This window comes from Acomys minous, assembly GCF_964271855.1.
Source record: "Acomys minous genome assembly, chromosome: 10".
NCBI lineage: Eukaryota > Metazoa > Chordata > Mammalia > Rodentia > Muridae > Acomys > Acomys minous.
This window is the reverse complement of record NC_140491.1, coordinates 107,733,432-107,794,379: the sequence shown is the minus strand read 5'-3', so window position 1 is coordinate 107,794,379 and position 60,948 is coordinate 107,733,432. Positions and strand designations below refer to the sequence as shown.

Below are 60,948 nucleotides of genomic sequence, written 5' to 3'. Positions count from 1 at the left end.
GCATGGCCCTTCTCCCTTTAGCTTTATATCCAAATCATCCGGCACACGGGCTGTGGGTGTCCTCCGGCACCATGACCCACACAGCTTAATGTCTCCCAGTTGCTCTCAGTATTCATGGTCCTTATTTAGGTGCAATTTCCCAGTGACTAAGGCTGGAGCACCGAGTCATACCGCGTCACTGACTCTTCCTGGCCAGGCAGGACATGCCCGTTTCACGGCCTCTCCAGGTACTCATTTGTTTAAAAGGTTTTGTTGTTGTTAAAAGATGATTATATAGTGTTACAGACAACACAATATGAAGAATGGTGACACCCTCGGCCTAAGTAAGTAAAACTTACACATGTCAGCACAGCACCTAGGAAACCCATTTAGTCTTATTTTCCTTTCACATTGTTTATGGTGTTGGTGGGAGGGCTTGCATGCTATAGAACATGTTTGTTGTAAGGGGACAGCTCGTGGGAGAGGAGGGACCTTCCATCTTGTGGGTTCCTGTGACTAAACTTACGTTGTCAGGCTTAGCCACACACCCTCCTGGTCTGCTAAATCATCAGGCTGGTCATTTTTCTCTTTAATTTACAAACATTTAAAACCCCTTGAGGATTATAGTGAATTTCTGTATCAGTATCATTTCTGTTGCTGTGAGTCAATACCCTGACAAAAAGCAAGTTAAGGGGAGAAAAGTGTCAGTTTAGAGATCTGGGTTATAGTCCTTTCAAGCAGGGTAATCAAGGAAGCAGGAACTTCAGCGGGTCACATCCACACAGGGAGAAATGAATGCTTGCATGTTTACAACTGAGCCTACTGTCTCCACTCTTACATGCAGGGGTCTCATGTCTAGGGAATGGGGCCACCCACAGTGGGCTAAGTCTTCCTACATCAATTAACTCAATGAAGACCGTCCCTCATAGTCACAGGGCAGCCTGATGTAGATAATCCATCACGGATACTCTCCCCTCAGGTGACTCTAGACTGTGTTAAATTGACAATTATAACTAACCCCTGCTGTTATTATACATACCCACAGATAGTCACAACTTGGTATGTTTGTGTGTGTTTTTCAAGACAGGGTTTCTCTGTGTAGCCTTGGTTACAACCGAACAACCAACCAACCGAGTCCAATTAAACATGCCCAACTGTCCAGACAGCACCGACACTTCCATCTTGATCTGGTACAACTAACTGCTGACCAGGATTCCACATAAGCGTTTCTGCTGTTCAATGCTGTTCCTCACAGACCCAGCTTGACTTCCTTTTCTCGGAGCTGTGGCTGATGTTACTACCAATTTTTGTCCTCATCTACTGGGGAATAGGGTGATCTGGTTTTATTTCCTGGCCAGGAATAGCTTGTGAAAATCTTGACAGAAAACATGACAAGAAACTAGGCCAAGCCATGAGGACAGGGGGAACAGATCTTAATGTTGCTCTGAGATTTATTCATGATATTTGATACTTTTAAATTTTCATTTAATGACTATACCAAAACCTATCAATCCACTGTGAATTATACTATAGTAGTTACTACATGTGTGTATTATCTAAATATAGGCATTATGCTTTGCATATGGTTTGAATGTGTTTGTACTTGTTAAAGAATTCTTTCAAGAGACCATTTTGCTTTGGGTCTTCCCCACCCCCATCCCTCCTGCCCACCGCCCCCAGACAGGGTTCCTCTGTGTAGCCTTGGCTGTCCTGGACTAAAGCAGGCTGGCCTCCAACTCACAGAGATCTGCCTGCCTGTGCCTCCAGAGTGCTGGTCATCTTCAGATAGTCTGTAATGGTAACTCTTTCAAGTGTGGTTGGAGAAGTCCACGATATTCCACTGTAGGAGCAAGTAATACTTTTGCTAACATGAAGTCTTTAAGAGCTTTACATCAAGGCCGGGCATGGTAGAGCACGCCTTTAATCCCAGCATTCCAGAGGGAGAGGTGTGAGTTCAAGCCTAGCCTGGTCTGCAAAGTGAGTCTAGGACAGCCTAGGATACACAGAGAAACCTTGCCTCGAAAGTTTTACATCAAAATAGCTAGTTTGAGTTATCTTGTTTGTTTTTTTGTTTTTTTGAGATAGGGTTTTTCTGTGTGTAGCTTTGGCTGTCCTGGACTCACTTTGTAGACTAGGCTGCCTTGAAGTCACAGAGGACCACCTGCCTCTGCCTCCCAAGCGCTGGGATTAAAGGCGTGCGCCACCATACCCGGCCTTTCAGTTATCTTCTTTTGACCCAAAAAGATTGTTCTTGCAAGCCACAATTGAAATAGAAGACATGTGTCCTTGTCAGCAAATAGCCAGGCGGTGGTAACACATGCCTGTAATCCCAGCACTCCGGAGGCAGAGGCAGGTGAATCTCTGAGTTCAAGGCCAGCCTGGTCTACAAAGTGAGTCTAGGACAGCCAGGGCTGCTACACAGAGAAACCCTGTCTCAAAAAAGCTAAAAGAAAAAACAAACAAAAAACCCCAACCAACCAAGCCCCTCCTCCGCTCCCAAATAAAAGAAAAATCAGAAAATGTCGGAAACATTCACTTGAGGGAACCGGCTATCCAGAGGGCCAATTCTGTAGCATCCTCGCCCACTTCACTTGGGTTTCATCTTCATCTTGCTCTTCCCCCCATCAGTGCCCCCCTCTTTTTCTATCCCTCCAATCAGCGCATCCTGACAAATTTCCATTAAAAAAAAATCAAGTGTAAAATAGCATACCATTTATACTATTCAATTTTAAAAGCAATTCTTCTAGTGAAATATAGGACCACAGGAAACTACTGTTTCTTTTTTTGGATATCTGTGCATTGGTGCTTTAAGGCCAAGTCTCTGGTACTCTTTTGCACAGTAAGCCAGGTGTGCATGCTATGAGCATAGATAACAAATAAAAGACTTCTGGAACTGAGACGCAAGCTTTCTCTTTGCAAATTTAATTTCCTTAAAGTTAGTGCACATAAAGCTAGCTTAAAAGCTTCGACTTCACCACCTTATTATACAGACCATAATATACAATAACTACAATGACTGGAACTTTTAATTCTTGAGACAGATTTCTCACATAAGTATTGTGGATAGTATTTCCTAGTCTTAAATTTAGCCTTTTTTTTTTTTAAACAAATAGGCAGCATTCTTCCTTGTTCTGTCTCTTGTTGGCAGAACAGAGAACCTAAGCATTTTTCTCCTGCACGACAGCAAGGCATTAAGGATGTCAAAGGAAGGAGTGTGAACCTAAATCACTAAGTAAAAAGAGTCCCTAAATGCTCCCAAGGGGAAAGGCTACTTCAGTGAGATTTACTATTTTAACAATTGTTGACTTGCTTTTGTAGGATTAAGAGGCAGGGAGTGTGTGTGTGTGTGTGCAGCAAACTCATTTTAAAAGATGATTCTTCCCCACTTAATAAACTATTGCTAAGCCTGTTTTGATATCACTGGCCAGAATTAAAACTCTTTCCCCTTATAAAGGGACCTGAGATATCTTTTTGCTGTAAGTGCCTGCCTCCGGGGTCTATAAAAGCAGATGCTTGGGAAACAGTGGCTAAGGGGAGGGGACTTGGAAGGCGACGGATCCGACTATGCATCTGAGAGCTGAATGTGTGTGAAAAAGTCCTCCTCCAGCCTCGGAGGGGGTGTCTCCCCCAATACCAGCTCCCTCCCCCAGGGCTCATGGGGCGGGTCCGGTTTGCTCAGTAGCAGCGGCGACCGCAGCAGCAGCCCTGGGGCTGAGCGGCGGTGGCCTCCTGGCTGCGCTAGCAAGAGGCAGCTCCGAGAGCCCTGGCCCTGGGGAGATCCAGCCCAGGCGGCTGCCAGGATGGAGGAAACGTCGAGTGGAGCCGAAGCCACCGGGGATGGACTTCCTCCCCGGCTCAGCTCCCCGACAGCTTGGCGAGGCCTTCTCGAAGGGCCAACGAGTGGAAGTGGCTTGCGTCTCGGGCCTGGCAGCGGCAGCCGAAGAACGAGGCGGGCACAGCGGGGTAACGCGCGAGCCGAGGCCGTTCTCAGGAACCTACAGCGCCACGGCCGCTCATTGTCTCTTCCCTTCTACCCGAGGGCAAACAGGAAGCCCGGCGCCTGGCCGAGCGACGGACAGGCGTCCGGACCAATGAAAACATCTGACGGAAAGCGTGCTGGCAAATGAGCGCCGGGAAGAGGGGCGGAACTTCCGGGCGGGCTGTCACCCTCTTCCCCCCTTTTGGGCTGGAGGCTCCACCTTTTGTGTTTCCCGCACAGTCAATCAAAATAGGAAAAAAAAAAATTCCCCGGACCGCTCCGGCCGTGTCCGCCGCCGCTTCCCGCATCCTCTCCCGCCGCCGCCGCCTTCGCTTCTCACCATGTGTAAGGCGGCGGGGAGCCCCGCCTGAGGTGTCCTAAACACACTATGACCGGTACGTAAAGCCGAGAGAGAGCAACCCTTGCTGCCTCCGCCGCCGCCACTGCCGCCCACAGCCAGCCCGGAGCCGCCACCACCGCCGGCTCCCGGCTCCGAGTGTCTGTGGAGGCAGACAGCCGCACTCCCCTCCGCCTCCCTTCCCTCCCCGCCAGCCAGCGTCCAGCCCCTCCAGCTCCAGCGCCGAGTGCCCGCCGGGCTCGGGGCGGGCGGCCCACTCCGCCGGGAGCGCATCCCCCTGTGTGCGGGCGCGGGCGGCGGGCGGGCGTGTGTGTGAGTGACTGACGGTGCGAGAGGAGCGAGCGTCGCGAAGGGAAAGGGGAGGAGAGGAGAGAGAGGAGAGGAGAGGGGGCAGGGGCAGCGCGGGGAGGAGGAGGAGGGAACGAGGAGGAGGAGGAGGGTTACAGCCGCGGCGGGCGGGGGCAGCAGGAGGGGAGGAGGGAGCGCGCCGCCGCGGCTGGCCGCGGCCCGGGGGGGAGGGGAAGGGGCCGGGACCGGCTGGCGCTAATGTGGCCGCGGCCCGCGGGCCCCCCTCCCTCCCCGCACCCGCCTTCCTCCCCGCCCCACCACCCCCACCCCCACCCCCCCGCGCTGTGCCTGCAGCTCCCGAAAAGCCCGTGAAACAAGAGGAAATGGCTGCCTTGGACGTGGACAGCGGCGGCGGCGGCGGCGAGTATCTGCAGCAGCAACAGCAGCAGCAGCAGCAGCAGCAGCACGGAAACGGCGCGGCGGCGGCGGCGGCGGCCCAGGTGAGGAGCGGCTGAGCGCGGCCAGGCTCCCCGCGCGCCGCTTTCTCCTCCCCTCGCCCTCCCTCCCTCCCTCCCGCGCGCGCCCGCCCCTCCCCCGCCCCGGGAGCTGCCCGCCCGAGGCGCCAACGCTCCCGACCCCGCCCGCGCGCCCCCGCCCGCCGCCTTTTTTTTTTTTTCGTGCGTGTGCGCGTGTGTGTATGTGTGTGTGTGTGTGTGTGTGTGTGTGCGCGCGCGTAAGTACGAGTGTGCGCGCCCTCCCGGGTGGGATCCGGGCGAAGGGGAGGCCCAGCGCGCTGCCGACCGCCGAGCGGCCCGAGCGCGGGGAGAGGCGCCGCGGACCCGGAGGAGCAGAGCGCGGGCCCGGCCGGCGCGGCGCGGAGCGGAGCGGAGCGAGCGGTACTTCCTGTGCGAGCCGGGCCGGCCCTAACCGCCACCCCCTTCCCTGTCTCCCTCTCTGAACCCGCCCATCGCGGGTAGGACACTCAGCCGTCACCGCTCGCTCTGCTGGCCGCTACCTGCAGCAAGATAGGGCCGCCATCGCCGGGCGACGACGACGAGGAGGCGGCCGCCGCCGCCGCCGGGGTCCCCGCCGCCGCCGCCGGAGCGGTAAGTCCCGCGCGCGCGGCCCGCGCCCGCCATCCCGGGCCTGCGGCCCGCCCAAAGGCCTCCCGCCGCCGCGCGGCCGCCACGCGCGGGCCGTCGGGGCCCTCCGCGCTTTCCTGCCCTCTCGCGTCCCGGGTGGGGAGCCCAGGCCGGCCTGCGCTCTCCGAAGATTGTCACTGCGGCATCGCGCGCGAAATTCTTCACAAAATGAAGTCTGAGAGGAGGGTGGAGGTGGGGGGTGGGCACAGGTCTCCAAAATGGATGTTTGAGTAATTCGTATCAGGGCTTGGAAACTCATTTGCTCTCAGCACTGCATTTGCAAGCACAGCCTATCGGCCATAGACTGTTTAGTATCACCTACGGAGGCAGGGGCTTTGGTGTCTCAAGTTTTTGAATCTGGAGCTATTTTGCTCAAGTTCCCAGATGTTGGTTAATTTGGGCCTTAGATAATTTTCTTTTATACACAGGTACGAACACTTTTATTACAGTGCTTTTTAAACAAATCTGATCATTCACAATTGTTGACTTTTGCAGATTACTACAACTTTGCACTAGTTTGTCCTGAGTAGGGTTAAGTGAAACAGTTAGAGGCTCTCGAAATTTAGAAGTTAGATAGTAATACTTCAGCCTTCGAAATTTGCTAGACTATCAGTTTTAGAAACAAAAAGTAGATAAAAATCATTTTGTTTATATGCATGGTAGTGCACCCCAAACTTAAGAGTTGAATTTGGTTGGCAACATTTCATTTTTATTATAATTAGTCTGATAAGAATGTGTTGGGATTCTTTTTGAAATTTTAGAATGGAGAGGAGCTGGAAGTCTTATGTAAAGACTCAGTGTACACTTATGTGCTGTAGACAGTGAATTTTACATTTGTGTGGACCATTGCTCCTAGCTTACTGTAAAAAGGTGTGTTCACCTATTAAGATACTTAAAATACTTATCAAGACTAATTTCTTAGAGATGGTTCATAAAAGATGATTTATGTAGTTGGCAGTTGTCACTGTTAGAAAAGGTAGCTTTTTTTTTTTACTAGTCATTCAATGTTGTTACACTTTATTATTAGTGAATAGATAATTTTAGTCTTAAATTACACTGTGGGCAATGGGAGTGTTTTTAATGTCTTGTGTTTTCCTTTTTAAAAAAGCAGATTAAAATATAGAGAGTATTCAAGAAAAATTATTTGTAAACAAACAGGCAGATTAGTGAACTTTTAAAATAAGTTATATTCCTCAAGCCCAAAATGCCAAAATAAGTTTACTGATTACGTTAATAAACTACTTCAGAAGTAAAACTTAAAAACTTCAACATTTTAAATAAAGTAATTTTTTTTCTTATAATTACCAAAGTTTAGGAATGTGCTTACAGATGGGGAGGGGAATGGTGACAGGAAGTTTAGGGATGAAAACTTATGCTTTATTGTCATATTTAGGATCAGTATATTGACTCCAGTAATTTGTCTGTAATGTTGCTATGCTTCTTTAAGAGTCTCAGAACTATCAAATTATTATTAAGACTTTTTTTTTTGCCAGATGAACACAATCTAAACTCATTACTAACAGTAATAATAACATAAAAATACAATTTTGTCAGAGAAGCCCTCAATTCGCATTTTTTGGAACATGTTTGGTGCTTGATAAATCAAAGTTCTTTCAACTTTCTCACATTGAGCAAAGTTGAATAAGATGAAAAAACATGAGCAGTATTTTCATCTGAATATTAACGGAAAACAATTTAATTTCCAGTTTAAAAGTGATTCAAAACATTTTTCAGGATGTTTAAGGAAATAAATTAATTGAGATGAATTCACTGGGATATTTTCAACACTTAAAACTCTACTTTATATCTCAAATTGCTGGAGATTAGAGAACTGTAGCGTCTTGAAAGTTGTATTTTTAAAAAGTTGTGGACTATTCTTAGATTTCTAGTAAAGTGAGAAATGCACCCTCTGCCCAGCTTTCCCCCAGTGCTGTCCTCACTGCTGCGCATCTTTCAAATCTGAGATGAACATTGGTCTATACTAACTGACGTAGCTACAGATTCTCAGTTTTGCTAGTTTCCTAGTTAAAGATACCTGACCAAGTGTTGTATCTAAGTCAAGTGCATATGTTCAACTTAATGCCAGTTTAGCTTGGTATTTCAAGATGAGAAGCACCTTGAGAAGCCAGAGTACTGAAGACTTGTTCTAAACACCACCGGTCCTGGCCAGGGGCGTTGGTGCTGAGCTGGAGAATAGACAGTCACAGCAGTTCCAGCTACAGTGACCTAACATGGACACCCAAAGATAACAAAGGCTCGTTCGTATTTTATTGTTAATAATTAGGAATTAGGAGATCTCTATGCATATACTAACTTGCCCAAGTTACATGTGGGAACTTGTGGATTCTTTTATTTGTACCTTAGTGAAATAAACGATACAGGCAAATTTTACAAGAATTACCCACTTCCGTTATAAACTTTAGTGTTCATTAGTTTTGCAGGTACATATTGGCACATATAAAAGATTACTACTAATTCCATTCAAGAGTAGGATAATTTGCTGTTAAGACCTAGAAGCCCAGGATGCAGCTTTTGACAGTGCTTGCCTAACATTTGCAAAGCTTTGGCTTCCACTGCACCCCCACATACTGAGTGGGGAGACCTTAACGCTGTCGTTGAAGTCTGAGCTCTAACTGAAGTTTTCCTTGAGTATCTGCCTGAGAATGTTATGTTTGACTCCACCTTAGTTTCCCAGTTGTTCTGGTTCTCAGGTCTGAGAAGTTAATCATGCTTTTAAAATGCAGTGAGAACTTCTACTCCTCTTTCCCCTGGTACAGTCAGTCTAAGAAGACAGATCCTGTGGGGTTTTGTTGTTGTTGTTGTTGTTTTGTTTTTGTTTTTTCTTCTCTTTCCCTTTCCACCCTGTCATTTTTATACCCAGTTGCAGTGGAGAATGCCCTTGTCATGAGTTGCTATAGCAACACCATTGGGGTCAGGAGGCTAGGGCCCTTTTCACTTGGTTATGGATGCACATGGGGGGGGTGAGAGTGCCTCTGCACAGCAGCTTTGATGGTAGATGTTTTCCTTGCTCATTATTTAGTACAAGAATATTAGAGTGACAGAAAATACTTAGTTTCTTAGTTTTATTTGGTAACTTAGATAGAGGCTTATCTGACACTTAAGCCAGACCTTAGTCTTGCCAGGGTTGTATTGTTTCCCTTTGTTTTTTGTAGTATTTCCAGTTATTGTCTTTTGGTATTAGATGACTTTCTAATTTATCTTTTCTCCATTTCATATTTAGTGTACTTGATTTTTTTTTTCATTGGTATGTTGATGGAACTTCTTTTATGAAGGGAAGGTCTTCAAAGTTCAGGTTTGTGGTATTTGAGCTATTTGGAACTTGTTCATTGAGGAGTTACAGAAATAGGCTTAAAATTGGTTTATAGTTCCTTAGGTGCTACTATCTCAGTCAGTATTACTGATGCTTTCTTTCATTCTTACATTCTATAATTTTCTTTGGTGTGATTTGAAACTAATATACATTTATTCAGAAAGTGTTCCAGTTATTTAGTGGGTGTTTTTTAAATGTGATATAATTTTAATAAATATGGTAACTTGGAATTGCGTAATGTTTTGCATACATGTACATGTGTGCACATATGTTATAGTTTGTTTTCTTTTTCCTTTTTTGTTTTTCAGATAGGGACTTCATATATAGCCTAGGTTGGCCTCAAACTTGAGGCTTTTTCCTGCCAGGTATTTGGAATTACAGGTATAAAGCCATTGTACCTGGACTTAAATATGTATTTTTAAAATACACTTTTCACTTTAGGATTTTTACAAAAGTTTGAATATATTATTTTTCCTCAGATGTACAGATTTCCCTCTTCATTTAACTGGCTATACTGTGGGAGGTTGGTACTGTACTTCAGCTAGCTCTGAAGGGGTACCATGGACAGACTTGCTTCTTAAGCAGTTCTGTTTATTTTCAAGGATTTCAAGGATTTTCTTGACTAGAAAGCTGTTCACTCATGGTTAAATGTCTACCTCATTACCTTTGTAAAAAATTACCTATTCATATCTTTAGGTGTCATACATTTGTCATTTTATTTTAAAAAGAAAATGAACAAAAGAAGTTTTGTAAAATTAGCTTATAATATAAAGTACTATATTCCTCTATAAAAGCCAAGAGTGTTTGTGAACTTAGTACAAGCTAAAAATTTGACTGTTGACTTTCAGTTGAACAGTGAGTGACTTAAGATGATGAATGGATTTTACTTATTTTATGCATATTTTAATACAAAATAGACTAAGTAAATTTGAATTTGTTTGAAATGCCATAAGACTGAAATAAAACAATTGTTTTATAATGTTAGGAAAGATTACTTCTGTTTAATTTCAGTTCTAAATCAAAATGGACAAAAAGTGACGTTAGTGACTGATGCTTGACTTAAACACTGAAGATTTACACGTATTTCAGTCCAGGCCTGGAGATTTGTAGTGGTTTCAGTTTATTTCTTCTGCATTTATTTCGTTCTCCTTCACTGAGCTTTTAGGTTATCTTTATAAAATATAGATGTGATTGTACCAATCACTTGATTATAAGCTTTTTTAGTTTTCATTTACTAGCTACAGAATAAAGTCCAAACAAATTAGCATGACCTCCAAAGCCATTTATAAGCCTTGATAGAAGTGCCTGGTTGCGTTCCCCATTGTTTTTGTCTGTGCATATAAGCCTTTTCTAGATCCTCTTGAACTCTTAGGTTTCTTTTTGTTTTGTGGATTTTATTGTCTGTGTATATTTATTAGTGCCTCTAACTGACCAAAGTGAAAATTTACATTCTAATATGACTTGAAAATGTCTTTAGTGTGGATGATCCCCACCCATCCTCTGTGTTTCCCACATTGTGTTTTGGTTATGTGGTTAGTATAGCACTTTTCACATTGTATTAGCATGTATGTCTACATTTGCTTGACTAGAATTATGGCCATTTATGGATGATTTTATTGTCTTGCTTGTATGGGCCTATTTCATCTTTACAAATACGCGCAAATGTTTGCATTAGGACAAAGTTGAACTGTGGTTCATTCTTTGAAACAGACTTTTTAACTGCATGAAAATTGAGTAGCAGCCGGGTGTAGTGGCGCACGCCTTTAATCCCAGCACTTGGGAGGGAAAGGCAGGCGGATCGCTTTGAGTTCGAGGCCAGCTTGGTCTACAAAGCGAGTCCAGGACAGCCAAGGCTACACAGAGAAACCCTGTCTCAGAAAAACAAAAGAACAACAAAAAGAAAGAAAAGTAAATTGAGTAGCAAGCTGGGTATGGTAGCACACACCTTTAATCCCAGCATTTGGGAGGCAGAGGTAGGAGTTCGAGGGCAGCCTGGGACAGCCAAAGCTACACAGAGAGTCCCTGTCTTGAAAAACCCCAAAAAGAAGAAAATGGAGTAGTGAGTTTTTCAGTTTCTCATTACATTCTCAAAGGCAATCTGTAACCAGAAAGTAAGAAACTTTCTACAAAAGTAAGTGTAAGTTATAAACTAGAAAGATTTCCCCTCAAACGATACTTTTGTGAGCACTAAGGAGCCAGTGGCAGATAGATCTCTGTGAGTTTAAGACAGTCTGGTCTACAAAGTGAGTCTTGGAAAGTCAGGGCTACACAGAGAAACCCTGTTTCAAATAATCTAAAACAACAAAAACTTTCATGAAAAATGGATGTGCTATTTTGGATCAAATGGGGTCTTCTTAGTGTCTTTTTAACTGGTCTTAGTCTACTTTATTCCTGATAATTAGTGATAGGCAAGCAGAGCAGTAGCTGAGAGCGCTTGGGTTCCAGAGGAAGGCTTGCCCTTATATTAAACACTTTGGGTTCCAGAGGAAGGAAGGCTTGCCCTTATATTAAACACTTTGGGTTCCAGAGGAAGGCTTGCCCTCATATTAAACACTGTCTGCTATTGGTAACTCTGTGCTGACTGAAGAAGCCTCTACCACAGGGTTGCTTTAAGAGTGTAAACCTGTGGTACTTGGCATAAAAGAAAAGCCCACATGTCAGATACTGCTATTTTTATTTCCTTTAAAAAGAAAACAACAACAACAAAAACCCCCAACGGTTGACTGTCATTTAGGATCTCTTTTTTCCGTTTTGTCTGCCTACATTGGCATTTTTCTAGTGTTGAATCTAAGCTGTGGGGATACTAGTGCAGGTTCTTGTGGGTTACAGAATGTAAAACACGTCTGCTTCATTTTCTGCTGCCGTTTTAGAGTGATAGGTGCTGCCACATTCTGTAGTCTCCAGCATCTAGCTAGTAGTAAAACATCGCAAACTTGGCTATTCTGCTTTGTGGTCACAGGACAATCAACCTTTGCTCGTAAAGTTTTGCTTTTCTTTGGGACAAGGCCTTACTTGATACAAGCTCAAGCTGGCCTTGGAGTCCAGTTGATCCTCTGTCTCAGCTTCCCCGGTGCTGGGATTGCAGGTAGGAGCCTTAACGTTACCCAGCTGCTAAGTGGTTTTCTTTTGTTCTTTGTTTTTAAAGGTTTTACCACACACCTCCCCAAACCCCAGTAGTTCCTAAAATATAAAAATATCACTTACACCCTAAAATTGTGGCCTTTTACGATTTATGGCATAGCAGTAATACTCAGATTTACTCTCCCAATTCAGAAGGTTTGGTAACAGACACTATGCTGTTTGTGGGTATCTGCCTATCTTCTCCTAATAGCACCCCATGTCACATTTGGGGGGAAGGGTTAAGTCTTACCATATAGCCCAGGCATGCTTCTTCAATAGCACAAGCTGGTCTCAAACTTGAGGCAGTCCTCTACGTTAGCTTCCTAAGTGTTGACGTTACAGGTGTGTTCCATTCTGTCTGGGTTTATTTTATTTTATTTATTTTATCGACAGGGTTTCTCTGTGCCCTGGCTGTCCTAGAACTGTCTGTAAACCAGGCTGGCCTCAAACTCAAGAGATCCTCTGCCTCCTGAGTGCAGGGATAAAAGGTGTCTTATTTATGTATTTTTAGTGGGTTGAATACACTTTGAACTCTTTCTTGTTTATAACCTTGCTTACAATGCCTCTCTGTTTTGTACAGTTTAAAGATTATAGATTATGATTAAAAGATCAGGCTGTGTTGCCAGGCATTGTAGTGTGTACCTATATTCCAGTTACTCACCTGCTTTGGCTGAAAATGAAGAATCCTACGGGTACGTGAGTTCCAACATAAGTCTGCGCAGCATAGTGAGACCGTGGCCACCTCTACCAAAAAACAAAACAACAACGACAAAAAACCAAGTGTGGTTGTAATATAATATATAATATTCTGAAACAGACACTTCCCCATTTCAGTAGGATGTACTATTTTTGTCATATAATATAGTGAGAAGTGAAAATTATTATGGTATGTATAGTACTGCTGCTTGTCTTATTATGATGACTGTAATAGGATTTATACTAGGTGAGGTTTTTTGCAAATTGGGTTAAGTTGCCACAAATACATCACAACATTTTTGTTTTCTTCATCCAGACAGGTGATTTGGCTTCTGCACAGTTAGGAGGAGCACCAAACCGATGGGAGGTTTTGTCAGCTACACCTACAACTATAAAAGATGAAGCTGGTAATCTAGTACAGATTCCAGGTGCTGCTACTTCAAGTGGGCAGTATGTCCTTCCCCTTCAGAATTTGCAGAATCAACAAATATTTTCAGTTGCACCAGGATCAGATTCATCAAATGGTACAGTGTCCAATGTTCAGTATCAAGTAATACCACAGATTCAGTCAACAGATGCTCAGCAGGTTCAGATTGGCTTCACGGGCTCCTCAGATAATGGGGGTATAAATCAAGAAAGCAGCCAAATTCAGATCATTCCTGGCTCTAATCAAACCTTACTTGCCTCTGGAACACCTCCTGCTAATATCCAGAATCTCATACCACAGACTGGTCAAGTCCAGGTTCAGGGAGTTGCAATTGGTGGCTCATCGTTTCCTGGCCAAACTCAAGTAGTTGCTAATGTGCCTCTTGGTCTGCCAGGAAATATTACCTTTGTACCAATCAATAGTGTCGATCTAGATTCTTTGGGACTCTCGGGAAGTTCTCAGACAATGACTGCAGGCATTAATGCCGATGGACATTTGATAAACACAGGACAAGCTATGGATAGTTCAGACAACTCAGAAAGGACTGGTGAGCGGGTTTCTCCTGATGTTAATGAAACTAATGCTGATACAGATTTATTTGTGCCAACATCCTCTTCATCACAGTTGCCTGTTACAATAGATAGTACAGGTATATTACAACAAAACACAAATAGCTTGACTACTACTAGTGGGCAAGTCCATTCTTCAGATCTTCAGGGAAATTATATCCAGTCGCCTGTTTCTGAAGAGACACAGGCTCAGAATATTCAGGTTTCTACAGCACAGCCTGTTGTACAGCATCTACAACTTCAAGATTCTCAGCAGCCAACCAGTCAAGCCCAAATTGTGCAAGGTATTACACCACAGACAATCCATGGTGTGCAAGCCGGTGGTCAGAATATATCACAGCAGGCTTTGCAGAACCTTCAGTTGCAGCTGAATCCTGGAACCTTTCTAATTCAGGCACAGACAGTGACCCCCTCTGGACAGATAACCTGGCAAACATTTCAAGTACAAGGGGTCCAGAACTTGCAGAATTTGCAAATACAGAACACTGCTGCCCAGCAAATAACTTTGACGCCAGTTCAGACACTCACGCTTGGTCAAGTTGCAGCAGGTGGAGCCTTGACTTCAACTCCAGTTAGTCTAAGCACTGGCCAGTTGCCAAACCTACAGACAGTTACAGTAAATTCTATAGATTCTACTGGTATACAGCTACATCCAGGAGAGAGCGCTGACAGTCCTGCAGGTGAGTCTTAATGGTACGCATGCCACCCAAAGTGCAATGGTAATAAACAGGGAAACTGCTTTAGTTGTTTGTTCACTGCAGGTGCTACATCTTTGTATTTATGTATAAGGAGGCATCATAGTATCTTCCAGCTTGTTCTTTTTGAAACTTTGTATATTTGAAGTGAAAGATTTTCTGTTGTACTAGTAACACTTTTCTTCCTCCTACAGCAGGCATATATTTATTTTGACATCTTATTGGTATTGTCAGGCATCATAACTTTTTATATTTGACAGGAGAGTGTTTATTGGTCTTGGTATAGGATGGGTTTGACTTTTATGGGGGTGGGGGTGATAGTCTAGTCGAAGGCTGGCCTGGTACTTGCTATGTAGACCAAGCTGGCTTTGAACTCAGATCTGCCTTCTTCTGTCTCCTCAGTGCTGAATCAAGGTGTGTGCCATCATGCCTGGCCAAATTAAACATTGTACATACTGTATCTGGGTGGAGTGTCAGGTTGACAGAATAAGACATGGTGCTGGAAGCTGAGAGGACTCAACTGTCTCAGCCACTAGAGATGTGATTTTGGTCTGGTTATCTTTCTCTGACAAGTTAGATTTCTTTTGTTTGTTTTTGTGAGACAGAGTTTCTCTGTTTAACAATTCTGACTGTCCTAGAATTCCTTTTGTAGCCCAGGCTGGCCTCTGCCTCCCAAGTGCAGGGATTAATGGTGTGGGCCACTACTGCCCAGCTTCAGTTTCTTCATTGTATAAAATGGAGATGTTAGACTATGTACTAGAAACTAGAAACTATCCAGACCTAACCTTCATGAATGCTTTGCAAGCATGATTAAATACCGAAGCTTAAGAAGGTAGCATCACTGTTACTTTATCTAGATAACACTGTTATCTTTGTCTAGATAACAATACTTTTGTTTTGCACTAATTTCTGACTTTTATAACTTTAATTCTTCTACTTTACATTTGGACTTCTGTGGAGATTATACTGTTAAAGCTTTCCTGCCGGACCTTTAATCCCAGCACTCAGGAGGCAGAGGCAGGCAATTGCTGTGAGTTCGAGGCCAGCCTGGTATACAGAGTGAGTCCAGGACAGCCAAGGCTACACAGAAAGACCCTGTCTCAGAAAGGAAAAACAAAACAAAATGTAACTTCCATTCTGCCTTAAATTGGGGCATAGAATTGAAATGTTTGAAGTAACTTTCCTCGTCACTTTCGATGATTTCCTTTTCCCCAGTCTCTGTCCTTGTTCTTAGAAATTTGCCATACCCTGCCTTGAACGAGGAGCCGGCAGGTGGGGTGCCCAGAAATTCTTCACCTTCTGAAACTGGTTTAGAACGGAATTTTTCTTTTTCTTTCCCTCTCTCTCTCTCTCTCTCTCTCTCTCTCTCTCCTTCTTTCTTTTTGAGAGAGGGTTTGTCTGTAGCCCTGCTGTTGTAGAACTCACTCTGTAAACCAGGCTGGCCTCAGACTCTGAGAGATTTGCCTGCCTCTGCTTCCTGAGTGCTGAGAGTAAAGTTATTTGCCACTGCCGAGGACTTAGAATAGAAGATTTAAAAGTTTGATCTGTGGCCCTCTAGATAGCCTTGAGGATCCTTTCAGAAATCCTTTTTTTTTTTTTTTTCAAAAGAAATCCTTTAAATAATACTAGGTTACTTGCCTTTTTCATATGTTCACATTGACTAATGGGTTAAAATGTCAACTCAAGGCTGGAGCGGTGGCTCGATGGTTAAAAGTACTGATGTTCTCTGTGAGGTCCAGTTATGACCACAGCTTGTTGAGTGACTCACAAACACTGAAACTCTGGTTCCTGAAGGTCTGACACCTTTTCCTGACTTTTGTAAGCACCTGCACACTTGTGTGTGCATACAGACAAAGGCACATAAATTAAGAAAGAAGAACTCCTTAAAATGTATGAGTATTTGTTGTATTCTTCAAGGCCATGTACTTCTTAGTTAAAGAAAAAGTACAGTTTGACTGAAATCCCACTTGATAAGTCAGTAAAATGCATATAAATTTTTGACCATTGCATAATTTTCAAAGGGAATAGCGTCTTAAAAGAAAATTTTCTGTGTGTGTTAATGCAGGCTAAATATGTGCATGCGATTGTGCACATGTGGGGTTTCAGGTGGACTTGGTTCTCTTTCTACCTATGGGACCTGGGATTAAATTGAAGTGCTTAAAAATAATAGCTTATTGAAATATAATCCACCTCCAACATTTGTGTTTTAAAGCATACAGCTCAGTACTTTTCAGTGCAGTTATAAACTTGTACAACTGTAATCTTCTTACATTTAGATCATTTTCATCACCCCAGGCAACCAATACCTAGTCTCTCTCAGCCACTTCTGATAATTTACCAAACCTACTTTCTATCTCTTTTAATTTGCTTTTCATTTGTTGAATTGTGTAATGCATGGCCGATTGTGCCTGTCTTTCATGTAACAGTATTTCAAGGTTCATGTATGTTGTAGATGTATCAATACCTTGTTTATGACTAAGTAATATTTCATGGATGGATATTAAAACTTGTCTGTTAGTAGACATTGGGCTTCTGCTTTTGGATTGCTGTGAATCACGCTGTTATGAGCATTCGTGTATAAGTGTCTGTGTTTGTGTGAGAGAGAGCCTGTACATAAACATTGGCTTATGTTCAATGTACGAGGGTCCAGTCTCTATGCATGTCCATCAGTGCTTATTACTGATCACTTTTTTTTTTTTTTTTTGCATCTTAGTTGGGTGAAAATGATAACTCAGTGTGTTTAGGTGTTTTTACTATATGTACATCTGTGCACTGTGTGCATGTCTGGTGCCCACAGAGGCGAGAAAAGGACATTGGATTCTCTGGAACTGGAGTTAGAGATGGTTGTGAGCCATCAGGTGCGTGCTGGAATAAGAGCAGCTGTGGCTCTTAACCACTGATTTTTTTTCCCCCCTCAAAACTAGTTTTTGAGACTTCATATATAAAGTAGTGACACCTTTTTTGCAAAAACAGAAGTGAGCTTGTCATATCTGGCGATTATTAGCCAGTGGTAAGATTGAGGATTTCCAGGAGAAATTGGAATTTTTTCTATAGCTCAGATTTACTCTGTAAGTTTGCATTTTTCCTGATGCTGTTGGTAGTAATGATAAAGTTTTGTTTTTGTTTTTGTTGTTTTGTTTTCATTTTTGTTTTTCTGAAGACAGGGTTTCTCTGTGTAGCCTTGGCTGTCCTGGACTCACTTTGTTAACCAGGATGACCTCGAACTCACAGCAATCCACCTGTCTCTCCGTCCTGAGTGCTGGGATTAAAGGTGTGTGCTACCACCGGCTGGCTATGATTTTTTTTTTTGCTATAATAAATTTAAAAAAATATATAATCAGATGTCTGACACTTGGAAGTCTAGGAGGGCTGAACCAGTGGTTTTTAAGTAGGCAGTTTACAGTGGTGCAAGACATTTAAATTCAACGGAGAGCATGGAAGGCTTACATTAAAACTGATTATTAAGAACCTGCCACTTGTCAGGTATCAAAGAATACAGTTAGGTGAAAGGCTGCTGTGATTCCTTTTCTACATCTTTGTGAGATTATTCTTTATAGTCTTCATCCCAGACTGTATATCACAAGCAGTAGAATGCAGAAACAGATCTGAGTCTGTCTTGTTTTCCCCTAGGCATTCAAGGATTTGTAAAAATGTAAAACATGGTTTTCCTTCCTTTTCCTGTTGTGTAGCCCTGGCTGCTAATGTGTCTTGCTATGTAGGACAGGCTGGACTTCAGTTTGCAGCACTAGCCCTTCTGCCTCTGCCTCCCCAGTTGGCAGGATTACAGACTTGCACCACCATACCTGGCTTGTTCTCTCTTTTTTATAGGACTCTTGTTGGGCAGGTAGCTTATTATAAAATGTTCATTTGTGTTAAGTTGATGAATTTGTTTGTTTAGCTCTTTACTTGATGCTGGGGATTAAGCCTAGCGCCTGACATAGGCAGATGCTTTTAAGATTCACTTTTTAGTTTTTAAAAAATCATTTAAAAACATAATTTAAATTTTATTTTATGTGCATTGGTGTTTTGCCTGCATGTATGTCTGTGTGAGGATGTCATAAGCCCTGGAACTGGAATTAACAGATAGTTATGAGCTGCCATGTAGTGCTGTGAATTAAATCTGGGTCTTAACTTCCGAGCCATCTCTCCAGCCCTATTTTTCAGTTGTAATATATTTATTCATCTCTCTTACCCCTCTTTTTCTCTCTCTGTCTCTATCTCTCTGTCTCTCTGCGTGTGGTGTGTGTATGTGTGTTGTGTATGTGTGTATGGATATTCTAATATGAACAAAATGTTTTTGGGAACTGTAGTCAAATTTAAGAGAGTCCTGGGCTGCAGTGTGGCTCACTCAGTGTTTAGCACACAATAGGCTTTGGATTTAATCCCTTTATGTGTGAGAACTACTTGTGACAGACATCTGAAGATACAAGCTGAAATACTTGACAATTCTGAAATGTTCTAAAAATGTTTGGAAATGTTTTTTAAAAACCTGTTTTTTAAAGATTTTATAAAGTTAGTGTTGTACAGTGCTAAAAATGTTAGAAAAACATTACCGGCAATGTTAACGTTTTGTTTTGAGACAAATCTCACTCTAAGGTAGACAGGCCCCAAACTTGACTCACTGTTTCTTCCTCTCGGCCTCTTGGGTGTTGGGGTTACAGACATGAGCCCACCGTACAGGACACATGTCTTGGAGATTTGTGTTGGTTACGAAACTAGGCTGGGAGGCACTAAGTACTACCAAGAAGTTACCTTCAGATGCTGTCAAGCAGGAAAGAACATAGCCTAGACACAAGGTAGGCTTTGAGACAGTGATTTGTTTTTTGACAGGTACTCCAGAAGCAAGTAATAAAAGATAGGATACTTTGACTTGGGGACTATTAAGTCTTTGTGTTTGTAGGTGTGATGCAGAGGTCTTACTCGATGAGGCCCACCTTAGTTGTCTATCTGTGGATCTGGTGGCCACTGCTTGGTCAGAAGGGTGTTGAGCAGTCTCCAGGGATCTCCCTTTCCTAGAGTCACACGTGTGGGACTGTCTGGCTCCCCTCCTCCTTTCATTTTTCTCTTCTGTGGGTGCTGGTGATCTGAACTCAGGTCTTAATGCTTGGGCTGTAGACCTTTTACTAGCTGAGCCATTTCCCAGGCCCCAATGAATTAGGTTATTAGGAGAACTTTTTGCTTACTTTATAACTGACATGATAGGAAATGAAGCCTGGGTTTAGTGGTACATATGGCATTTTAGTAGGTATAAGGCACTGATCCACAATATTTTTTTAAAAAGGGAGGAGTGATTCTCAGTAAAGTTTTTAAAATCTGTTTAGGCACATAGATGAAAATGCTAAAAAATATATTCTTGTTGGACATGTTTTAGTTTTGATAGATATAAATTCAGTGTCAATTTTCTACAATCTGAGAAAGCCTCCAAACCATTGCTCTGTAATTTGTCCAAAAAAGCTCCCCAAACAAACATAAAACTTTGCTTTAACAAAAAAACAAAACAACAACAAAAAAGAATAACCTTTATTCAAGCCTTTTTGTTGTTTTTGGTTTTTCAGGACAGGGTTTCTCTGTGTAGTTTTGGCTGTTCTGGACTTGCTTTGTAGACCAGAGGTCCACCTGTTTCTGCCTCCCAGGTGCTGGGGTTGATCACAGGTGTGGTCCACTGCGCTCTTTTTAAAGCAGTGAACTTGGCGGGACTGGTTGATCTTGCCCCTCTTCCTTTAGGAAGTGACTGCTGGTGTAGAGTGAGCGCAAGGCAAAGAGGAGGAAGTCTGGCTGAGTCAGTAGGGAGGGAGCCCAGCAAGAGTTGAGTAAGAGGAAATCCATACTGTTGGAGCTCAGTTAAGTTTGGATTTTGTTTTGAGTTCAAATGAACGGCTTCAATAAACTGTTAGGTGTCAGAATTTGCTCTTCAGGCTGGACTAAAATGGAAATGTTGAGCTGATGTGATGAGATGAAACAGTTCAGGTCTAGTTGGAAATTCTGTCTTAATTTCAGTACAAGATCACAATTTTAAAAATAGTTTATTAATTTTTGTGCATAAAGATGTTTTGTCTGCTTGTTTACCTGTGTATCAGGTGTGTGCTACTGGCTGCCTGTGGAGTCCAGAAATGGGTTTCAGGTCCCCTGAGTGTTGAGGCACCATGTGAATGCTGGGAATTGACCCTGGGTTCTCTGCAGAAGCAGCCAGTGCAAGCTGCTGAGCCATCTCTCCAGCCCTGAGTTGTTCTTTTTTGTTTTGTTTTGTTTTTAATGAAACTCAAGCCAGTAACTCAAACAGCAGTTTTAGAAATCAAGGATTCTAACACAGCACAGCCTAAATACTAACTTAATACATACTGAGGAAATAGTGGGGGCAATTACATACCAAGGAGTTTTCTGTTAGGAAGATCACTGCAACAGAGATGACTGATGGTAGTTAGAAGTGAGTGTGTGATGCCAGCAAGAAGGCATGGTGGAGCAAACGTGTTTAAGTAGACAATCAGGATAAATTAGAACACAGCTATAGGGTTGTGTTTTGTAATGAGATAATCATATTGTGACTGAGGAGGGATATGGATAGATAAAGTCAACTATAAACAATTTGATGAAAATGTGTTTTTGTTTTATAAGAGAAACCAGATGAGTAGGAGGGCAGATGTCACAAGTTTGAGAAGGAAGATAATGAAATGGTCACTTGAAAAAAGGTAGAAATCAGAATGTGAAATGAATAATAGTATTGTACTTATGACAGTAGTGTTATAATAGAGCTAATAATAGCTCTCTTGAATAATGGTGTTTTCTCTAGTTATCTCTAGCTGCTGAGGTACAGATAGGACATTAATTAGTCTCTGTTCCTTAGTAGAAACTTTATCCAGTACTTTGATTCTGTATTGTAAACTATGCTTCCTCTCTGCTCTCGGTTTTTTGTCAGTCTGGCTCTTAGAGGCTGCCATGAAATTGGTAAAACATTAATCTATCTTCCACACCTCTGACTGTTCCTCTTTCCAGTATGTTTAATTCTTAGACACAGTCATTTTTCTTTGTTTGTTTGGTTTTGAGACAGAGTCTCATTTTGTAGCTCTAACTGTCCTGGAACTCATGAATGTAGACAAGGCTGGCCTTGAATTCATAGCTGTGCCCCTGCCTCCACCTCCTGGGGTGGTGGTGAGAATTAAGGGTGTGTACTACTGCCTTTTGCTGACATAGCCATATTTTAAATAGGTGATGCTCACATAAAAGACAGTTTACAAAGCAACAAGAAAAATATTGAAAAAATTTAAAAATGCCCTTCCCCCAAGGTTTCTTTGTGTACCCTGGCTATCCTGGAACTCTCTTGTAGACCAGGCTGGCCTTGAACTCATAGAAATCCACCTGCTTCTGCCTCACAAGCACTGGGAGTAAAGGTGTGCGCCACCACTGCCAGTAGTGTGTGTGTGTGTGTATGTGTGTGTATATATATATATATATTTTTTTTTTTTTTATAAAGCAAAGTATTTTTCTTCCTAGTGTTTGATCTTGTTACTTGTTTTTATACCCATAGATTCTCTAGTAGAAATTTACAGACCATGCCTATATGTTGTCTTGACATTTCTGGACATATATTCTTCTTCTGAATAAACATTTTTATGTTGTGTCTTGATATTCCAAGCTGTAGCAGTTCCATTAACAGTGATAGTCTTTTTACTTCTTTTTAAAATGTTATTATTGTTTTTTTTATGACAGAATTTCTCTGTGTAGCCTTGGCTGTCATGAACTCACTTTGTAGACCAGGCTGGCCTCAAACTCAAAACAATCCACCTGCCTCTGCCTCCCAAGTGTTGGGATTGCAAGCATGTGCCACTGCTCCTGACATCTTTTTCTTTCTTTTCTTTCTCTTTTTTATAATTTATTTAATTTTATGTGCATTGGTGTGAAAGTGTCAGATCACCTGGAACTGGGCTGTTCTTAACTGCTGAGCCATCTCTCCTGCCCTGCCCTTTTATTTCTTAAAGGCATTTTAATGTATATGAGTGTTTTACTTGTGTGCATGGGTACCATGTGTGTGCTTGGTGCCTGCAGAGGTGAAAGGGCCTCAGGTTCCCTGGAGCTGCGTTGACATGGTTGTGAGCCACCATGTGGGTGCTGTAAACCAAACCTCAGTTATTTAGAAGAGCAGTGATCTTCACTGCTGAGCCGTGTCTTTAACATGATGGGCTGTTCAAAAGTTGTTAAAACATGAGACTTGAATTCTGTTGGGAGAAGTATGTAACATTTGGGTTAGTGGATTGTGTTCCTAGTAATATCTTGGGCAGTGTGTGACTATTAACTTGGCTTAAAAGTGAGAGAATTCCATCTTGTAGATGAATTGTGCCTGTAGACTCTTACTACAAAGAAAGTAGTGATAAGTTTTGAGTAGAGGTAGACATTCATAACAAGTGTTGGTTCGTATATCTGAAGGAAAAAGCTCATTCTCATAAATAATTTTGATTCTTATATTTTTGGCTGTTTTATTTGAATAATTACAGAGAAAAAGCTCAAAAACTTGAGAGAGCAGATAGGTTTGTTTTTAAAGAATGTTTGGTCAGAAAAATGTCCTTTTTTCATATTGGGTGATCTGTAAGCAGACTGCATTTTCATATTCTCTTACCCTGCTGCTTTGTTGAACTAGTTACACAGTCAAGTATAAAGTGGTGTAGCCAGCAATATTATACTAAGTTACTAAATAATATACAAATAAAGAGGCTTGGGGGCAGGTGCTGGAGAGATAGTTTAGAGGTTAGTAAGGAGCAGTGGCTGCTCTTTGAGAGGACCCGGACCTAGGCTGGATCCTTAGCGCTCACACGGCAGCTCACACCTGTCTATAATTCCCGATCCAGGGGATCATACACTCTATACACAGACACACATATAGTCAGAACACCATTGTACATAAGACAAAACAGGGGGAAAGCTTCAGAGAAGAAAGAACTTCAATGAGGAAATCTAGATTTGCTTAGGTAGAGAGAGATATTAGGGCAAGATGCTTACTGGTGAGTGAAAAGACAAAGTACCCTGTTCAGGAGACAGGGCTCTTAAATTTTCTGTTGTGAGCCTAGCCTTTAATGGCCGAAATGTCTTCCTAGCCTGGTTCTCTTTGATTTTTGAGACAGGGTTTCTCTGTGTAATAGTCCTAGCTGTCTTGGACACTCTTTGTAGACCAGCCTGGCCTTAAACTCAGAGATGTGCCTGCCTCTACTTCACAAGTGCTAGGATTAAAGGCCTGTGCTACCACACCCGGCTTAAGGTCAGAAAACACAGGTTGGCCTGGAACTGGGAAGCATTCTGCCTTTGCCTTCTGAATGCTGATATTAGGGGTATGCCCAACTCTGGAGACAGTTTAGTAACTCAGCTTTTCTCCCTGTTCTCCACCCCAGCCCGCAAATGTTGTGTAAGAATATTTGCATATTATGATTTCTGGCTGAGTGTGGTGGCACATGCCTTTAGTCCTGGTACTCAAGGCAGAGGCAGGTGGATCGCTGTGAGTTTGAGGCCAGCCTGGTCTACAAAGTGAGTCTAGGATAGCTAAGGCTGCACAGAAACCCTATCTCAAACAACAACAACAACAACAAAAAAAAAAAAAAAAAAAAAAAGAAAGAAAGAAAGAAAGAAAAAGAAAAAAAGGATTTTCTGTCAGAAATCTGGTGCAAGACAAACCTGGTCAAGGAAAGAAAGCAGCATTTTCTTTTTTCCCTTTTAGATTATATATCTATAGGTACTAGTAGTATAATGGGCTAATTTTGAGGAACTTCATTGGAAAATGTTAGAATGAGTGGCCATACAGGCTGTTTGACTAGTAGTTTGTATTTATTAGCTGGATGATGGTGGTGTACACCATTAATTCCAAAATGCAGGAGACAGAAGCAAGCAGATCTATGAGTTCAAGGAAGCCACAGCTACACAGAGAAACCCTATGTGTGTGTGGGGGGGGGGGGAGGGAGTATTATTTTCTGTGTGTGCATGAACTCCAAGCCATGAGTATGGTGATGAGGGTAATTTATGGAGATGAGTTTTTTATACCCTGTGGGCTACAGGGATGGAGCTCAGGTAGTCAGGCATGGATGCATGAACTTAGGGCCACCGAGCCATCTTACAATAAAACTGGATAGGAGTAGAACACTGAATTTTAGTGGTAAGAAATATATTTATCATTTGGGGTTGGGGGGCAGGGCCTCATTCCGTAGTCCTGGCTGTCCTGGAATTCACTCTGGGAGTAAAGGCGTGCGCCAGTATGCCTGACTTAGAAATGTATTATTTTTTTAACTTAGGATTGGAACGTTTTGAAGAGGAGTAGCATGAGTAATCAGTGCTGGAAAATACTTCAGGAATTAATGGGAGTGAGAAGAAGCTAGTACTAAAGAAGGTAGAAAGTGATTTCAGTTACACAGGATAAATCCATGAAAGGAAGTAAGAGTGTTAGATACTGGAAAAGTGTGTTTAAAGGATGGATGGGTCCATTGTTTAAGAAAGTCTATATCTTTGACAGTTTAGAGAGAGTCTTTAAAAGGTTTTGAGTTTTTAAAAATTTTTATTATTTTATGTGTGTGAGTGTTTTGCCTTTATGTGTGCCTGTGCACAACATGTGCCTCTTTGTAGGTATGGGGAATCAGGCCCTGGTTCTTTGCAACAAGTGATCTTAACCACTTAAGCCGCTGATCTGTCCCCCCCCCCCCCCCCCCCAAGTCCTGGTTGTCTTGGAATTCCCTATGTCGGCAACGCTGGCCTTGAACTCACAGAGATTTGTCTCTGCCTCCCAAGTACTGTCTTAAGAGAATCTTAATCTGTGTGTGACCAGTAATTTGATTAGTTTCAAATGACTATGGTAGTAGAAATGTAGAAACCCAGGTTAGAATGTAAACCAAACTAAGTAGAAGTTATGTACTTGAAGTCAGGAGAGAAGAGAATTGAAAAAGGATGGGGGTGGGTGCTGGAAAGATGGCTGAGTGAGTGGTTGAGTGCTTACTGCTTTTGCAGAGGATCAGTGTTCAATTTTCAGCACCCTCATGTGGCTTACAGATTGCCTGTAACTCAAGTTGTAGTGAATCCATCACTATCTGGTCTCGTTCATACACACAAACATTTTTAAAGTCTTTTTTTTTTTTTTTTAAGGTTTTTCGAGACAGGGTTTCTCTGTGTAGCCTTGGCTGTCCTGGAGTCTCTTTGTAGACCAGGCTGGCCTCAAACTCGGGAGAGATCTGCCTGATTCTGCTCTTCAGGTGCAAAGGTTAAAGGCTTACACTATCATGCCTGGCTTGTTTAGGACAACTTTGAGGGTAGACTAGGGACTTTAAGTTATCTACTATCACTAGTAAAACACGCAGGAAATATATACATTTTCTCTAACTTCTGATGCCCTGTCAGGATGTTTTAGTGAGTAATGTTTTGTTGAATAGAAAAATCTCTTTCCCTGCTATCCGGCATTGATTGGTAAGTTTAGTTTGGAGTAGTGGTGGGTAGTTTTGATTTGGATTCGTTAGTTTTCTACTACTGTGATAAAACCCCATGACCAAGGCAACGTATAGAAGGAAGGGTTTAGTTGGTTTACAGTTCCAGAACGATAAGGGTCTATCACAGCGGTAGCAGGCCAGCGTTGTAGACCAGGCTGGCCTTGAACTTGCAGTGAATTGCCTCGCTCTGCCTCCCGAGTGCTGGAATTAAAGGTGTGCATCACCATGCCCGGCCTGAAATGTTTGTTTTGACAGAAAACCTTAACTGTAGCATTGACCTAATGTAAATAACTGTTAGTACCTGGTAATCAGCAAAGGAGAGACATGTGGTAAAATTCAGCTGTTTAAAAAAAAAAAAGAAGTAACCAAATAAACAAAAAACTTAAATGACAAGGATTTATAAATACAAGTCCTTGTGTTTAGGGAAACTTGGAAAACAAACGGTATTTTAGCTGCCATTGGCTTCAGTAAACTCTTACAAAAAAAGAGATGAACTAGAAAAGAATCAACCAGGTTTGTGAATAGGGATGTGAAAAATCTGCCCCTCTGCCTCTGAGTGCTGATATTAAAGGTGTGTGGTTAGAAGCAGCAGCTGCGTCCCAGCTGTTGCTAAGAGATGAAGGGGCAAGGCATTTTAGGAAATCATTGAAATTCAATCTTTGGAGAGGATCCACTCATGGTTATGACCAGACTCATTCCCATTGTTAAACTTAGGAAAATATTAAGGTCATTCAACAGTTTTCTAATGGGTTAATGTTTTTCAGTTTGTTTAGGAGGAAAAGGAAAGATGTTGATTGATTGCCAAGTTTTGGCAAGTTAAGTAGAGCAAAGAAACCTGGTAGACTTAAAGGGAAAGCATAGTTTTGGGAAAAGGTGTGGTTTAGACACTGACATTTGGAACTTTCTTGTTACCCCAGGCCTGAACAAAAGTCTGGAAAAGGTGTAAATTCACGATTTGATCTAGCCTGGCTCTTACTCACTCTCTGACTAGCTAGTGTGCTGAGGGTTCCTCTCACTTAGGGGACATAGTCTTATGTTCATTTTCCTTGTATTGAGTGAGGACTACAGATAAAGAAAAACCTCACAGAAGAGGATGTGAGTGAGAAACTTCCCCGACTTCCCTGAGCGCTTGTACTGTTAGCTGGACTTACGAATTACTTAAGTGTCAGGGACTATTTTGTTCCCCATTTTTTGAATAAAGATATTTTCATGAGTGTATTTTTACCCCATCACCCCCCTCCCCATGTGGGGTGTGTGTGTGTGTGTATGTGTGTGTGTGTGTGTGTGTGTGTGTGTGTGTGTGTGTGTGTCTCTAAGCAGATAAGTTAACTTGTTTTGTAGGTAGGTCTTTGTTGTTGTATTGGTTTTTTGAGACAGGGCTTCTCTGTGTAGCCTTGGCTGTCCTAGACTTAGTTTGTAGACCAGGCTGGTCTCAAACTCAACAGAGATCCGCCTGCCTCTGCCTCTACCAGTGCTGGGATTACAGATTGGGCCACATGGCCCCGCTGAGTTTGGTAACTCAACTATATTTTGGTTCTCTTCTATATTGAGGGGTGAGGTGTGTGAGAAGAAGAGTAATTTGAATTGAGTTTGGCAAGCAGAATGTGAGTGAAAAGGAAGACATGGGTATAATTTGCTATACACCCCTATATCAGCTTTAGAAACATTCTCATATGGAGCCTTGGTTCCTAAGAGGCTGTTAGGGACGGGAACAGATCCTTTTTAACCTGAATTGATTGTGCATAAAGTTAGTGAGAAATGAATAGCTTTTTGTTGTTTCAAACCATCAAGATATATAAGGATTGTTTGTTAAAGAACAACCTTATTAGCCTTAGGTGTGATAGAATATAATTTGAGGAGCTGGAGAGAGATCTCAGGGTTAAAAAGCATTTGTTCTTGAAGAGAGGAGCAGTTCTCAGCACCCACCCACATGGTGGCTCAAACTGTCTGTAATACCATCTTCTGGCCTCCTTGGGCATTACATTTATGTGATGCACAGACACCTATGCAGGCAAACACACACACACACACACACACACACACACACACACACACACACACACACACACACACACACGAGAGGGAGGGGGGAATAAATCTAAAGGGAAAAAATCCCAACAACAACAAACCTAGATTCTGGAGGCTTTTAGTGACCTAAGTCCTGTGAAATAAGTGTAAGCTACTTTTATTAATAAAGTCAGGGTTATGGGCTGGAGAGATGGCTCAGAGGTTAAGAGCACTGGCTGCTCTTCAGAGGTCCTGAGTTCAATTCCCAGCAACCACATGGTGGCTCATGACCATCTGTACTGTGATCTGATGCTCTCTTCTGGCCTGCAAGTGTACATGCCAGCAGAGCACTGTATACATAACAATAAATAAATCTTAAAAAAAAAAAATAAAGTAGGGTTGCTATACAAATATTAATATCCTGAGCTCCCGCATATAGAAGGGAGGTAATGTTTGATTTTGGAACGTTTCTGTACAGACTAATTACCACTCAAAATCTCCTAAATAACTCAAGCCCCGGAAGTTTGAATTTTAAAAATTTAAAAGTACTTAAAATCTCCCCCCCCCCCCCCCCCAAATAGGGTTTCTCTGTTGCACAGAGCCCTGGCTGTCCTGGACTCTCTTTGTAGCCCAGGCCAACCTTGAACTCAACAGAGATCCACCTGCCTCTGCCTCCTAAGTGCTGGGATTAAAGATGTGCGATGGTTAAAATCTTGAAGTAGTAAGTAATACTCTTCCAGTGTTCAATTTAAAATTTATAATTCAAACTTACTGAAAAGAACCCCAGGCTACTTTAGTTTCAGAAAATGGGTTTTATAGTGTGTCATTACCATTGTATTTCAAATAGAAGAATAATATGCCTGAAGAACACTGCTAGATCTGGATGGGTTGATTTGAGACCAGATTCAGCCCTAGACTTGCATTCTTTCTCTAGCTGAGTGCTGGGATTACAGTAGACAAGTGCCAGTCAATGCTTGGCTACAATTTGTTATTTTATATATATACATATATATGTGTGTGAGACACACACACACACACACACACACACACACACACACACACACACACACACACACACCCTTTTTGTAATATTTGGAAATGCCAAAATTTAGTTTTGAAATCTGTTCCTTAGAGCTAGAAATGGTGGCTCATGCCTCTAAGCCAGCACTTGGGGGAGACTTAAGACAAGACTGTTGTTCTACAAGTTCAAGGCCAGCCTGGGCCACTGAGTGAGATCCTGTCTTACAAAAACAACAACAAAGAAATAAATCTATTTTGTATTCTTTTCATTAGACTAGGGAGGGTAAGATTCTAGGAACTCACGTCTATAACTATTCCCTTAAAAGAAAAATTGGAAGGTTTTTTTGATAGCTCTGAATGTTCATAATAATCTGAAGGTAGGAAAACCTAAATAAACAATGTGCGTGATTTTTTTTTTGGGGGGGGAGGACATATTCTGTAATTCTGATTGTGGTTTTTATAACAGATGAGAATAAAGGCAAGATATAAATAAAACTTTAAAAATCAAATGAACTATTTATATCAGTGTTTTTAAAAATTTTGAGGCAGAGAATATGAAAGACTGATACAAAAACATACACTTGGTAAAGGAGAATGTTTCATTTTATCAACACTACCTCACTTTGAATTTACTCAATGTTAGCTATATGTATTAAATATGTATATTCCAGACCTGATAAAGCAGTTAAGACCTTACATAGTCAGTTAGCTCTGTGAGCAGTTAGGTTTTTCAAATACATTTTCTCCTAACCTTAACAAGGTTGTTTTACAGTTAGGTCTTAAAAACAACCACTGTTGGGGCTGGAGAGATGGCTCAGCTGTTTAAGGCGAGGCTCACAACCAAAAATATGAGTTCAGTTCCCAGCACCCATGGCTGCCTCTCCAGCCACCTTAAAACAAAACAAAAACAGTCATAGGACAAATAATTTTTCAGACCAGAGGGAAACTTAAACCTTTTTAGGAAGATAATAGACACAATGGGGGAAAGCATTACTTTGTAAAGTTCTTAAATATGTTATGAAATAACCTCAGATTTATAATTCTGTCTCTTAATATTTTAATTTACATTTGTTTTGCTTCAAATGCTAAATTATTTAAATAAGTATTTGCTTTTTAAATTGCTATAGTATATGTTGAACAGATGTGCTACTTGATATAAAAGCTAGTTTACAGAATTTCAGGTAATCTTATGTGTTAAACTTTAAACAAAGTCCACAAAATGTCCCCCATTTTCTTTTCTGTAAAAAAATTTTTTTGTTTTATTATTTATTTATGTGTGTCTGTGTCCAAGGAAGTGAGAGGTGTTGTGAGCTTCCTGATGTGCGTGCTGGGAGTTGAACTCTGGTTTTCTCCAGAGTGCTAGGATTAAAGGCGTGCGCCACCACACCTGCCTCATCTTGAGATTTTTCTAACACACTGTGTTAGTCAGTTTCTAGTACCTTGTAAAATACCTAGCACAGTCAAGTTTGAAAAGGTTTATTTGGCCTGGGCCTGGTGGCACACGCCTTTAATTCCAGCACTGAGAGGCAGATTCAGGTGAATCTCTGTAAGTTCAAGGCCACCCTGGTCTACAAGGTGAGTCCAGGACAGCCAATGCTACACAGAGAAACCATGTCTTGAAAAAAATAAAAAGAAAGAAAAGAGAAGATTTGTTTGGCTTACAACAAACAGGCTTCAGTCTGAACAGTTGGCTTTGCCTTCTTAGTTAAGAGCACATAGTTGTAAAGAGTGACTGGTAGATCAAAAGTACTTTTCTTTTGAGTTCCACTGTACTTTTCAGGGGTATGCACATGGTGACCTAAAGGTTTTGTTTCTGAGCCCAGGCTAGCCTTGAACTACCATTTCTCTTAAGTGCTGGTATTGCAGGAGTTTATGATGACCACACTCAGCTGTCCCTTGTATTACTGATTTTGTAGTGCCTCAGTTATTATCTATATTGCATTCCATGTGTCTCTTATATCAACTACATGTGGTAATAATAATAATCAAATTTAAGTTGGTAAGCCAGTATTAGACCTTAACTCCAGAATTCTTAGCTGTCTCATAATTGTCTTCATTTGAATGTTCAGTAGGCATTTAAAAACCTTCACCTCTCCTACAATTTGATAGCTACAGTTAATGGCAGTTCTTTATTGCTTTGGTAATGAAGGACAAAGCCTTCGGTGCTGTTAGCCTATTTCTGTTGTCCCAGCTACCTTTGGCTTTCCCTTCAAAATATTTCTCAACTGAGTCATTCTGCAACTCCTTATCAACACCCTAATTTCAGAGCATCCTCTTTTCTTTCTTTAAAGACCCGATCTCACCATGTAGATCAGATTGGCGTGAGACTTACTGTATAGCCAGGCAGGTTTGATCTTCTGAGACAGCCTTCCTCGTGTTAGGACTGCAGGTGTGCACCACGGTCAGTGGGCACCGCTGTCCTTGGCATCTTTGGTAGTTTATTTTAAAAAACACATTGTGTAGCTCTGACTGCCTAAGAACTCAATACATAGACCAAGCTGGCCTTGAAATCACAGAGAGCTGCCTGCATCTGTTTCATAGTGCTGGGATCAAAGTCTTATGTTACTACATTTGGCAATTTTCTGTAGTAATTTATAATAGCTTTCTAATATAATTAGTGTCCCTATGTTTGTTTGACATTGTTTTCTAGCCGACTTTATGGAGCATCGAGGATAATCCTGAGGTTAATAAAAAAAAATCCAATTCATCTATTACCACTCCTTTCAGTACCTGTCTCAGAATGACATGTAAAGCTCTTATACTAGTCTGCATAATAATGTATGTTATGTCTCTTCTTTTACCTACCCATTTTTTTTTTACTCTTGCCATACAGGCTACCTTTTCTTCCTTGAACTCATCAGATAATGCATCTAGCTTGTTTTTCTATCTGCTTTGGCCACACCTGCAGAAACTGTCTCTGTCTACTCTGTTAAAAATAGTAATTACTCCCTTGTCTTCACCTCCTACTCCTCCTTAGCCTGTTTCTTATGCCATAAACTTAGTTGCCATCAAATGCTGCCTGCTTACTTGTTGTCTCCCCATTACAAGGCAAACCTGATAAAGACATGGATTTAACTCTTGTTAACAATTTTCTCCTTAGAACTTTGAAGAATGACTTAACACATTACAGATATTTATGTGTTTGCTGAACAAATAAAAAGATATTCTAAGCTTCAATTTATGAATTTAAGTTTTTGAACATATCCGAAATTTCTGGGTTTCAATTCATGTAAGTGGGAGGTAACAAAACTATAGAGATACAACCATAGTAAAATGAAATTGAAGTATGATTTTCAGGAAACACATAAGTCATGTACATTAATTTTATGTATTTTAGAAGATAAACACGTTAAACACAGATAAAGAAGTGGGTTCTTAGCCAGGCATGGTAGCGCACACCTTTAATGCCAGCATGCAGGGAGGCAGAGGCAGGGGGATCTCTGAGTTCAAGGCCAGCCGGGTCTACAAAACAAGTCCAGGACAGCTAAGGCTACACAGAGAAACCCTGTCTCGAAAAACCAAAAATAAATAAATAAAAATAAAGCGTTCTTCTGCAGCACGTAAATTCTCCTATATCTAGTTATTATCTATTGGGAAGTGTGTCTTCTGTTTGAGTGGCACAGTTGTTAGTTTGGCGACTCTACACTGATGAATTATTATTAGCCAGTCACACATTCTATATTAGGTTTCTTTCTTGAGCTTAGATAATGCATAACTCATTATAATAATTGAGTATTTTTACTCCCCTAAAATTTTTTTCCCCTGATTTTCGGAACTTAATCCAGGAGAAAAAAGAAAATTAGTGTATTACATTGACTCAGCAAAGAGATGTGATTATATTTTTATTTAGAATCAAGATTTTGGCAGCTTGAGTACAAGATGTCTTAAGAGATGAGAGAGCCTAGCATGCACTGCAGGACTTTACTGAAGTTGATAGTATGAGTAGTTAGGTTATTAATGCCAAGGGGATATGAGGAGAAGGTTTGTTTTTGATAGAATCTGTTCAGTTTGAATATAACAAAGTAAGAAAATTAAATTGTTAGCAACTGTTTTTGTGACATATTCTTTAGGCATATTTTGAAGACTCAGAAAGAAAAATAGCAATAGAAAACAGGAATGTTCTAAGACCTCAGTTCTCAGCCTGCGGGTCTAGACTTCTTGGGGTATCATACCAGATATGCTGTGTGTCAGATAATTATATTATGATTCAGAACTAGCAAAATTACAGTTATGAATTAGGAACAAAAATAATTTTATGGCTGTGGGTCACCACAACATACAGTTGTATTAAAGGGTTGCAGCATTATGAAGGTTGAGAAGCACTGCTTTAAAATATGTTCTTCCTCAGTCTCGTTTCCCATTCTTTCCCTCGCGTGCTCTCTGTGTGCGTGGTCTCTAGCTGGTCGTTACGTCTGAGTGGTTCCTATTTGGATAGATAGATTTCTTTCTGTCTTTTTGTTTGTTTCTTTTTTCTATTTATTATTATGTATACATTGCTCTGTCCACATATGCACCTGCACGCCAGAAGAGGCTGCTATATGGTTGCTGGGAATTGAACTTAGGACCTTGGGAAGAACAGTCAGACAGAAAGTCTGAGCCATCTTTCCAGCCCTCTCTTTTTCTTTATTCACGATAGGGTTTCTCAGTCCTGGAACTCATTCTGTAGACCAGGCTAGCCATGAGCTCACAGAGATCCACCTGCCTTTGCCTCCCAATCTTTGCTTCTTGAAAGACAAGGTCTTAGGTAGTTTTAGCTGGCTCACAAGTCTCTATGTAAGCCAGGCTGGCGTCAGACTTGAAGCAGTCCTCCCTCTGCCTCCTGAGTGTTGAGATACAGCACTTGGTTTATTTTATTTATTTATTTATTTTCTTTTAAAAACATCTTTCCTGGCTTGAGAAATGGCTCAGTGGTTAAGAGCACTGCCTGCTCTTCCAGAGGTCCTGAGCTCAATTCCCAGCAACCACAAGGTGGCTCACAACCATATATAGTGTGATCTGATGCCCTCTTCTGGCCTGTAGGTGTACATGCAGATAGAATACTTATACATAAAATAAATAAAATTTAAAAACAAAACCATCTTTCCCTTTTAAGATAGAGTTTCACACTGAAGCTCAAGCTGGTCTGGAATTCATTGTACAGCCCATACTGGCCTCAAACTCAAAACAGTCGTGTCTCAGGTTTTGTTGTTGTTGTTGTTTTGGGTTTTTTGTTTGTTTGTTTTTTGTTTTGTTTTGGTTTTTTGAGACAGGGTTTCTCTGTGTTAGCCTTGGCTGTCCTGGACTTACTTTGTAGACCAGGCTGGCCTCGAACTCAGAGTAATCAGCCTCTGCCTCCCAAGTGTTGGGATTAAAGGTGTGCGCTACCATGCCTGGCTTCAGTCTATATTTTTAAGATATATTCTTACAATGTCTTGTCCCTGCTTTTATCCCTGTCCGAGTATAACAAATGATGTTGAATAAACACATAGAAAATTGAGACTTAAATCTTAAGACCCAATTTTTTAAAATATATGACAAAATTACCCTTTTATGTTTGTGTATATGCTATCTATAAGCTATCTTTCTTTAACTTGTTAGAGCTAATACTGTGCAAATTTGTGTGATGTCTGTCATGCTGAACACAATATAAAGGGAAGAGGCTATTATATCTGGAAAGATTTTATGTCTGATTCTCTATTAAAAATACAGAAGCAACAAATTCATTATCTTTTTTTTTTAGCCACGAGATGACTGCATATGTAGGCCCATAATAGGTAGCTGTTGAAATATCTGGATAAGTGAATGTTCTTTTTTGTCCCTCATCTAACAGAGGAAAAGTTGATTGCTCTGTCAGCTAAACCTTGAAGAAGTACTCTCTTGATTATTATCTCTTCTTGGCGTTTTGACTGCCCCGCCCCCAGTCTGATAAGCAGCTAAACATAGTCATCTTTGCTGTCTCGCAGAAACACTTGTTGGTTTTAACTTCCAAGCTTCTGCTATGCCTCTCCATGTCTCGCAAATGTAAGCTGCCCAATATGGGTACTAGGAACTGAACTCAGATCTTCTGCAAGAGTAGTTAGCTCCTTGTTTTGTTGTGACAGAGTCTTGCTATGTACACCATGTTGGCTTCAGATTTATAAACCCTCTGCCTTAGTCATCTCAGAGATCTGAGACTACATTATGTATAAAACAATATATACCAAATTATACTTCTGTTAATGCTTTATTGCTTACTATTTTATTTTTAATTATATGTATATGTTGGTGGTTGGAAAGAGACGGCTCAGTGGTTAAAAGCATATTTGTAGGGGACTCAAGTTACATGCTTAGTACCCATGTCAAGTGGCTTATAACTGCCTGTAGCTCCACAGGGTTCTAATGTCTTCAGCATCCATAGGCTCCTGCATTCATATGTATATACATAGATACACATAATTAAGAATAAAAATAAATCTCAGAGTTAAAAATAATAATTAGATATGTGTGTGTGTTTGTGTGAGGATATGTTATGTCCATGTGAGTGCAAGCACCCTTAGAGGCCAGAATAGGCTGTCGGATCCTCTGAAACTGGAATTCTAGGCCGTTGGAGCCACCATGTTGGTGTAGGGAACCAAACCTGGTTCCTCCACAAAAGCAGCGCAAGCTCGTACTCACTGAGGCAGCTCTCCAGGGTCTTTAGTAATTCTTAGGTCATTGGTTGACACTCATTTTTGTTTGGTTGGCTTTTTGTTTTGTTTTTGAGACAAGGTTTCTTTGTGTGTTACCTTGGCTGTCCTGGGGCTTGTTCTGTACCTTGAACTCAGAGACCCACCTGCCTCTGCCTTCTGAGTAATGAGATTGAAGGCGTGCACCGCCACCCTCTGGCTTCCCCTTGATTGTTATGCGATTACGTTTGTATTACTGTAAAAAAAAAGTGAGTTATTAGGTACTTTTTGTTTTATGTTTCCTGGTGCTGGGGGTCAAATTTTGGGCACTTTATCACTGAGCTACACACCCTACCCCTGCACACTGTATTTTCAAGGTTATTTTTTAAAGTACTAGTGATTAATAAAGATCTAAAATAAGATACTTAGATTTGCATACCCAGTTTTTTGGATTGACAAAAACCTAGTTGCCATAGGTTCCCACTGTGAATGCATGTGACTGGAGACTGGCAAGTGACCTTGGGTGTCTGCCTCAGTTATACATCTGTTTGAAGCGGAATCCTTTTCTAAACCTGGAGTGTGTGTCGTCCTAGGTGCTGCCCCACCCCATGACATGTGTACTGCAATGCTCAACTTTCTTGTTGTTGTTGTTTTTCGAGACAGGGTTTCTCTGTGTTAGCCTTGGCTGTCCTGGACTCACTTTTGAGGCCGAGCACTGTATTGAATGAATTATATCTGTAACCCTGTGAATGTGTTCCTTTACATTCATATGGTTCCTATAGATAGAATAGTGACAAGTTGCAAAATACTAAGACATGTGATCCAGGCTAAGTTAATCATTAAATATATTGAGAAATTGATTGGGCCTGCTGTTGCAGCCTCAGATTCCATCTGCTTGGTATGCTGAGACAGGGGAGTTGCAAGTTCAGGACCAGCCTGGGAAAATCAAAGTAAAAAAATGAAAAAGAAATAAAAGAACTGTAAGGTCCCAGATTTAGCCCTCCAGTACCTCAGTTGACTAATTGAATAACTGTTATTTGAAGCTTCACATTTCTTATTGGATCTTTTAAATAAGTTCTACTGCTTGCCTTATTCCCTCTTCTGCTAAATCTGTTGTTAAAAATATAATAGATATGTTTTAGAAAGACAATGAGCTTGCTTACAAGCAGTTGAATTTGTTTCCTTATGTAATACTTACTTTAACTTAGAAAGGTTTGAATGCTTGTTTTTTTTAAACCAGTGGAGGCTGCATCTCACATATATGTGTGCCGACCCCTTTTTATCTTTAGATATTAGGATCAAAGAAGAAGAACCTGATCCTGAAGAATGGCAGCTCAGTGGTGATTCTACATTGAATACCAATGACCTAACACACTTAAGAGTACAAGTGGTAGATGAAGAAGGGGACCAACAACACCAAGAAGGAAAGAGACTGCGGAGGGTAGCCTGCACCTGCCCCAACTGTAAAGAAGGTGGTGGGAGGTACGCATACGTCAGCCACGTGCTGCTGCTTTAAGGAGTGCCAAGATCACCCTATTTTTTAAAATGCTGCATGCCATGTCACTTAATTCCGATAAATTATTCATCACATAATCATTTTGGGTGTGTAACTGTGTGAGTGGCAGAAGTTAGACAAAAACATATACCAATTTTCATATCTAAATACCTTTTAACTAAATTTGCTTAGTCTTAAAAAAAAAACAAAACAAATGCAGTTTTATAGGCCCCATTGTATTAGCTTGTTTGCAAACCAGCAATGACTTTGGCCTAAATAAGAGAAAAAAATTGTAGCTTGAGAATGCTATATAAAAGTAAGAAATCAGAAATGGCTGATAAATATAAATGCCTCCATTTACACAAAAATGGGGATACAAGGCCTTAATGATGGGGACTTACTGTTTTGCAAGCAGCACAGTAGGATTTTACCTCTTTTTTTTTTTTTTTTAAGATACACTAAGAGAAAAATAATGTGGCAGGAATGAGCTCAAAGTGGTTGGTAGTTACAGTAAGCTTATTAAGAGATGGACTTAGATCATAGAGAACAAAAGCCATCGGATGTTATTTTAAGAAACATTTCAAGTGATTGGTACAGTGTTATTGAAGATGGGATGAAAAAAGATTTGTTAGTCAAATGTCGGCAAAAAGGAGACTTGGATAGCAATGTTGGTATCAAGCAAGAAATGATTAAGTTGGAAAGTATTGGAAAGGCAAGGTTATATTTCATAGTGACAATAGTGATACTGTCCAGATTCAATACAGTATCTATTTGCCCAGCTTTGCAATATATGAAGCAAAAATAGAGTAATAAAGTTGTACTGATCAAATCCCCGGTCACTACTGTGAAAGACCACAATCCCTTTCTCCTCTGTACTTTAAGTGTGCAGAAGGTGCTGAACAGGGCAGCTGTGCATGTAACCTGATTGTCCTTCAGCCCTCTGGCTGCTCCTGCTGGTCTGTACTCTGGCCAGTTCATTTGCAACAGTAACGGCTAGGACAGAGATCGCCCTCAGGGAGGCCGGAGACCACAGGAGGGAGGGCTGACAGCTGCTAACTCACATCACGTATAGGTGATTAACTTAAATACAGGCGTACACTCAGTGAGCTAGAACTAGCACAAGGTTGAGGCCAGCTTGAGCTGTAGTGTAAGACCATTTCTCCCAGAGGGGTAAAAACCAGAAACAAACCCAAAATATTGTACCACTGGGTTTTGGACCCATTTATATGTACTTCAAGTCTTAAGCCTTAAATTTTTTTGCTGCTCAGCAGATCTGCTTCTGAGCCTGACCTTTAGATCCTCATAATGAATGTGAAATTCTGGATAGGCAGTAAAGTTTTCTGAAATTTACTCCTTTAGAGGCAGTTTCAGATATATTATTCATCAAATCTTAATTGTGGGTTGGTGCTTGGCCTTGTTTTACTTACTCTTTAAAGTTAAAGCCCATTTTTAATTAATTTGCTAAGCTAACATGCCAAAAGTGCAGGGGAAGTAGAATAGTATTTCAGAGCAATGCAAAGGAGCCCAGAAATCACACACTACCCCAAGATCTAGCATGTAACATTTGTGTAATAGCACACAGTAGAGTCATCTTACTCTCATTGTTTGTGTCTCTTGTAAACTTCTGTGGCTGTATTTCCAAGTCTGCTCTGTGTCATTTTTTAATCTGTATATAGTATTGTATTGTACCTGGATATATAGTAATTTAACTTTCTCCTTTGAGTTTGTCATAATCCTTACGCATACGTTCTTGCACATCTGTCTGATTGTCTCATTAGTGCATGCTGTTAGAAATAGAGTTGCTGGGTCAGAAGGCATTGGCTGCTAAATGGCTGTCTAACTTTCTACTGAACACCAGCAGGGTCTTAGGGTATCTGTGTTGCCATGCGTAACCAACTCTTAATTTTTCACTATTTAAAAAGCCTTTTAAAGTGATAGGGAAGAAATAGTTCGTCTGTTTTAGTTTGTGTTTGTTTTATTGCTTGTTGAGGTTGAACATTTCCAATAGTTAATTTATAAAATTTATTTTGTGAATTGTCTGTCTTGTGGAACTGTTACTTTATGTGAACTTTCACATGTACAAGCATATTTTCTCAGTTCTTTCTACATTGCTCTTTTTGTCAGCAGTCTGCAGAATGCATTATATGAGTAAACAGTTCACTTATAACTAAAACTAACAAATATTCTTAAACAACAAAACAATTAAGTTAGTTTTTTAGATGCTAAAAGTTTTACCCAAAAATTATAAAAAGCATTTTTTCTCACAGAATTTTTTTCATTGTTTTTAATAGCTTACTTACCCTAGATAATAAAAATAAAGGTTCTTAGGATTTGAACAAAGTTCAAATCATGCAGTATAAATAGTGAATATAATTATTAGAAGCATTAAGAAATAATAATGCTAACAAAATTCTGCAACTTAAGATTTACTTTTTTTTGAGCAAACTATAAAAGAAAATACTTCAGGCGTTGGAGAGATGTCTCAATGGTTAAGAGTATCACTGTTTTCCCAGAGGACCCATGTTCGGTTCCCAATACCTGTATGGTAGCTTAAAAATGTCCGTAGCTGGAGTCCCAGGTCTAATTCTCCGTGAGCACTGCATGCAAGAAAAGCACTCATACAAATAAAATAATAGATTTAAATAAAAATAACTAAACTTAAGTTAGCCAGTCTTTATATAGCAGAACCAGTCTTTAGAGACTAGTTGAGGAGACAATTGTGATAATGCAGAAATGATCCAAAGGTGTTACTGTTACATGGGGTTTGCATGAGTTAAGCACCATCAGTCCATTGTTTTGTGAAGTCTTGTCAGCATTTCAGCTGATGTTTCTTCCACCATAAGCAAAAGAGGCTGTAGTTAAATTACTCTGCCCAGAGGTTAGATTTATTCTGTGTCCCTGTCTTGTCAATGAATTATTAGGCACGAACTTAGGCACTTAGGAACAAAGACTTAATATTGTTAATCATGTGGGTTTGTATAATGGACATTAGTGTAGACAAGATGGAAACATGATTATACTTGACGAGCCTTTCCTTTCCTTCATAGGATACATACGGTCTATCTAGATCTTACCATGGCTCAGATTGCCTTATATTAACTTGGACCTCAGCAAGCTAAGCATTTACCTTAAATTGTAATACAATTGTCTACAGCTTAATTTTTTTCCCTTAGATGGATGTTCCATGTTTATTGACTATTCCTTTGTTTGCCTTATAATTCAAGAAAAAAAAAGAGCCTTTTCCTACCATTTATCTCAGTGTTTTGAGAACCCATGTTTGTTGCTGTTCATTTGTTAGTCTTGTATGTTGTTGGTGCTTACAGGTTAAATTTTGCTATGTTTGTGAACTTAACACTTTTGAGTTTATAAAACCACACTAGTTCACCCAATGTGGCGGCCTTAGCAGAGGGATGTGAAGTCGTGAGTGAACTGAGTTGGGTTTCCTGTGAAATTGCTATGGTGAACGCAATATTAATATCAATAAAGACATTGTTCTTTCTCTTAGGTCTACTTAAGAATAAAGGAAAATTTTAAAAAGCTAAATTAAATGGAAATAGGAATTGAGCATTGAAAATAAGCCAGGAAAAACCCGTTTTTCTCAGCTCAGCTCTTTAAAGACTCTTCTAAAGTCTCTTTAAGACTTAGAAATTGGGGGTGGACTGGAGCAGGAACTAGAATGTGTTAGATGATGACATCCTTGCCCTTGAGACAACAGCATGATTCCTCCTTGTCTTTACTCATGCTATTCCTCTGCCTGGAATGCCTTCCCTCTTTCTATCTAATCCTACCCACCTCCTCCACGAAGCCTTCTCTAACTCCTGGAGCCCACATTGATGTCTCCCTGTTCAGAACACGTATGGCATCTAACAGCCAGCACTGCACCGTTTAGCACTGTTTGTCCTATGGCAATTTCACATGCTACTGAGTGTGAGTACATTAAAATATAACTGTGGGGGAATGTGCGTGTTTCCAGGGAACTTGAAAACCGATAGGTATATTGTATACAGGTGGGTTTGGTAGCTGTGGAAGCTTTACAGGTTACACTTAGACTGAGATTGAGGGAGGAGGGGAGTTGGGGAAGGGTTAAGATGCTTTTTTTTTTATCTTAGCAAAACATTGTAAAGTTTATACAGTGTAGCTTTGATAATTATGTCCAAAAATCATGCTTTTGAAAAGATAATTGAGTAATAATACTAATTTTTGTTTTCAAGAAATGTTTTTGTAGTGATTAATGTTATTGAAATACAGTTTCTGGATTCAAAAAAGTTTCTTCTTGCTTAGACTAAGATGCCTCTGTTCACTCACTCATCTAAGCACGTCTCCCAAACTGTCCTTTGTATCAAATGCTTAAGTGTAATGTAAAAGTTTGCACCGTGGAGAAAATGGTATTTTGTTATATATCTTGTGAATTTTGGGTGTCTGCATGGTTTATTGGGGGAAGGATTTTAAGAGACGAAAATTTTCATTTGTATCGTTGTGTGGGATACTAGGAAAGTTAAGAACATAGCTTTAGCTAATTTTTCTTTTTAATGTGGTTCTCCAAGTCAGTGTATGTCAGGATGTGACCATTTGAGTACATGAACGTTATTAAATCGTGTTACTTTAAAACCTCCTTAAGCTGTCTATCTACCTTCTAATTGTACCTGCAATGAATTTTTGTACATTATTCTTTGGATAATAAATTATTAAAATTATCTGACATCATGACCTTAAATAAAACTAGTTTTCCTGTACTATTAATTGAATTGGTTCTGTGCATAGTATTTGCGAACGATTCTGATGGGATAGTTAAAAGCTTTATTGTGCAATCTTTGTGTATGAAGTGTCCTTTTAGCTACATCATTATTGAATATAGTTATATTCAGACAACAGTCAGTTCTGGAATAAAATTAATGCATTAAATTTGTGTGTTTAAAATACATAAATTTTTACTTGTAGACTTAATGGTTTTGGTTTCTGATTTTTCTCTTGGTGATAATATCTTTTGTTTGAAATTCAAGAAGTTATATGATAGAAGTGGTTTTGAGTGCTTTGACATAAATGTATATTATTCTGTGTGTTTTTTAGAGGTACCAATCTCGGGAAAAAGAAGCAACACATTTGTCATATACCAGGATGTGGTAAAGTCTACGGGAAAACTTCACATCTGAGAGCACATCTGCGTTGGCATTCTGGGGAGCGCCCTTTTATTTGTAACTGGATGTTCTGTGGTAAAAGATTTACACGAAGTGATGAATTACAGAGGCACAGAAGAACACATACAGGTTACTAGTATTTTTGTTTTCTCCTTTTCCCTTCTTCCTTTCTTTGTTAGGGATTGAACCCAGATGTATACAACACTGTATAAACATTGACGTGCAGGCTTGCTAACATACCAGGAACTTTTTCAGCATACCTTACTCAATTAAATCTTTAAAATAAGATTGATTAGATAAAAATTCCATCTTAGTAACAGTAATTTAAATTTCAAAGAACAAGCAAGTATAGATTTTCTTGTGAAATAGTTGAGGTTTTTGTTTTTGTTTTTTGAGACATGATTTCTCTGTATAAGAGTTCAGGCTGTTGTGGAACTCACTCTGTGGACCAGGCTGGCTTTGAACTCACAGAGGTCTGCCTGCCTCTGTCTCCTGAGTGCTGGGACTACACTGCACCTGCTAAATAAATAGACTCTTCTTCTGATAAAGTCTGACATTTCATCGTTTTTGTTGAGTATCTGAGGTGAAGGAAAGGTATTTCTTTCCTTCCATTATTTGAGACAGGGCTTCTCTGTGTTGCCTTGGCTGTCCTGTATTTAATGCTGGTGCATAGATAGATAAACAGAAAGCAATATGACAAAGTGTACCTGTATATTGGTCTCCCTGCTATGTGAGAAGAATTCTTTTTTTTTTTTCTTTTAAATTAAAAAAATTTTTTTTGTTCCTTTTGCTTTTTGAGACAAGGTTTCTCTGTGTAGCCTTGGCTGTCCTGGACTTGCTTTGTAGACCAGGCTGGCCTTGAACCCACAGAGATCCACCAGCCTCTGCCTCCTGAGTGCTGGGATTAAAGGTGCAAATTTTTTCTTTTTTACATAGTGTCATACGGTGATTATATGAGATGGGCATGGGACTGACTGAAACTGAAGTCTAACATAATACAATGTAGTTTCTTGTGCTAAGATGAAATAATCAAAGTCTATGTGGAATGTTGAAGATTTGAAAATTGACAGTATGAGGAAGTGCTTAGAAGGAAGAAACATGGTCAAGTGAACATCGTGGGTTTTGAAGTCTAATAATTTAGACCCCTTGCAGCTTTCTGTTAGGTTAAGTAAATACATTGTCTCTGTCGTGACTCTACTTGGCTTTGACTGTCATAAGACACCCTGGGGTATGAAGCAGCGTGTGCGCACTGGGTCTCCGCTTGCTCTAGTTCTGTTTCTTGTTATTGTAAAGAGTGGAAGAGAAGAGTAAGCTCTTTACAACACAAGAGTGTGAGCAGCAGGGCTTTCTATTACAACCAGTGCTGAACATGCTCAGGAAAGACAGATCTAGACAGAGTAACATTGAGTGATTGGAGTGTAGACCCTAAAATGGCTCCCTACAGAATTTTCCTCAGTGGCATTTCCTCAGTAAGTTTTGAAAAAGAATAAAGTATATGGAGAATAAAAAGCCTGATCAAATAAGTGTGGGTTATTTGACACCCAATTAGGTTTAGAATAAACTTAGACATTGAATGCTTAATAAACACCGTTGGCTTTTAGGTCAGGGTATAATGTGTGTAGCATTTCTGATAGCATGTGGTAGGACATCTCTTCTGGTTGGTGTTTCGAGAGAGACTTTGGAAAATATTTCCCAAGGAAAGTGGTCATATATTGCTGGAAATGAGAACTTTGTGGTAGTCATGACTTCAGGGAAGATAAGCATTTGTACATGATCCTTACCTGTTAAGTAGCATGAGACATAGAAACTTTTATGAATTAGGTAGTAGAAATCTGAACTGAAGAAAAAAATAAAAATACTTAATAGACTTACTGCTCTATAGCCTGGAAGGGATCTGCTAGGTTGGCCTTTTCTTCTATGAATAATCCTGCATTATCTTGACCTTAATTGAAGTTCCGCCTTTTGTTTGTGAGGATTTATTTCAACTGGAAAATAAGCTAAGGTTAGCATGTGTAAACCATAGTACCTTGATAAGCAGTAGACTTTGCTGTGTTAGCTTGCCCAGGATGTTCAGCTGAAGTCAGGTCAGGTAGCTGTCTTCATTCCTGGAACTGATCTCATTAATACTCAGTCTGTCTAGAACTATTTTGTTTTTATTTGAAATCATAATTATTGAAGGCTTAATAGGTTAATGTTTTAAGAGAATACAGTTTAGACTTTAAAGAAGCCCTACAGGCACAGATGGTGATTTTAGCAAATCAGATTCTTAGCGTGGAGTATTAAAGTCTTGTTTTAATATTAAGCAGTCCAGCATACAGTGTGCTTCAGAATTGATTTTCATCAAACATAAGAATGACAGAAATATTTGAGTAGCATTATTTCTATAAGGGAAACCTTACAGGGACAGCTCATGAGACTAATAAAGTTTTAATAGAGCTATTTTTTTTTGAGAGACCACCATTAATCTGTAAAGTAGAATTTTAAAACTAAACAGTTTAATTTATTTTTCTTTACAGGTGAAAAGAAGTTTGTTTGTCCAGAATGTTCAAAACGCTTTATGAGAAGTGACCACCTTGCCAAACATATTAAAACACATCAAAATAAAAAAGTTATTCACTCCAGCAGTACAGTGCTAGCATCTGTCGAAGCTGGGAGAGATGACACCTTGATTACTGCAGGAGGAACAACACTTATCCTCGCAAATATTCAACAGGGGTCTGTGTCTGGGATAGGGACTGTCAATACTTCTGCCACCAGCAATCAAGACATCCTTACCAACACTGAAATACCTTTACAGCTTGTCACAGTTTCTGGAAATGAGACAATGGAGTAAATACTACACAAATACTTATTCATTGTGGTTATTTTTATACAGTAGTAAGAAGAATATTGTTCCTAAGTTCTTAGATATCTTTTTATTGATGTGCAAAAATTTTTGGATTGACAGTAACTTGGTTATACATGACACTGAAATGCCTTACTTTGTATGATATTCCATAGTATATTAAAAATGGTAAAATTGCATGGGTTTTGTAGGTACTTTTGGATTCTAGAAGAAATGAAATTTTACCAAGTTATATAAAGAGAAAATTGAATTTAACAATGCGAATGGTAGTCTAACCAAATGCATCAATCCTGTGTGGTTTAGTGTAAAAATGAGAAGCTGTTGGTATTTATCTATTGTAAGATAAAAAAGTTGGTGGGTGAAAGAAATCATGTTATGATAAATTTTTGTAATTTTCTTGATAACTGGAATTTTTATTATGCATAACTGACAAATCAAGTTTCCAAGCAAATGTTACATAGTGTAGGCTTTACTTAGCTTATCAATTTGTCATTTTGAAGCTAATTATTTTAATTAGGTTAACTGTACAATATTTTAAGCATTACTCTTGTAAGATTTTGAAAACTACATTTTAACATGGACCTTTAGGGATAGTCACCTTTTAAATCCTGTTGGAAAAGCCATGTTTAAGATTTAATTTGCCAAAATAATGTCTTGTTAATATTCTTTCAATAATGAAGTTGGGCAATATAACCAATGTTTTTAAAAAGTTTAAAATGTGTAGGTTGAAGCATTTGGGTGGTAAAAAAATGTTCTAGTGAATTACCCCTTTTCCTGAAGTTTGGAGGACCAAAAAGTAATAATAAGGTGTATTGCGTCTTAGCAGTGATTTTTTTTTTTCTTCCTTTTAATCCAATCTTGTTTCCAAAAACATGTCTGCCAGGGCCTTAAAAGCCATCGTGTAAATTACCAATAAAGTATAACATATGCAAACATAACAAAATCACTTCCACAGTGACGATACTCCAGTCATATGGATATTAGTCATAGAAACTAGAAGCTTTATGATATTTTTTTAAGTTTTTTTTAAAAATCTAGATAGTCAGTCTGCACTTAAATATCAACCATTTTCCTTATTTTTTTTGCTTCTTCCCTTAAAATTTATATGTATCCAATACATTTAATTGAGAAATGTATGTTTTTTATTATGCTGTATTTTCTTTTTATTTTTTAATTATTGTTTATATTTTCAATTAAAAATGTACAAAATAAAATTACATTGCTGGTCTTGTAAGAGCTCTACGATTTTCCTAAATGTATCTATAACTGCAGCATTTCACCTATTTCAAGGAGTTGATTCTGTTCATTTGTTTAAGACCACCTCAGATTTAAAGGCTACCTTATTGTACGTTTAAAGTGTATTATAACAGTGTGGTAGTTAATAAAACACTATTTTTTTTTTCTTTTGAGTTTGTTGTAGTCCGATGCATTTCAAATACTGCAGTGATATGCATAAGAAAGTCTGGCTTATTTTTCTTTAGCCTCTTATTTTTAGATTCTTGATTTCAGATGCTGGGATTGTAAACAAATATATTTACTTAAAAAGAGGTGTATAGAGGTGCTGGCAATTTAATTTTTCACTTAATGAATTTATTAAATATAACTTGAAAAAAAGCTTAATTTCTTAGCTCATGTTGATTTGTATCAGTTTTATCAACACTATTTTGCAAACTACTTTTTTGTTTCCCTTTTCAAAGTACTGCAAAGTATTTTGATTTATGAGAATTCTGAATTTACATAAGTACTCCTGAAGATGATAATACAGCCAAGCTGTGGTAATCATGGCAGGTGGAAGCTATTCAGAAGGTTGTTTAGAGTATGTGAGTTTCAGATGGTTATAGAGAATGAATATGTGTGAGTTAAAATGGCTGTAGAGGAAGGGTGGTAGGAATGGGAAAGGCAGTGGAGCATTTCTACGCGCATGCAGTGTTCATGGTGTTATTATGCAGGCCAACTTGACACCGTCCCAGTGCACAGGTCAACTCTAGGCACACACAGTAATCATGGACAGGTTTTCTAAATGACACTTAAATTGAAGGTGAAAAGAACCGTTACTTTGTAATGGGAGTCAATATTTTAAAGTTAAGAGGATCAGAATTTAAAATAAGTTTAGATTAGCTTTCTATTAAGATTATAAGTAGAGCTTGCTTACTTGAACCACATATGGAGGCAGAGGGTAGGTCAGGTAGTGCTTGAGGGGACAGGAAGGTCAAGCCTTGGGTATTTTGAGATGTTTCTTGCCAGGACCTGGGACTCCCCATTAGGTTACGCTGGCTGGCCAGCAATGCTCAGGCACACCCCCTGCCCCCCCCCCCCCCACACACACACCTGGCATTGGGCAGGGGGACTACCTCACTTGGCTTTTTGTGGGGGTTCTGGGCACTCAGATTTGAGTCCTCATGGTTTTGTGTAAGGTAAACTTGTCGTTAACTGAATTATCCCTAGTGCCAAGATTTTAAGTAATTGAAAATTGCAATTTAAGTTTTTAAAGCATTTTGACCCAAGGATTCCCAGGCATATTGTAAAGACTAAATGCCTGAATAGATGTATTAATGGCCTTGAAAAGTGTTTGTGGGCTTTGGATGTTTTGCTTAACAGGTGAAAATATTTGACCTCTAGTGTAATGATTGTAATGTCTTTTTATATTCTTTGAATGTTGGATGTTTTGGAAACAGTATTTGAAAAATTGCTCTGAAGCCAAGTTCTTAGTTGTAAACTGTGTATTAGTGGACAGAACCGTTCTCACTGTATACCCTTCAACAGTTTTGTCAGTTTCTACAGTGGCGGGAGTTCGTTCATACTGTGTGTATATACAAGTGCAATTATTCTGCTGAGCTGGGTGTCTGCTGTACCTCGAAGATACCACTCAATGCTTCAAAGGGAGGTATACATATTACAAAGTAACTGCCTTATAACTTTGGCCTTCAAAATAGTGAAAGTGCTTTAATATATTTAAAACTCCATGTTAGATCAGCTGAAACGTACCTCATACTTCATATGAAATAATTCGTGGGGCCAGTATGATGACTCAATATGTATAGAAAGGTGCTTGCTTGCTACACAAGCCTGGCAACCTGGGTTCAGTCCTGTGCCTGGAAGTGGTGAGGTTGAGGGAGAGACCCAGCCTTACAAAGTTGCGACCTCCACGTGCATGCACTAATAATAAGTAAAAGGAAGATGGTTCTTAGCCAGTGTTGTCCACCAGGAAGCCCCAGAAAGCGTTTTCATTTTTTTTCAGACCACCTCATTCAGTCCAGTTGTTATAGCTGAAGATGACCCGCTTTTCCTGCCTCTGCCTCCCAAGTACTGGGATTGAAAGCTTTTTAGGGGGGGAAATGGATTGTATCCGTGCTACATGGCCACGGTGGAGGTTAGAGGACAACATTGTGTTGGTTCTCTTCCTCCTGTACGTGGTTCTAGGGATCAAACCGACTGTTGGGCTTTTGTGGAGAGCACTTTACCCTCAGCCACCAAAGAGATCCTGCCCCGCCCCCTTGACTTTCTGTTTTGTGTGTGTGGGCGTTTGCCTCCATGAATGTCTGTACCACGTGCGTGCCTGGTCCCAAGGAGGTCAGAGCAGTGTGTTGGAGCCTCTGGGACTGGAGTTACAGCCCTGGGCCAAAGTGTAGGTGCCAGGAATAAAAGCCAGTGCTTCCAACTGCTGCTTTTCAGTGCGCTTAACTGCTCTTCTCTTTAGCTACCTGGAAAGCATTTTTTTTTAAAGATAAGTTTATCTTATGTATATGAGTTCCCTGTCTTTGTGTCTCTGTTTCAGATGGTTGTGAGCTATGTGGTTGCTGGGAGTTGAATTCACGACCTCTGTAAGAGCAAGCAGTATTCTTAACCACCGAGCCAGCTCTCCAGCTTCCTGGAAAATACTTTTTTTTTTTTTTTTTTTAAGAAGTCTGTTTGGGGCTGGAGAGATGGCTTGGCAGAAAGAGCACTGGCTGCTCTTCCAGAGGACCTGGATTCAATTCCCAGCACCCACAAGGGAACTCGCAACTATCTGTAACTCCAGTACCTGACACCCTCACAAAGACAAATGCAGGCACAATACTAATGCAGATAAACTTTTTAAATGTTTTTTAAAAGTCTGTTTGACTAGGTTTATTTTTGACTAAATAGATGTGGGGGGTTGTTTGTTTTGGAGACAGCTCAAGTTGTGTTGGTACATGACCTTTGTTACAATCAAGTTCAGCAAGTGAAGGTGGGCGTGGTGGCGTGGTGGCGCACACCTTTAACCATCGCAGCACCTGGGAAGCAGAACCAGGCCGATCTCTTTTGAGTTTGAGTGGATAAAAAGTCTGATCATGGAGGGTGTGGGAAGATGTAGAGACAAGGACAGAGGAGTTTTTTTGTTTTGTTTTTAGCAATACTCTATTACAGAAGAGTCAGTGTGTTCCTGGACAGGCAGGGCTACATGGAGAAAGACTTGTCTTGAAAAACTAATAAGTAAAATCCAGTAGGTGAAACATCTAGAACTTTTGTATAAGAAACTATACCTTGTATTCTATATATTTAATATTGCCTACAAAGATTGTATGCTTTTGTAAGCCTCCCAAAGAACCTAAATCAGCCTAATAAAGAAAGCAAAAGTATTGTAAGAACTAATAATAAATAGTATTTTGTGGGAAAAATAAGAGCAGCAGGCATTCCCTTCAGACATAATTGTAGTTTATCCCAGAACAGCGTCACTTTCCTAAGGTTTTTGTCACATTATGTACCTAATATTTGAATTAGAATTTTGAAATTTTGGATTTAAAAGTTGATATGCAGTATACTACAGTTTAAGTGTTGTGGGGTTGGAAAGTATTTTCAATGTTAATTAACTGACTAGTGCTTAAAACTGCTATGAATAAGTAGTAAGTTTTGTGTGACAGCAGGAAACCAGTTAGTTGATATTCTGGGAACAGAATTTGGTTAGTGGCTCATCTTTAATGTTAAGGTTAAATAGATTGGTCTCTCTTGCCTTGTTCATGTTCACACAACCAAATGTTTACATATGTATTTGCTGCATTTGCAAAGCGCTGTGGGAAATATCCATGATTTCTACTCCGCGTGATCATGAGCTTTCTCCCCAGAAAAAAAATAAAATCATTCAAGTCCTGAATTTTCAAATATTAATTTTAAGCTGAGGACTAAACCATGGGAAACTAGCACACTCTAGGATGGTGAGGCTGGGAGAACAGCCGAGGACACGCCCTCACACTATAGGACATGGCACGATGGTGAGTATTGTGGGCAGCAGGGAAAAGAAAAGGATGCTGGTCTTAGCTAGAGAGTAGCCTGCTAATTGAGTAGTCACAGAATGGATAAAAAGTCTGATCATGGAGGGTGTGGGAAGATGGAGAGACAAGAACAGAGGAGTTTTTTGTTTTGTTTTTAGCAATACTCTATTACAGAAGAGTCAGCTGCTAGCGGGCCCCTCTCCAGTCTCTCTGTCCTTCCAATATATACATCCAGGGGAGTCAGAAGGCCATTATGGAAGAGGTGACTGGGTGAATTAAATATGGTAATATTTTCTCCAAATCCTTCTGGCTGTTGGGTAGAAGAGGTAGGAACTTCTGCTCGCATCTCCAAGAGCTGTAATCCTCCTCTGTCGCCTCACTAGTCCTGGTTGACTTGGAGAGGCCTTCCACTCCCAGGGCTGCTTTTTCTTTCTGGGCAAGGCAGATCTGCTGCAGGAGTTTCCTGCATGATGAACAACAACTTCAGTTCCGTCGGGGATGGGTGATCATTTCTCCCGGAAGTGCCATAGTTTTAAAGGTTAGGAGCTGATAGGTGAATTGTAATATAGAGACATTTTTTTTTATGCTTGAGTACTGAGCAAATAATATAAAAATAAAAATGAAATTAAACTGCCACCAATAAGTAATTTCCTTTTAACATGTAAGAGTTTTAAAGACATTTGAGTCTATAAAACAAACCTCCACAGTATATCTATTTTCCAGGACAGCCAAGGCTAACAGAGAGACCCTGTCTCAGAAAACCAAACACCAAATAAAACCATTTTTCAGGCTGGTTGTAACATGCCTTTAACCCCAGTACCCAGGAGGCAGAGGCAGGCTGATCTGAGTTCAAGGCCAGCAAGGGCTGGGCAGTGAGACCGTCTCAAAACAATTTTTCGTGTTTTGTGACGCTTAAAATCAAACAGAGCCTTGAGTATACTACATAAGTACTTTGCCACTGAGCTGGATGATCTGCTTTTATATTTTTATTTTTGTTTTATGTGTATGGTTGAAGTATATTTTTTGTGACAATTCTGGTTTAAAAAAATGTTCTAGGGGAAAGTAATGTTAAGAGCACTGGCTGCTATTTTTCTCCTCCCGTACCCCCCTCCCCTTGCTCCCCCAGGCAGGGTTTCTCTGTAATATTAGCTGTCTTGAAACTCTGTAAACCAGGCTGACTTCAAACTCAGAGATCTGCTGGGCATGGTGGTGCACTCCTTTAGTTCCAGCACTCAGGAGGCAGAGGCAGGCAGATCACTGTGAGTTCGAGGCCAGCCTGGTCTACAAAGTGAGTCCAGGACAACCAAAGATACACAGAGAAACCCGGTCTAGAAAAAAACAACAAGCAAACAAAACAGACAAAAACCACTGCCGCCACCTCCACCACCATGTGGCATGTGCTGGCTGGTTTTACAGAAGACTCTGGTTTGATTCCCAGTGTCCACAGCTTCTCACAGCCACGTGTAATTGCAGTATCGGGGAGTTTGCAACCCTGTTAAGGACTCGGTACACTGCCTCCTACTGTGCCCCTACATAAATGCAAGCAAAACTGGGATGGATGGCCTTGGTCTTGGGTGACTAGTAGGGGATTGTGGGCCCCATGTTTTTTGACCAACCCTTGACATGTAGCTCTACTATCTTAGTCTGCTTCATAGAAGTTGTAGGAGTGATGATGTCCCTCCGTCAGCTGACATTTGAGATCATGTTATATACTCGGTACTCAGAGTAAAATGAGCATCATCTTATGATTTCTACTCTAACTTCTGGGTAGAGGCTAACCATGACTACAGTTACCTTTCTGGCTTTAGCAACATTCTGTATGGTTTCTCTAGTTTCATTACAACGGTGTGGTCCCTTTATTTAAAGAGTTAGGAAAAGGCTAGTTTTTGTTTGCCTCTCCCCTTGAACGTGATCCTTTAAGAGTTAGAGCATACCCCTGTTAAGTGTCCACAGATGTGGCATCTGGAATGTCTACCCCCAAGCACAGGAGAGCCTAAGTGTGCCCTGAGGCTACTTGCTCAGCACAGTTTGTGAGGACACTTAGTAAACTTTTATGGCATTCACAGAAAACAGAGGACTTGCCTTGTTTACACTCTGGTGTTGAAGTTGAGGGTTACTCGATAGGCCAAATTCAAGAAACAGTACCCCTAAAAAAATGCTTCTGGGGTTTATGTTACTGACCAAAATCTAAATCAACTCTTATTGGGAGTCAGGGAGTCAGCCCCAAAATGGAAACTAGAAACCGTGAAGCTGTAACATAGCAATAAACCTACTTTTTGTTTTCGGTTTTTTTTTTTTTTTTCCGAGACAGGGTTTCTCTGTGTAGCCTTGTCTGTCCTGGACTCACTTTGTAGACCAGGCTGGCCTCGAACTCATAGAGATCCACCTGCCTCTGCCTCCCAAGTGCTGGGGTTTAAGGCGTGCACCACCAGGACAAACCTACTTTTTAAACAGCTGGTTAAGAGGGAAAAAGGAATCTACCTTTGAAGATACTTGCAGATGCAAGGAAGAAAGGGTAGTAGGTTTAAATGCCACCCAAACCAAAGACGAGTGACATCTGGGCCCTGTGGATGGTCCAAAGGAAGAGAAAGGAAAGGGTTTCTGGGACAATTTTTGTGTTTCAGAATTGAAGTTTAGGGTGAGGAGGGTGTCTGGGAGGGCAGAGGCTGAGAGGAAAGAAGAGTTGACAGCATTGGTGGGGCATGGAGGAGGCCTCTGGCTTAGGATGTGCCGGGGAGTGGTGGTGGGCTTGGCCCCGCCTCCTGATGCTGCCGGATCTCCAATCGGCAATTGAGAAGTGAAGAAGTTTGCCACAGCTACCGGCAGGAAGTCTTAAGATGACTCTAAGCTGGCCTTTTGGTTTCCAATCCGTTGTGTTCACTCTTGGGTTTGTTTGTTTTAATGCTTTTCCCATAACTCTGAGAGCTCCTAGCAAAGTCGCCTGCAAGTTTAAATTCCTTCCTTAATTTGCCCAGAAGAGTAGGCAGGGTCATGGCTCCCCAAAGGTTGCTAGCCTGGCTACAGGAGGGCTGTCTCTCTCTGCCAGGCTCGGCACTGAGCTCCAAGAGTCAGAGCCCTTTGTTTTTAGCGACACTCTCCTGCCTCAGTCTCCTGTTGGCCTCCCAGCAGGCAGCTAGGTGAGGGGTGTGGCTTGTGGTATTATTGCCCTCTTTTGAAAGAGTGACCCACGCGTTCCGATTCTCCCAGTCGTGACTAGTCACTATGCCTTCTGGTTTCTGCCCCATGTTTTATTTTATTGAAAATAGATATTTTATTTTATTGGAAATGCTGATGAAGTCAACATTGGCAAAGCACGGAAGCCTTCACATCCTGCTATCACCTGTCCAGATCAGGTGGCTTTTCTCCCAGAGGACTAGTACACACACCCCACCCCCACCGCCGTGACCTACTTGCGCCTAAGCTTCTTTTCCTAAAGTTTCCACAGCTTCCAGAACAGCACTGATGACTACACACATTCAAAACAGGAGCTTGGTTGGGTGGTGGTAGTGCACACCTTTAATCCCCAGCACTGAGGAGGCGGAGGCAGGTGGATCTCACGAGTTCCAAGACTAGCCTGGCCTTCAGAGCGAGTTCCAGGACTGCCAAGAGAAATCCTGTCTCAAAAAACAAAGAAACAAAACAAAGCATGAACTTGTGGAGGGGTTTCATATTCAAATTACAGCATCATTTTATTACTCTTTGTTTATCCAGCCACCAGTTGACGGGTATTTGGGTCACCTTTTGTCATTGTGAGTGTGGCTGCTATGTGTATTTGTGTACAAGTGTTTGAATTCCTGTTTCAGCCTCTTGGAAATATACTTCGGAGTAGAATTGCTGGATTTATTGTGCTCTTGATTTATTTTATTTTTTATTTTTTTAACTTTTTTGAGACAGGGTTTCTCTGTGTAGTCCTGGCTGTCCTGGAACATGCTCTGTAGACCAGGCTGGTCTCGAACTCAGAGATCTGCCTGCCTCTGCCTCCTGAGTGCTGGGATTAAAGGCCTGTGCCACCACCACCCTGCTGCGCTCTTGATTTTCAGAGAAACCAGAACCTTTTTCTGGATTCCAAGATGTACGATTAGCTGTGACCCTGCGCCTGCTCGGCCTGCATTGTGTTGTTCCCATTGACCCTGCGTCTCTTGCCCTAGGGAGACCAGAAGCCCCAGCCAGCAAAACGTCCTGTGGAAAGATCTGCAGTCCTTCACAGAGCGAGAGAGAGCTGCTGATTGGCTAGAGAGCAGATCTGGGCTTGGTTCCCATCCCAGGGAGCACCAGGCATAGATAACAGTCACCAGGCTGAGCTCAAAGCAAAGAGCTTTCTGTATATCTCCCTGGGCAGCTCACTCACTCCGCCTTACTCAGCTGGATTAGGGCATGTGATGCTCACCCATGTCTCTAGCTCTTGGCTTGCTTGAAGGCACCTAAGGACCCTTGTGTTTCTCACATGTGTCCATGTCACCACAGCTGCTTTCCCTTGATAAGCCTGACCTTGGGGGGAGGGTGGCATAGGGGCAGTGACACATGCCAAAACTTGGAAAACTTTTCTTGAGAATGACAATGTTCAGCTAAATGCAACCACGTTTCACTGATTTAATTTTCTTTTTCAACGCCAAGATTATTCTTGCTTAGCTGCAAAGTCTCAAGGAAAATTTGAACTTTATGAAGACAACTTCTGAGTAGCATGAATGGTAATAATGAAGATTTAATTTCCCCAGCACATTACATACCTCCTATGGCATTTTCGTGGTGACCCAGAGATAGCAGACCCATGCTTTGTTTGAACAGTATTTTGTCTCTTTATGTTAATGGAAGGCTTCTTTTTTGTTTGTTTGTTCCTGTTTTTTGTTTTGTTTTGTTTTGTTTCTCTGTGTAGCCTTGGCTGTCCTCGAACTCACAGAGATCCGCCTGCCTCTGCCTCCTGAGTGCTGGGATTACAGGCATGCACCACCGAGCCCAGCTAATGGCAGGTTTCTTTTCTTCAGTGCTTGCATGTTAATTCAAGCTTTCATCAAAGAGGATGACATATCTAAATTCACCAGTCCTGTCTTAGACTTGTCTCTACCTTCATCGGGGTCGCGCCCCAGGAAGATGTGCACAGATCTGACTCCTTTCCATGCTCTTTGTATGCATGTGTCTCCATGCTGAAGTCTGTAATGGGAGAAGCTTACAGTTAGGAAAACTTACCCACTTTTTCTTTTCTTTGTGAAACCCACAATAGTTTCCATTCCCCCTTTTAATTACATTTTCTCTTTGGTTTGGGTAAGCAGACCACATTGCTTGCTGCCTAAATTACTTTCCAACTACCAAATTGCTATGTCCCTGACAGTTTCCCCAAATCATCTCCCCCCGTGTTTTCAGGCAAGCTGTCTTTTACAATACTCTTTATGATGACATAATTACAAAATCAGCGGCTACACTTTTCGTTAGAAATGCATGCTGATTTTTTTTTTTCTGCTTCAAAATAGCTAAAGTAGTTCTTGGGCATTAAAAGATTCTATCAACACAGCCGGGCAGTGGTGGCACACAGCTTTAATCACAGCACTTGGGAGGCAGAGGCAGGTGACTCGCTGTGAGTTCGAGGCCAGCCTGGTCTACAAAGAAATCCAGAGAGAGTGAAGTTTCTCTGAAAGAAACCACTAACTTCAACCTCCGGGGATGCCCCCTCTGTTTCTGATTGTTCAGGATTGGTGACTTCCTTGCCCACTCTTGAATTATTCTGTGAAACAGGTAGTTATGAAACGTTAATGCTCAGTAACTCTTATTTTACTGTACCTTGCCGAAATCAGATCTCTTTGGGGATGTGTAAATGGCGTCTGTTGTTAGTCATTACTTAGCAGTGATTAACTGCCTTAGAAAAATTATTTCTCTCCTTTTTTTTGTCAGGAGCTCAAAATAATAAACACTATGACAGTACAGATGGCTAATGGATATTGGAAACCTGAAGATGGGACGTGTGTGTGTGTGTGTGTGTGTGTGTGTGTGTGTGTGTGTGTACAGAAAAGAGTTTCTACATTAATATATGATCTCACCCAAACCTCCATATTTCTTAGAGGAACTAGGCATGTGAGGATTTTCTTGGCCAGGCTGGTTGGTTTTCCCCCTCTGATTTCACTATGGTTTTGTATCTTTCGCTATGATTTACAGGCTTGGTTTTCATTGCAAATTTGAAACGTGGGACTTAGTCCCTCAGTGGTCTTAATTCTCAGCGACAGGATCCACTTACCAAAATCACTCTTACCTAGTAGCCCAGCAGTGTGCAGGAAGACATGGGAAGGTACATGGCGAGCTGTGAGGATAACTTTGTCCATCAGCACTGGTGAGCTGATGATGAAAGCATGTCTTCGGAGAGCTCTTCATAATGAAGCGAAGGCAGGCAGAGTCCATCAAGGCCTTGCCAGAGCCAATGAGCTTATCCCACTCCAGTTGTCTGGTTCCCTTGTAAAACTCCTGATGGAAAGTATCCTGAGAAGTATCTTTTGAACAAATTATGACTTTAAATTTTTTTTTTTTTTTTTTTTTTTTTTTTTTTTTTTTAGTTTTTCGAGACAAGGTTTCTCTGTATCATAGCCCTGGCTGGCCTGGACTCCCTGTGTAGAGCAGGCTGGCCTCAAACTCACCGCGATCCACTGGCCACCACACCTAGCTAAATTATGACTATTTTAGTGGATTATACTGATGTAGATCAATTTCATGGCCCCAAATCACATTTACCATCGGGAGTAATAGAGACTTATGCTTTTCAGATTCTCCTGTGTTCACCGCCCCCCACTCTTTCTCTCTCTGTCTTTCTTTCTGCCTTTCTTTCTCTTCCTCTATATCCCCATTCCCCCCCCCCCCAGCTCTCGCTCTCCCCGCCCTCTCTCTCCCTCCCTCCACTTCCTCTCTCCCCCCCTCAGGGTCTAACATTATAGCCCAGGATAGTCTGGGAGAAATTATGAAGCCCAAGATGGGCTTCAACCCACAACAATCCTTCATAAGATGGTAGGAGTGCACCATCACACCAGCGTCATTTCCCTCCCCAGATTTTGTTCATTGAGCACACATGTCCCTATCCTTTCAGTGAAGCTAAAGGATTAAAATGCTATGAGGATTATTTTATATAGTCCTTTACATCTGACATGAGACTGACACAGGTTTTGAGAAGTACAGAATAACATTGCACTTCTGAAGTTCTGGGAAACAGTAATTTTCTTTTCAGTGCAAATGTTACTAGGGGCACATAGAATGCCACACGATAGAACAGGCACTGTTGAAACCAGATCTGAGGTCCACAGGAGCCTTCCGGGATGAGTGGCAGAGTTGCTGATGGTAAAGAGTTGGGTGGCCTGTAGGCATAAGGTTATTGTGTAATTCTAATGCTGACTTCTATATACCTCCTCCCATATCTTGTTGCAATCCTTGTTCTGAGAATCTCTTGCCTCAATGTTGTGTAAACACTGATCCCCAGCTGTCCCCTGATAATCCAATAAAACGGGTTGCAGCCAGTTGCTGGATCAGGGAAGAGAATGGAGCTGGACATCCTGCTAGCCAGGGGAGGAGGAGTTAGAGGAGGAAGTAGGGGATTCAGCCATGGGCAGAGGTCTAGGAGACCAGGAGAGAGGAGCTGGAGCAGAGAATGCCATTAAGTGTAAGCATCTCAGGGATTTATGCTGGGAGGAAGCCAGACTAGCATAGAGGCCAGCCTGGCCTACAAAGTGAGTCCACGACAGCCAAGGTTACACCGAGAAACCCTGCCTTAAAAACAAAAACATCAAAGCAAACAAAGAATAGAGCTAAAACCACTCAGGATTGTGCTCAAAAGCTCAATAAACAAACGATATAAATGAGTCTTAATTATTTGGGTGCTAGCTGGTTTAAAAGAAAAACTGAGAGACAAACAATATTTTATAAAATAGCTTTAACAGCGGGCCATTCTGGTTGCTGAGGCAAGAGCTGTTCAAATTGTAGGCCAGCATGGTGTCACAGGGTCCAAGGCCATCCTAGAACATTAGAGGGACCCTATCAGGGAAAAAACTTTGCTAGGTAGAGGCAATGCCTAATTAACCAGAGGAGCTTGCGTATCTATTTTTCTTAGCACTATTTCCTCAGGCTGTTTTGAAACTTTTTTTTTTGGTGCAGAAGTCTGCCAGTAAATATTTGTTTTACGATTGAGGAGAGTTATGTGGTGCTTTGAATGGGAATGGCCCCTATAGAGCAGTGTATGATGGATGTGGAACTGTTTTAGAAGGATTAGGAGGTGTGGCCTTGTTGGAGGAGGTGTGTCACTGGGTGTGGGCTTTGAGGTTTCAAAAGCTCAGTCACGCCCAGTGTCTTTCTCTGCCTGCTGCCTTAGGATCAGAATCTAAAGTTCTCAGCTGTGTCTCCAGCACCATGCCTGTCTGCTTGCCACCATGGTGCTAATGGTCTAGCCCTTTGAAACTGTAAACAAGCTCCCAACTAAACACTTTCTTTATAAGAGTTGCCTTTGGCCATGGTGTCTCTTCACAGCATCAAAACAGTGACTAAGATGGGCTACTAATGCGTTGTCCTTCCAAAGAAATGTGCTGATATCAGACCATTTGGAGTCTGATGACCCTTAACCCAATGCAGATATTTTGGGAAGCTTTAAAGTAAAAGTCCCTAAGCTCCTGCATGCCATCACTGTGTAGGAATTCAGAAAGGAAACCTGCAAGGAGGTAAGTGCTGCTTCCATCCCCCCCAAAAATTTTTTTTGAGTGGCATTGAGCTGTCACTGAGAGTATGTGGTGCTCTGTGAATGCAGTAGTGATCCTGAGGGACACGGATGATCACTGGCCCCAAGTGAGCCTCAGCCCTGATTCTGAGCCAGAGAGAAAGCCGCAGCAAAGACAAAGCTAACGTGAGCTCTGCTTCCCTTCATTGGGAGGCGTTCTTTTCTGGGGGCTCCGTAGGCTTTTCTCAGACTGTCAGTGAGCTAAGAGGAGGCGGGAACGTGTTTGCGCTGTTCTGAGGAGAACTCACTAATTTACGCCTTTTTTCTTGGTGAAGATGTTAGAAGTGGTCCCGCAAATCGGTCATGTCCTTAGAGCAGTAGCGAGAAATGCCTGAGAGGTCACAGTGACTTGCTCAGTTTTGACTCTAGTCATTTTTGCAGTGATCACTTGGCAGGAAAAGGATGACTTGGGGTGCGGTGGGGGGGTGGTTCAGTGAGAAGGATTCTCCTAGGAGTCCTTCCTCTATTGTCCCTTATTTTTTTGTTGTTGTTTTAAACTTTTTATTGGTTCTTTGTGAATTTCACATCACGAACCCCCATCCCACTCATCTCCTCCTCCCTTTGCCACCTTCCCTTCAACAGAGGGGGGGAAGTCTCATTGTGGAAGCTGTAATGTGTCACAGTGTGCCCCACAGTGTGCACTTTTGCCCATGCTTCTTTGTTTGCAAAGGTTTGTTACAATGCTTTGTTGGCTTGGTATGAGGCCATTGGCTTCTGCTGCTCTGTCGATACCAAATCTCACTGGGACTCCTTTTGGATATTCTGTTGTTGCCCTGTGTCATGGAGATGCTGTAGTTTTGGATTTGTAGGACCAGCCCCTTCATGCTCTTGAGCACTTCATCAATGGGGTAGATGTTGAGGTGAGCCAATTCAAAGCCCTGGATGTGGGATTGGGAGATATCAGAGCTGGTCAGCCCTCCAGTTCTCCCGCTCTCATGCCCTCAGGGCCAGCTCTCCTGCCTGCCATAGATAGTGAGGGACAGGGGAGGGAAGGGACAGCTCTCCTGAGTGCTGTAGCAGGTGAGGAGCAGGGCCAGCTCTCCTGCTCTGATGACCTTGGGGCCAGCTCTCCTGCCTGCCATTGGTAGCAAATCGTGAGAAGAGGGTGATTATCTCTCCCTGCCCATGTCACCACTTAGCAGACAGTGACAGGACCAGCTCTCCCGTGTTCATGGCCTCAGGGCTGGCTCACTGCCCACTCACCCCCCCCCCCACACACACACAGTCAGGTCTACTCTGCTGCCCAGGTGAGGTTGAAGGCACACTCTTTCAAGTGTTGCAACTGGTGAGGTGCCGGAACAGCTCTCCTCATGACCCCAGGGCCAGGTCTCTCATCTGCTGCAGGTGGTGAGGGGCAAGGTGTTTCCCCCTTATCCATGCCACCACACAGGAGGCAAGTGGTAGGGCCAGATAGATCTCCCACACTCTTACACCCTCCCCCCAAAGTCTGGTCAGCTCATCCACAACTCCTGAAATATATGGGGCCCAATCTCCTGAGTACTGCAGCTGGCTAGGGGTGGAGCCAGCACACCAGCACTGGACTGGTAATGTCTCAGGCTAGGGTTTAAAGGAAATGATAGGCAACTAATTGTTCAGATGTCCACAGGTCAGAGCACTGAGCATAGACATGGCCTCTTTCTTCTCCTCCACTCGCTGATGCATTACCTGACACAGCAGCCACACCTGCAAGGCACCTGCTGATGCACATGTGACACAGCAGCCACACCTGCAAGGCTTCTAGGGGCAGGTGTCATCCCTGACTTTTAGCCACCCCATGTGATGAATCAGTTTGCAGGAGGTCTGCATGAGAAAAACTCTGCTGGGTGAACTTTCTGT

General features: G+C 41.3%; 1 protein-coding gene across 2 annotated transcripts; it reads left to right on the top strand.

Annotated features, from left to right (window-relative positions):
• Positions 1-3,117: 3,117 nt before the first annotated feature.
• On the top strand, positions 3,118-46,562 carry SP3 (Sp3 transcription factor). Of its 2 annotated transcripts, XM_084798625.1 has the most exons (7): positions 3,118-4,353; positions 4,959-5,104; positions 5,582-5,710; positions 13,210-14,569; positions 36,968-37,160; positions 42,241-42,437; positions 44,825-46,562. In XM_084798625.1, the coding sequence occupies exons 1-7, from the start codon at positions 4,347-4,349 to the stop codon at positions 45,139-45,141; spliced, it is 2,349 nt and encodes a 782-aa protein (XP_084654751.1). In that variant the 5' UTR covers positions 3,118-4,346; the 3' UTR covers positions 45,142-46,562. The 2 variants fall into 2 exon arrangements, with proteins under 2 accessions (XP_084654751.1, XP_084654752.1); XM_084798626.1 differs by lacking the exon at positions 5,582-5,710 and having other exon boundaries at positions 3,119-4,353.
• Positions 46,563-60,948: the final 14,386 nt, after the last annotated feature.

Coding starts and splice junctions, on each gene's coding strand:
- SP3 (XM_084798625.1), top strand. Junction 5,711..13,209: donor CCGCCGCCGCCGCCGGAGCG/GTAAGTCCCGCG, acceptor TTCTTCATCCAG/ACAGGTGATTTGGCTTCTGC. Junction 42,438..44,824: donor GCACAGAAGAACACATACAG/GTTACTAGTATT, acceptor TTTTCTTTACAG/GTGAAAAGAAGTTTGTTTGT.